The sequence below is a fragment of the Microtus oregoni genome, unplaced genomic scaffold (assembly GCF_018167655.1).
Source record: "Microtus oregoni isolate MIOR12 unplaced genomic scaffold, Mior012 000015F_ref0000493, whole genome shotgun sequence".
NCBI classification, from domain to species: Eukaryota; Metazoa; Chordata; class Mammalia; order Rodentia; family Cricetidae; genus Microtus; species Microtus oregoni.
In genome coordinates this window covers 15,829,106-15,884,597 of record NW_024543074.1, presented here as the reverse complement: position 1 = coordinate 15,884,597, position 55,492 = coordinate 15,829,106, and the positions used below count along the sequence as shown (strand labels likewise).

The 55,492-nt window shown below is 43.4% G+C and overlaps 1 protein-coding gene and 1 pseudogene across 1 annotated transcript in view; one reads left to right on the top strand and one right to left on the bottom strand.

Annotated features, from left to right (window-relative positions):
* Positions 1-16,682: 16,682 nt before the first annotated feature.
* LOC121456779 lies at positions 16,683-29,161 on the bottom strand (annotated as a pseudogene).
* A 20,885-nt stretch (positions 29,162-50,046) lies between these two features.
* LOC121456089 (schlafen family member 13-like) overlaps positions 50,047-55,492 on the top strand; it is a 13,152-nt gene continuing 7,706 nt past the window's right edge. Inside the window, exons 1-2 of the mRNA XM_041663907.1 lie at positions 50,047-50,307; positions 53,169-54,235. Coding sequence (XP_041519841.1) covers positions 53,176-54,235 — 1,060 coding nt within the window. The 5' untranslated portion in view covers positions 50,047-50,307; positions 53,169-53,175. The remainder of the gene's footprint in view (positions 50,308-53,168; positions 54,236-55,492) is intronic.

Here is a 55,492-nt window from a genome sequence, read left to right as displayed (position 1 = left end):
AATGGTGCCAACGTGAGGCAAAAATTTCCACGTAAAGCCTAAGAAAGCTTAAAAAAAATAGAAAGAAAAAAAGAGGGCATCTAGACCCACAAAATCAGGAGCCAAGCGCAATTTGTTGGTAGGCACGTTCTTTTTTCCAGATAAGCTCCTAGAAGGGGTTTCCTAGGACTGAAATGAAAAGCACAAACAGAGAGCCTTAAACACAGCTATGTTGGTGCTTTGCTCTGTCGTTTTGAAGAGTGCGTTTGTGAGGACTTGATTAAATAGTAGAGTTGCAGAGAAAAATGTTCTTGCTGTGATTCTAGATTCTAGAAAATTAATACAATGAGCAGAGACACACTGAAAAGTAAGCTGCTTAATATTTAAGGCCTAATTATTACACAGCACCATAATAATCACACACATCATTAATATGCATCAGGTTGACCTTTTCTGGGTTCCTTTTTTTTTTCTCTAAATCTGAGACAGGATTTCTCTGTGTAGCTTTGGAGACTGTCTTGGAACTCACTCTGTAGGCCAGGCTGACCTCAAACTCACAGAGATCCTCCTGCCTCTGCCCCTTATTGCTCCACCATTGCCTTCCATTTGATTGCAGTAGGAAAGTGCACACTGCCCCCAAGAACAGTCTTCAGCTAATCACTCCCAATACACAAGTCTGTTCACTATCACAGCCATGAGATGGGACAGACTCCAGCTCATCTCCACTTGAGCCTACTGTTCTCATCCGAGTGCAACCACATTTGCCCATGACCTTGGCATACCCGATGCTCCACTTCATGTAAAGTGTGACAAAGAAACTCTGTTTACCTGCCCCTTGTTCTAGAACCCTATAGGTTTCAGGGAATAGGAGTCACTGAATCAAATAATAGAAATGAACTTAGTGCCCAGGACTAAATAACAGAATTTGAACAACTTCTGTTTGTCTAGACAGGGTTTCTCTGTGTAGCCTTGCCTGTCCTGAAACTTGTTCTAAGGACCAGGCTGGCCTTGGACCCACAGAGATCCACTTGCCTCTGCCTCAGGAGTGCTGGGATTAAAGGCATGACCACCACAGGCCAGTGGGGAATCTGACTTGTAAACCATACCTAAAGCTGTATGGAGGTTACAGAATTTACATGCCTGGATTTGTGGTTCTCATGTCCTGTTTGTTATTAAAGATTTTTATCACAGATACATGCCTAAAAGAAGTGAATTTTGAATTATTGAAAATTTAACATAATCTCAGGTTTAAAAATGAGATGAAAGTGTCCCAGGCTAGCCCACACTCCTTTAAATATGACTGCTTTGTATCCCCTTTGAGTCCCAAATTTCCTGGGGACATGAGTACTGTGCTTTGGCACTTTGGTGTGAGATGTGACTTCTGTCCCTGTAGCATGTGTTGACTGAACCACGGGTGCTGGCTTAGGCATGATGGGGGGAGGTGGACAGGAGGGACTGGGAAGAATTGAGGACTACTTTAGATACTGTTTAGTTTGGTTGAGGTTCTGTTTTAGTATTTTAGAGAGGAGGGAGGCAGACAGGGTCTGGGTGTGTATCCAGGCTGGCCTGCAATTCACTGTGCCTTTTCTGCATGTCTCAAGCTCACAATCCCTACATCAGCATTCAAGGGCCAAAACTAAGCTAGATTCCCTGAAGCCTTTCGGTGGAGATGAAGATCTCTGGCAGAGTGTTAGGGAAAGTGGGCTCACATTTGGGTGGCTCAATCATACCTCCCATCTTTTTCTGTGATTTCTTAACAACCTGCAATTGTGACTAACTAAGGATACCTGAATGTCATCCTTTTTCCTGCCAAAGAAATCTGACGAGACACCCTGAACCCCAAGTTCCCTTCTGCTGCAGCAGGTGTGTTCAGGTGCCAAAGAGGATTATGGAGTCAGCAGAGGACGGGGGAGGAAGAGATGGGTGTGATCTGAGGTTAATCTGTGTGGCTGACAGCAGTGTTTAATTGAGAAAAGATTGCTCCTTTTCTATGGTATAGTTGCATATAGGATTAAAGGAGAGACCAGGGCTGCGAACTGGGGTGTGTCTTGAGATTAGGGTTTGAGGAATCTAGCATTGACCTTGTCAATTGGCACCAGTCATGTGTTAATGGAATGGCCACAAGTTCCTCTTGCTGGAGATAAGAAGAATGAGAGCTTTATCAAGCAGGAACTTTCCTCAAACTCCCAAGGAATAAAGACCAAGATCCAAATGCCTGACTTTGGGAAAAGAACTTCTAGGGAGCAGACACAGTTTCTTAGTCTTACTGTATGGGCCAGTTCTCCTCATACATTCCCAAAAGGGAAGATCCCGATGTCTTATTCTTTTCCCACTATACTGGACCATCCTGATTTCTCTGTATTTATTAATTGAACTCTTGCCTTTAATGGCCTCAGTCTCTGGATCTGAATTGTAGGAATTTCATCCTTGGGATCAGGTATGTCTAGTATGGGGCCCAGTAGATATCAGCCACATGGGTCCAGAACAGCTTGGCCACACTGCTGCCAAGATGTACACAGAGACTGCTCTTTTCTCCTGGTCATCCAGACCCAAATATTCACACAGAAACTATATTAATTACAACACTGCATGGTCAATGGCTTAGGAATATTACTATCTAGCTCTTATATCTTGAATCAACCCATTTCTATTAATCTGTGTATTACCACTAGGTAGTGGCTTACCAGACAAGGTTCTGGTGTCTTTCCCCTTTAGCGGCTACATGGTGCTTCCTGACTCTGCCTTCTTTCTCCCTGCATTCAATTTGGTTTTCCCTGCTTAGCTCTATTCTGCCCTGCCATAGGCCAAAGCAGCTTCTTTATTAACCAGTGGTCATACAGAGAGGAATCCCACGTCTCTATAACCCTTAATGGAAACCAGATAAAAAGTAGTCCTGAGGGCTGGAGAGATGGCTCAGAGGTTAAGAGCACTGTTTGCTCTTCCAGAGGTCCTGAGTTCAATTCCCAGCAACCACATGGTGGCTCACAACCATCTGTACTGAGATCTGGCGCCCTCCTCTGGTGTGCGGGCATACATCGAGGCAGAATGTTGTATATATAATAAATAAATAAATCTTTAGAAAAAAAAGTAGTCCTGAGTGTCTAGGACAATCTACTCTCAAGTAGATTCACACTTTCTAGGGTAGGAGCATGGGGGTTAGAATTATAAAACAAAAAGGAACAGAGAAATAAGAGACGAAACACAGATCAGAACAGCATGGGCAGGGAAACTCAATGAGCACTGGTAGGCAGAGGCTGCCTGTTTGTTCTCCGCTGCCCAAACCCAAAATAATCACACAGAAACTATTTTAGTTAAAACACTATTTGGCCTATAGGTTAGTCATTTTTTTTTTTTTTTTTTTTTTTTGGTTTTTCGAGACAGGGTTTCTCTGTGGTTTTGGAGCCTGTCCTGGAACTAGCTCTTGTAGACCAGGCTGGTCTCAAACTCACAAAGATCTGCCTGCCTCTGCCTCCCAAGTGCTGGGATTAAAGGCATGCGCCACCACCGCCCGGCTTAGGTTAGGCATTTTTTATTTAGCTCTTGCATCTTTAATTAGCCCATTCCTATTATTTTTATTTTACCATGAGGCTAGTGGTTTACTGGTAAGATTACAGCAGGCGGGTGTCTTTTTCCTTTTGGCTACATGGTGTCCCTCTCACTCTCCTTCTTTTCTCCTCAATCTACTTGGAATCCCCACCTTGTTCTATTCTGCCCCTGTAATAGGCCATAGCAGCTTTACTTACTAACCAATAAAAGCAACATATTTACAGAAGGACTTCCCACACCATTTCCCCTTTTCTGTCCAAATAAAAAGGAAGGTTTTAACTTTAAAATAGTAAAATTACATATTCAAGCAAGATTTAGTTACAATAATTATATCTATTTTATCTTTCATTATAACTAAGGAAAACTATAACTATCTATTCTTCAACTCCATCAAAGTAAGTCCCCAGAAGGATATTATATAACCTAAGTTAACAGGAAGTACATTGTAAGCAACTTCCAAAACTCTAGAATTGACAGACATCTCACTGCTTGATTCTTTTGTAACATTGGGGCATCCATCTTCAGCCTACAGTCCCAGAAGACATTCCCCTGAAACAGATAATTTGAAGATCTGTTTTGCCTTGTAATGGCAAAGTTCATCAGATGTTTTTTTCTGTGTCCTGTAAAATGTCTGGCTGTACTTTCATGAAGTAGGATTCCTGAAGGACTGTCTCACATTTAGACAAGTTTAGTAGTCATTTTTTTGTGGGTCCTGCGTGTCCAGTTCATACAGCATACCATCAAGCAGTCCAGGCCAGAGCAGCTTCTTACCTAAATGGTGACCAAACTCTATAAGGAGCCTCATCAATCCCCTTCAACCTCTCTGAAGTAACTGGTGCTGCCAGAAATAGACATATCTCATTGTTGAGAAAAATCTAAGTTCTTCTTTTTTTTTTTTTTTTTTTTTTTTTTTTTTTTTTTTTTTGGTTTTTCGAGACAGGGTTTCTCTGTGGCTTTGGAGCCTGTCCTGGAACTAGCTCTCTAGACCAGGCTGGTCTCGAACTCACAGAGATCCGCCTACCTCTGCCTCCCGAGTGCTGGGATTAAAGGCGTGCGCCACCATCGCCCGGCTAAAATCTAAGTTCTTAAAACATTTTTAATGCCATAATCTGTATGTCTTTGAAAGATTTCAAGAATACCTATCCACCTGCAACATATCTCTGTATATGGAGAAAACCTAATCCAAGCTTGACTATTATAGCTATCTATTAACCTTCTTATTATACATTACATTTTTAAATGATCTGTACAAACACAATACCTTATTCAAAAGCAGAAATATACATATAACAAAATTGACCTTAAATTTGTATCAACAGACCAAGATTCATACCAATGTAAAGTATTCATCTCCTTAGAATGTTCCCCTTTAAATGAAAACAAACATTTATAAACAATATTTGGGAATTTGGACATAGTTCTCTCCAAACTGCTTCCTGCTTTTTGTTGGGCATAATATTTTGGGGGCTCCACAGAGACCTCTTGGGGAATCTTTATTCATCAAACAACAATAGTCTGGAAAGAATCCACAGGTTTTCATCCTCTGTGGAAATAAGTGCAGAACTTCTTTTCCAAAGCAACATATCCTGAGACCCAAACATCAATATACCTTTAAAATATTACGTTGGTTTAGCTTAGCAGTTCCCAGAATCAAATATCTCTCTGTGCTTATTAACAATCAAAAAAATTCAAGGAAAACACAATATACATTATCCAGACTCTGTGTGTATTCCATCTTTAAATGGCTTATTTTTCTCATTTTATTACTTTTTCTACAAGCTTAATATTTATTTTATTGTCTTTACTCCTTTAATCTATGACTGTGTGTACTCTTTATATAGAACTGTCTATACTCTTTTTCCTCTCTCTCTCAAGCCTACATACATTTTTTTTAAAGATTTATTATGTACACAGTGTTCAGCCTCCATGCCTGAAGGCCAGAAGAGGGCGCCAGATCTCATTACAGATGGTTGAGAGCCACCATGTGGTTGCTGGGAATTGAACTCAGGACCTCCGGAAGAGCAGTCAGTGCTCTTAACCACTGAGCCATCTCTCCAGCCCCCGCCTACATATATTTTTAAACACTGTGACCCATTTAGAGGTCTTTTTCATCTGGATTTGTCTTTATTGCATGTGTATCTGTAATTATTTTCTGACAAGAAGTGTTTTTTTTTAACACTAGCAGCCATGTCCTGGACCAACTCTGTGACCCTGCCTGTTGGCTCCATCCAGTACAATATGTTTGAGGCATGTTCACTGCCTCTTGAGAGAGATGCACACCACACCAGCTCCAGGGTCATGGCGGGTCTATGTCACCATTAAGCAAATTGCACCACACTGCTCACAGAACCCATTTAAGTGCTCAGCTTCCTAAGAGAGGCAGAGCAATTAGCACAAACCAGGAAGTCCTCCCCTAAAGAAGCTGCACAGTCTTCACTGCTATTGCTGAGGCAGGGAGACCTCTCTTAAAGGAACTGCAGTTCCCCTACTTGCCGTGAGCAAATAAGCCCTCCGAAAGAAAAAAGTGACTGCCAAGAAGCTGTGCTAAACTCTGTTTTTTTGTGTCTAGAATTTTTTAAGGCTCTCTTAGGTTTTATGTGAATGTAGTGGCCCACATTGGTGCCATTCTGTTGGTAGAGACTACTTGTTCATTCCTGACCATCTGGACCTGAAATAATCACACAGAAACTATATTAATTAAAAAACTGTTTGGCCAAAAGCTTAATCATATTTGTAGCTAGCTCTTACTTCTTAAATTGACCCATTCCTATTATTTTGTATTTTACCTCGAGGCTCATGGTTAACAGCTAACATTCCATCAGGCAGGCGTCTTTCTCCTTTGGGGGCTATATGCCATCTCCCTGACCCTGCCTTCTTTTCTCCTCAATCTACTTGGAATTCTAACCTTGCTCTATTCTGCCCATCATAGGCCAAAACAGCTTTATTCATTAACCAATAAAAGCAACACATATACAGAAGGACTTCCCACACCCACTGCCTTTATTTTCTACATGTATATACCCAAATCCAAAAGGGGAAGGGGGAGGCAACAGACTTCATTAGCATGATAAAAGGAATAGACAGAGCATCTCTGACCTTTGGTCCTGGGGGAGCTGATACACCTCTGTACTCAAAATACTAATTAACCACCCTATGTCAGAACCTGTTGGGGACCAAGAAGCCCCCCGACCTAAAGCACTGGCCAATATTCCTCATCCTCTCTGCAAAAACAGCTTGCTGCACAAACAGCTGTGATACAGTTCTCAGAACGACCTGACCACAAGGTGATCCAAAACACGGCCTAACCACGTAGATGTTTCAAGAGATATATTGCTTCCTCCCTGGCCTAGGGCGCGATAGTTTCCGCTCCCCTCTAACCCTACCCCTCCTTACCAAAACCACTCTATAAGAATAAACCCCTGCCTGCAATAAACGGAACCTAGACACATCTCAGACTGACTCTGTCATTCTTTATACGCGCTTGGTTCTCTTTCTCTTTCCCCCCATTCCTACCCAGGTGATCCTGAACTCGAGGCCCACGAAGTACATGGCCTGCTGGACGGGTCAAGTGGAGCCCAACGTGGGGCAGCTCGAGGATTGGTGGTCACTGGACAGCCCCCAGTTGAAGACAAAAGCGTTCCAGAATGTGCTTTGGTAGAGACGTCCTGCATCGCTCGTGCAGCGTCTTGAGGTAAGTTCGGCTGTCTTATTAGGATGGGTAAGTCGGCTTCTAAAGAGGCCCTCTTTATAAGAGAGATAAAGAGTACATTACGGGAGAGAGGAATAAGAGTTAAAAAAAAGGACCTCTTACAATTTTTCTGTTATACCGAGGAGAAATGTCCTTGGCTGATCTTGAATGGTCTGGACATTCACCCCCTAACTTGGAATAAAGTAGGCAAGAATATTAATGAACTTCTGAGAAAAGGTGAGGAGGTCCCTGAATCATTTTTTAGTTTTTATGGTATAATTAGAGACATTCTTAAAGATTCTGAAAAGGAGGGGAGAGTCTCACATCTCCTGGCACTGTTTGAGGATTTCTTTAACAAGGACCAGAAATTGAATGAGACTGCCCAATCAAACTTAGTGACTTCCCCCAAAACCACACTTCAAAAGCCAGACCCCAAGCAGGTTGCGTCTATAGATAAGTCCACCTCTCCAATCCCCTCCCTCTTAGATGAAAAGATCCCTAAGAACCTTAAAAATCTTCATTTGCCCTTGACTGAGAAATCACCTGCAGAGGCTGCATCTTCGCCTTCTCTCTACCCTGTGATTCATAATAATGATAATGATGGTGGGCTAGACACCACTGAGGAGATGGACTTGGAGGAAGAGGCCGCTGCTTATGAGAGGGAAAAGTATGATCCGCCTCTTGTAGCTCCCATAAAAGCCCAGGAAAGAAATTACAGTCTTAGGAGACTTATATGGTCTCAGCCACCTCCTTATGCGCCCGTCCAAGATTATCAGGCTCAGCCATCAGCCCCTTCCTTCTCAATGACTCTGCCTTCCCACACCATGGAGATTCCTGGCCTGGATAACCTGTTGGCCACTAAACGGTCCCTTGCCAGTCAAATATCCCAGTTGAGAGGCGTTATTTCCTTACAAAAAGAACTTAAAGATCTAAATACCCAGATTCAGACCCTACAAATTGATCTATTGACACCTCCTTCGCCTCCTGTGTTGCTAAGACCTCCAAATGCTGGAGCCCGTCCATCCAAAACTCGTTCCACCTCTGCCAATCATCGCCTTACCTTCCCGGTCATGACTAGATCCAAGGGAACAGCAGCTAATGCCCATGATGAGTCCTGTATTATAGATACAACAGCTAATGCCCATAATGAGTCCTGTATTATAGATATTGGGGATGCTATGGAGGAGGAAGGATCCCAGTCTGAGGGAGAGGAAGAGGGAGAGAGTTCCCGCATCATCAAGACTCTCAAAATAAAACATTTAAAAGAGTTGCGTTCCGCAGTTAAGAATTATGGCCCAGCAGCCCCATTCACCTTGTCTATTCTCGAAAACTTGGGGCAAGGAGGAAGCCTCACCCCCATAGAATGGACAAAGGTTGCCCAATCAGTACTATTCCATGACCAATACTTAACATGGAAGGCCGAATTGTTAGAAAAACTTGAAGACCAGGCAAATATTAACAAACAAAACACGGCAACAGCCTCATGGACTCTAGACAAATAGACAGGTCGAGGGAAATATGCGGTTGAAAAGAAACAACAAGCGCTGCCCATGGGGTTGCTCAATCAACTAACACAAGCTGCATTGGCCGCCTGGCGAGCCATTCCACCCCCCACTTCAGTGGGCACTTCCCTTTCTAAAATTATCCAAGGCACCAGCGAGCCTTATGCACAATTTGTAGCCTGGCTCCTAGAAGCTGCAGAAAGGATCCTGGGAGAAAATTGCACTGATGATCCCATCATAAAACAGCTTGCCTTTGAAAATGCTAATTCGGCTTGTAAGGCTGCTTTAAGGGGCAAATTGAAAACCGTTGACCTCCATGGTATGATTAGACTTTGCAATGAGGTTGATTCCTTTGAACATAAGCTTTCTAAATCCATCAGCCTAGCTGTGGGCGCAGTGCTCCATCCCATGACTGCCAGACAGGTTACTTCAAGATCTTGTTATAAATGTGGAAAGCCCGGACATTTTGCTAAAAATTGCACTGAGGGAGTTAACAACCCATACCCCTCACAAACGCAGAATGTATCTAGACCTCCCCTGCCTGGACTTTGCCCGCGCTGTAAGAAAGGAAATCATTGGGTTAAGGAATGCCATTCCAAATATGATGTTAATGGACAGCCCCTCCCTGCGGTTTAGGGAAACGGGCAAGGGGCCCCACTGAGGGGCCCTAACCCTTTCTCACAACAAATTCCTCAGAAGCAAACTGGATCCCACAACCCATTCATCAACCATCGTCCGGTCCAAGCCTTTGTAGAGCAACAGCAGGAAGTGCAGGATTGGACCCCTGTTTCTCCACTACCCGGATTATAACACCGGAGGAGGGAACCGTTATTCTGGACACTGGGGTTTATGGCCCTCTGCCCCCAGGAATGTTTTTTCTAATCATAGGGCGAGCTTCAAGCTCCCTACAAGGACTCTCAATAACACCCACTCTGGTTGATAATGACTATCAGGGCGAAATAAAAATTTTAGTCTCAGCCCCTAAGGGACCCCTTATGATATCACAGGGACAGCGTATAGCACAGGCACTTCCCCTTCCCCTTTGCGGAGATTACCCTTCAGCTGCACAAACTCAAGGTCAATCTTAGCCAGGATCCTCAAATGTATATTGGGTTCAAAAATTAACAGAGACTAGACCCACTTTACAATTATGGCTTGATGAAAAACTCTTCCTTGGTCTGTTGGATACGGGGGCAGATGCCACTGTCCTGTCTAAGACCCATTGGCCACAAAATTGGCCCTTAAGGGCCACAGCCACACACCTTCAGGGTATCGGACAAAGTCAAAACACTCTCCAAAGTTCAAAGGCTCTACAATGGAAGGACAAGGAAGGCAATACAGGGACAGTCACTCCTTTTGTTGTGGAAGGCGTACCCATTAATCTTTGGGGAAGGGATATACTCACCCAGATGGGGGTTATTATGATGAACCCCAATGAGACTGTTACTAAGATGATGCTAAAAACAGGATTTTTACCAGGAAAGAGTCTAGGAAAAAGGGAACAGGGGATGACACAACCCATCACCCCTAAACAAAAGACAGATAGACAAGGACTTGGGAAAGATTCAGAAACCGTTGCCCCTATTCATTCTTTTTCTTGAGGGCCATTGCTTCTCCTGCACTTCATGCTGAAAAAATAACTTGGAAGTCCGACAACCCAGTATGGATAGATCAATGGCCCCTATCTCGAGGAAAGGTTCAGGCAGCCCTACTGTTGGTGCAGGAACAGTTAGATCAAGGACACCTTAAACCATCTACCTCCCCCTGGAATATGCCAATATTTGTAATTAAGAAAAAATCAGGAAAATGGAGACTCCTTCAGGATCTCTGAGAGGTTAATAAAACCATGGTCCCTATGGGAGCAGTGCAACCTGGAATGCCCACACCTGTGGCCATTCCTTGGGGCTATAGTAAAATTATTATTGATATCAAAGATTGATTTTTCTCCATCCCGCTTCATGATGATGATTGCAAGAGATTTGCCTTCTCCATTCCCATCACTAATCAAGTAGGGCCAAATCCTAGATATCAATGGAGAGTCCTACCTCAAGGAATGGCAAATTCACCTACCCTTTGCCAAAAATATGTCGCCCAAACCATTGACCCCTTTCGATTGAGATTTCCTGAGACGTATATCATACATTACATGGATGACATCCTAATAGCCACCAAGACCCCTAAAGAATCTCATACATTAGCGTTAACGATAGTTCAGGCATTGCAAGAGCGAGGATTTTGTATCACTCCAGAAAAAATTCAGATACAGTTTCCCTTTCTATTTTTGGGTTTTGAACTTCACCCCGACCTTCTATATACCCAAAAATTTCAAGTTAGAAAAGATTCCTTAAAAACATTACATGATTTCCAAAAGTTATTGGGCAATATCCAATGACTACGGCCTTATTTACAACTCACAAAAGGTGATATTCGTCCCCTTGAGGATATTCTTGCTGGTGAATCAGATCCCTTGTCCCCTCGGATACTTACCCCAGAAGCCCTGTTAGCCCTTAATAAGGTGGAAGATGCTATTATAAAACAACACATAGGATATTTCTGCCCTGAACAACCCCTACAGTTAATTATTTTCCCTACAGAATTTTCCCCGACTGGCTTACTCTGGCAAAGCTCAGTTCCACTCCTCTGGGTCCATCTTCCCGTCGCCAAACAAAAAGTGCTTCCTATCTATCCCCTTCTGGTTTGCCAATTGATTATGCTGGGTTTAAAGACTGCAACCAAATATTTTGACAAGGAACCTGATAAAGTTATACAACTTTATGATAAAAATAATTTAGAATGGCTAGCCCTTCATCATCCTGAATGGGCTGTTCTTGTCTGTTCATACAGAGAAAATTTTGATACTCAATTGCCTAGTGATAAATTGATTCAATTCTTTTCCCATACTCCCTTTATTTTCCTTCAAAATACAAAGTCAGAGCCCATCCCAAATGCATTGACAGTTTTCATTGATGGGTCAAAAAATGGACGGGCGGCATATGTTCTTGATGGTACAACAACTGCCATCGACACCCCCTTTTTTTCTGCACAATTGGTGGAATTATATGCGGCGCTAACTGTGTTACAAAAATTCAAACATTGTCCTCTGAATATTTATTCTGACAGTCATTATGTGCTTGGAGCATTACAAAAGTTAAAAATGGTCCCCAATATTCAACCACAAACACCCACTTTTGATATGTTTCATAAGATACAAAAACTCATTAGACAGAGAGACCACCCCTCTTACATTGGACACATCCGTGCGCATACAGGTCTCCCAGGCCCCTTGGCCCTAGGGAATGGGTTGGCGGATGCAGCCACCAGAATGCCACAAGCATTTTTCTCAGAAATGAGAGGAATAGCTGCTGCACAAGAGGCCCATCGGCTCCATCATCTTAATGCTCAGACATTGCGTCATAAATTCCTCATTACAAGAGAACAAGCCAGGGAAATTGTCAAATCATGTAAAAATTGTCTGACCTACTTACCAGACCCACATTTGGGGGTAAACCCACGAGGCCTTATGTCTGCACAACTCTGGCAAATGGATGTGACACATCTCCCTACCTTTGGAAAATTCAAATATGTCCATGTTACCGTGGATACCTTCAGTGGATTCATTGTTGCCTCCACACATACCGGAGAGGCCACTAAGGATGTTATTAGCCACATGATGCAAGCTCTGGCTACCTTGGGTCAACCGATGTCTGTTAAAACAGATAATGGCCCTGGATATACTAGTTCAAAATTTAAACAGTTCTGCACAGCATTGGAAATTAAACATGTTACCGGAATCCCCTATAATCCTCAAGGACAAGGTATTGTTGAGAGAACCCACCAAACTTTAAAGAATACCATTAACAAATTAAAAGCACAAGAGATATTGTTCCCTCACAAAGGCAATCAAAAATTGGTACTTGCACAAGCCCTCTCTGTTCTAAATTTCTTGACACTCGATGAACAAGGAAAATTGGCAGCAGACAGACACTGGCATCCCAAAACTCATCAGGGATATGCCAAAGTTCTGTGGAAGGACCCCATGACTGGGCTATGGAATGGACCCGACCCAGTTCTAATCTGGGGTAAAGGTTCTGCTGCCATATATGATACAAAAGAAAAAGGAACAAGATGGCTCCCAGTCAGGCTGGTTAAACCCTTCTCTGACACCAAACAGGCCCAGGGATATACCCCCTGAGGAAATATTTTTCTGTTTATATTGCAGAAACGCAACGCTTGAAAATGCAAGATATATTCTCCAAAAATATAGAGCCGCTTTACGGAGCCCTCGCCATAACCTTGATGTTCTTGATTGTTCTTTTCTGCTGTTTTTGCCTTCGCTGTCACAAGCCAGGTCAGGAATGCATTTGGTAAGATCATACATGGTAAGGATGTTATATTTGAGAGCGATATGGCTTGGTTGCCTACTGTTTTTTAGCTTTAAAGCAGGTAAGACTCCCTCAAATCACATCCCTGTCCCTCAAAAATGGGTAGTTATTAATCTTTCAAACGGACAGGTTGCCGCTTCCAATTCCTCCTCAAATTATCCCTTTGGAAAATGGTTCCCGGATCTGTTTGTAGACTTATGTGATATAGTAGACAGATGGACTAATCCGTCTGAATGGGGATGTAACTCCCCCTGGGGAATGGCAGAGACCAGAAAGGCACAGTTCTATGTTTGCCCAAAGCGCACTTTCTCCAGATATAAAGCTGAAACATGTGGAGGAGCCTCGGAGGCTTATTGCAGAGACTGGAGCTGTGCTAGTACAGGTGACATGGGTTCTTGGAAGCCCCCCGTAAAAGATGATTACATCACTGTCCATCCCCATGATCTCAGTGATCCAGGCACGTCCCGCTGTGAAAGAAATCAACCTTGCGGCGCTTGCTATGATTCCCGCTATTATCCCCAGTGAAAATATGCAAGGCCAGGGGGACGATGTAACATGCTCAAAATTTCCTTTACTGAATTGGGCAAACAACGGGGCACGATCTGGACAGGGGGAAGAACTTGGGGAATCCGCCTTCATGTAAAAGGCACGGATCCAGCTGCCACTTTCATGATTCAGCTCCAAAAAGTGGCACCCCCTTCCTCACCTGTAGGCCCCAATCCCGTCCTTCCAGATCAAGAAAAGAGCTATGCAGGATCCCCAAAACTGCGCCCTGCTGCTCCGACACCTTGGTCGATGGTTTCTACAAAACCGCGGTCCCATCCCTTGCCCAATCAGGATGTAATTTCTTTAGCTCCCCCACCTACTTTAATCCCCAAAACAGCAGATAGATTGTTCAATCTTATTCAAGGAGCCTATTCTGCAATCAATATGTCCAATCCCAACCTTACAGAAGCTTGTTGGCTATGTCTATCAGCAAAACCCCCCTACTATGAAGGGGTAGCTACTACTGTCACCAAGGTGACCGTACACGCTTCTCCCCCTCCCCAATGCCGAGAAAATCCACACCAACTCACCTTGTCTGCAGTCTCGGGATCAGGATATTGCTTGGGTCAGGTTCCCTCACATTTTCCCCAATATTGTTATGAGACAGTTTTCCCCTCTAAAAGTAATAATTATCTTGTGCCCCCTAATGGAACTTATTGGGCCTGTAACACTGGCCTAACATCATGTATATTTGCTAACAGCTTTACCCCTGGGGAATTTTGCATCTTAGTACAACTTTGGCCCCGTATCAGCTATTATTCAGAGGGCATTTTTTTGGCACAGATGTCACAGAAAATAAAAAAAAAAAAACCCATAACCATACAAATGTCACAAAGAATAAAAAGAGAACCTGTAACTATGACCCTTGCCTTACTATTGGGGGTCGGCGGCATTGCTGCCGGAATTGGGACCGGAACAACTGCCTTATTGCAAAATAATCAATTATGGAAATTACAAAAAGCCATGACAACGGAACTCGAGGCCATCGAGAAATCCATTACTGCCTTAGAGAAGTCTTTAACTTCGCTCTCTGAGGTAGTCCTACAGAATAGACGAGGACTAGATCTCCAATTTTTAAAGGAGGGAGGCCTTTGTGCTGCCCTACGGGAAGAATGTTGTTTTTATGCTGACCATACAGGCGTTGTCAGGGAATCTATGGAGATCTTGAGAGACAGGCTGGATAAACGTAAAAGGGACTTTGATAAAGAAAAATCATAGTTCTCTACCTGGCTGCAAGGATCCCCTTGGCTATCCACCTTACTCCCCACTGTTATAGCCCCTTTGGTAGTGTTTCTTATCCTCCTTTCCTTGGGGCCATGGGCTTTTAACCGTTTAACGCGTTTTATTAAGTCTCAAATAGATTCTGCATTAGAACCTGCTGAGGTTCATTACCATCGCTTAGCTGCCAATGAAGAAGCTGCCAATGAAGAAGTTGCAGTGATCGAGCTACAAAAGATTTCCCTTCCCTCCCCTCAACCCTTTTCCCACTCCCCACTTAGATTTCATACCCGAAGCCCAGGCCCAGGATAAGAATTCTGGACAAAATTTTAAAATTTGGCCTTGTTAGATCTGTCCCCATGGTGCTTTAACTCAAAATGTCCCATGAGAAAGAAGACTGGAAAGTCAATAACGGAAGAATTGTTTAAGCCTAGGCCCACCTAAGACAGGGCGATCCTAATGGGGAGGATGTCCCAAAGACGGGGAAAGGTCTAGCATCAGTCTTCTAACAGGCTCAGTCTCTCTCATGATTCTGACCTTGACACCAGCCATAAGAGTTGCAGAACACCCACCGTCGAGGCCTTGCACGCTGAGGCCTAGTTCCCATTACACCAGCTTAGGCTCAGCATCGAGGCCTTGCACGCTGAGGGCTAGTTCCCATTGCACCAGCTTAGGCTCGGCACCGAGGCCTTACATGCTGAGGGCTAGTTCCCATTGCACCAGCTTAGGCTCGGATCAATTTTGTGTCTGCTCCGGCTACAGAGTCTTTGGTCTTTCGATTATCAGAGTAGCACCCAGATCCCAAATCCCAATTGGCTCATTTATATATAAAGAGAGGGGGAGATGTTGGGGACCAAGAAGCCCCCCGACCTAAAGCACTGGCCAATCTTCCTCATCCTCTCTGCAAAAACAGCTTGCTGCCAAAACAGCTTGCTGCACAAACAGCTGTGATACAGTTCTCAGAACGACCTGACCACAAGGTGATCCAAAACACGGCCTAACCACGTAGATGTTTCGAGAGATATATTGCTTCCTCCCTGGCCTAGGGCACGATAGTTTCCGCTCCCCTCTAACCCTACCCCTCCCTACCAAAATCACTCTATAAGAATAAACCCCTGCCTGCAATAAATGGAACCTAGACACATCTCAGACTGACTCTGTCATTCTTTATACGCGCTTGGTTCTCTTTCTCTTTCCCCCCATTCCTACCCAGGTGATCCTGAACTTGAGGCCCACGAATTACGTGGCCTGCTGGACGGGTCAAGGACCTCTTGTTTTGTAGCCACTTGTTGCCTACAATTTGAAAAAACAAAATAAGCTCAAACTCTCTGACCTCTAGACAAGTTGGAGTGGACTCGCATCTGAGGACACACACAGTTCCTCCCTTTCAATTTATTTTAATAAAGCCTGTGCTTCTTCTAAAAGACAGATGACTGTGCCTGGCTTCAGAGCCTTCTCCCCATTTTCCAGACTTACCTGTCACCGGTACATACATTCTATCATGTACAGTCTGTCTTAGACTGCATGGGGGAAAGATCGTACCCATCACTGACTACCAGCCTCTGTAAACAAAGGGTTAAGGAAGAGTGCATCTCTGGGCCCTGTGTACCTTTGAGCCAGTTTTCTGTCAAGAGAGTTCACCAGCCATTAGATAATGATATGCAAGCAGATAATTCTTTGTGATACTCCTATGGCTACAATAACATCTCCTAATAAAGGAGTGTAGAAAGACCAAAGGTGGGGATCACCTTCTTAAACTGGTCTAGGATGTTGTTGTGCCAATGTCACAACACCCCCAAACAAACCACCACAGAGCCGGAATTTGAAATAAACAAAAAGAGGTTTATTACAACCCCAAGCTTGGTCCACTGTCCAACACTCCAGTGCAGTGGATGGAGGAGAGTGGTCCTGAGCATTTACAGGTCAGCATTTATATAGGAAAAAACCACAAGTGGGTCACAGCCTTGTCAGAGGGTCTTGGGGTAGCTGACATTTAACCTGATTCATTATGGCAAGGAGAAGCACAGAATTAAAGAGTAAAATAGATAAAAATACATCAGGCGTGGTTAGTAGCTGTCATTAGCCATGTAGTCAGTGACCAATCGTACCCTCATCAGTCATACCCAGGGTGTTCGACTCATTTCAGGAACTTGGGGAACTTGAGATCGTGGAGAGGGCATAAGAGGAGTGGTCTTAGTTTAGTTCAAATTTGACCCTCACAAAATCTTTAACAGTTTGTAGCTACAATCAAATTCCAAATTTGTTGTTTTAAACATGTCAAATCTAAGGACTTATATTAAAATTTTCTCAGACAAGCTCTAATCTTTTTCTAATCAGTAACATCTTCATAATAAACTACAAACATTAACAGGTCAATACCATAACTCTAGCATAAACACAGTTTGTCAAATCACGATTCTCTTAAGTCCGTTCTAATCAAAAGACAAAGTTTCTGTGATGGGTGAGTTATGAGTCCTTTTCTCTCCCACAGCTCCTATTGTGCCCTGTTTACACTCTTAGGGGATATTCCTGAGAGTCTCCACAGGGACATACCCTAAAGACCCTACCACTCCCAATTAGCATCTCTGTAAGGAAGAGGCCCTTATGATGTCAAAGTCTGAGTGATGCTCCTGGACATCCCGCTGCTGCCCTGTGCTGTGGAGATCCGGCAGCTTTGGGTCTGTGGGTCAGGTCCCCACACTGTGCTCCAGCAGATCATGGATGTTGGAGCAGGCCAGGCATAACTCCCAGTGGGGTCCTGGGCAGCTGCAGGATGGGCCCACTATATGGGAAAAGGGGACATTCTCCCATAGTAACAATTTCTGTGTTGACTCTCCTACACCTGCGCTACTGGTGCTGCAAAGTACTGGGTGGGCCCAGGTTTTCTCTTTGGAGACTGGTTGTTTTTAGTCTTTATCTTTAAACTTGTAAATGCATTAAATTTTCATAATGTATTATCAATTTAAAGTCGAAGCCTGTTTTAAAAATCAGATATGGCTTACTATATTGCATCGTTTTTATCTAGTTTCAATCTTTGTGTTTTCAATATTTTCACAGCCTGTGTCAAATGTACATTATAATCCCAGTCGTTTCTTCAACTTTGTTGTCAGCCTCAGATCCACAGTATTAATGCCCACTGAATTTTTTTTTCTTTTTTCTTTTTTTGGTTTTTCAAGACAGGGTTTCTCTGAGGCTACGGAGCCTCTCCTGGAACTAGCTCTTGTAGACCAGGTTGGCCTCGAACTCACAAAGATCCGCCTGTCTCTGCCTCCCGAGTGCTGGGATTAAAGGCGTGCGCCACCACCGCCCAGCTCCACTGAATATTTTTGCCAGCATTTTTCTGAAACTGTAGGACAAGAGTTTTGTTGTATCTTTATCTTTCTTCGTGTACTGAAAAGCCTCAACTAGGTTTTGCCTAGAGAATGAACCTAGGACCTCATGCATCCCATTCAGCTACTGAGCTACATCCTGATAGGGGTAGAATGATCAGGAAACATCAGAATATACAGATGTTTCCTTGCTCTGGAAGCCAAGCAGAGCAATAGGTTGCAGAAAATGCCCCGTTCAACTGAACGGGGGTTAATGCCAAACACAATGCTTCTTTCCAGGCCTGAGAATCGACGGATGCTGTCAAACATGTCAAGAGGATAGACAAACGCATCCTCCATCTGAGACACTCTCCTCTTCCTCATTTCTCTCAGGAACTGATCTTTATATGCATTTGTTTCCTCTTCCGTGCTGAAAAGCACAGCGATATCTTGGGGAGAGTAGCCATTCCTCAAGAAAGAATTGCACTTATTTGCTACATAGTTCACCATCTCTCTCAAGCTCAAGTGTCTGAGCTCAAAGCTGCCTGGTACACCATGAGCTCAGGTAAATTCATTGAGCATCTCCAGGGACTCAGGAGGGATCGTGCATGGAGGGTTATTTTTGATTTCCTGTAACTTCTTCTGTAAGAACTCAGCTATTTTATCTGCATTGCGTACCACTCTTGTGAGCTCTTCCTTTGGATATTGGCGTGAGAAACATGGGAGGCCACTCTCTTGCCTGTGGCTGGTCTGAAAATAGTCTAGAAAGATCCAGAGAATTCCGGGACAATCTTTCTCTCTCTGAGTGATGAGCTTTGCCTTCTTATACCAGTCCCCATCTTCAGTGCGGAAATTCTGGGCTTCGTCAACAATGATGTGTTGGATCATGTCTGTCTCAAACTCATTTTTCATGAAAGTTTTCCGGGTCACTGCCTGGCAAATATTTTTTGCCCTGTAACAGTGAAAAGGACATTAGGTGTTTCTTTAATTGCATCAACGCCCAGCGATACAGCACTGCTGTCACAGGTTTTTGTACTGTCTAATTCCCAAGAATCAGGGTCACTTAAGAGAAATATTCAAGAAATATTGAAAACACACAGATGTAAGATCCAACACTTACCTGATCAAATCCCTCAGGCGCTGATTCTCACAGATGTAGAGAATTCTATCTGCTTCACAATGAAATGTGTTCCTGATCTTTTCCATGATCTTGATGGCCATGACTGTCTTGCCCGACCCTGGTAAGCCATGCACAAACAGTTTCTTGTTTTTGCGGAGATTTTTTGAGAATATTTCATACTGTTGGGCTGTGAGAAGATTCAAAATTTCACAGCCAAGCTGGTCACTCAAGAAAGATCTGAAGTTGAGCAAGACAATCACAAGCGCCTGCAGCAAGGCTTCCATTTCCTGGGTGTTTGCTAGGTTATAGGAGCGTGGGTAATCTATAGGAGAGACTGACCTCTCACTGGTATCTTCATTGCTCTCAGATTCCAGGCAGAGAACCTTGGTCATGACGCACACCCTCCCAGTATAGCCACCAGTGTTCACTAGCTTCTGCTTGAGAGTAAAGGCAGTGAGGGTACAGTAGTCCTGTGCCCCCTCATCCTGCTGCCCAAGGATGGTGTAGAGGATGGGAGGGCTATTCTCTGCAATCAGCAGGGCATCACAGATGACTCCCTGCCTCTCCTCCAAGTTCAGGTCCACAGCCCAGCTTCTAGAGAGGATCAGCAGACCACAGGAGACAGAGTGCATTTGCTGGCTTAATAAGTCCTCCAGTCCCTTATTCTGTGAGCACAGCTCCTTCCAGAGGGATTCAGGAGTATATTTCAAACATCCTGGTGACACTGGACATGGAAAGAATAAACAAGATTTCAAATAAGTATTTGTTTGGTTTTGTACAACTCACATATTATGTGTTTAAAACAGAGAATTAAGTAGATGACCAACACAAAATAAACTCAATGGTATTTCTTGAATTTTTTCCCTGTATATGCTTTGTTTGGGTATATTTCTTAATTACAGGTCTTTTGCTTATTTATTATTGTTTCCGATTTTGAGTTCTTATGATGTATGTGTGTGTGTTTCTTGTTATTTTTCTTTGGTTCTTATTTTCTGTTTATTTTGCCCTATTCTGCTTTGTTTGTTTCAGTTGCCTATTTGTTTACAATGGGAGAGACGGGAAAGAATGTGGATTTGAGGGTACAGAGGTGTTGAGGAGCTGGGGGTTAAAAAAATGTGATCTGAATATATTGTATGTAAACAATCTGTTTCAACAAAAATAAAGTTATAAAACATTTTCAAATAAAAAGGGAACAAAGCTCCTATGTGCAATATAACTTAAGGAAAATTCCGTCTGTCTACATCCCCTGTAACTCATATTCCACCAAGCCAATGAAATGATGTGGCCTTCCCATTATCATACACAAAATTCAATGCCAATCAAAGTGGAAGTTACTGAGCCCAAGGTTGTGCAGAAAAGAAATCTGTGCAATTATGGTTACATTAGATTCTTCTACTATGGCTGTACTGGTTCAGTGAGTTCTGAACCCTTGAGAAGCTGACTCAAATGCATATGCTCAAGCCCTGGAAATGCTGTTTAAATTCCTGGTGGGGACCTTGATCTCTTCATATTTAGCTATCAGAGTTTGCTAGTACCATGCTCCATGACTTCATGGTACCTGCCCCTCATTCCCAAGAGGTTTGTAGTGCTGTTACATCATAAACTTGGTGCTGCACAAGGCATTCTCTTTGATTTCTTTTTTAGCAAAGGTGTTAAGCTATTTGTCTCTTTCTCCTAATGGAAAAACTAGCTGTTCATACCTGGAAATAAATGCTTTTGAAGGTCGACTTTATGCTCCAGTCCTTTCTTCGAATACACTGGTCTGCAGCGTGGAGGGCTGTCGGAGAGACTCAGCTGACACTCAAAATCTTCACACAGGGTACCGAGGGAAGACGACTGATTGGAAGCTGCCTCTGTGTGACACAATGAATAAAACCCGTCAGAATAACAAAGCACAGGCTCTATTCCAAAGGGGAAGAATTGGAAGAAGAATAGAACCACAGAGAAGGGAAGCTGAAGCTTGATCCAGAAGGTAATATAAACAACCCTGGTGAAGAGACTGCTAGTCCCAACCACATGTCAAAATCAGAATCCTTGAAAGCTTCAAGTCCAATTGAAGGTTCTGAGGAGGCAGTGACTCCTCTGACATCATGGATAAACAGTGGAGAGGAGGTCGACTTTGTCACTTCACTGGGTGCTAGTGGGTGAGAATCCACTGGTTAGCACTGAACTACCCTGGGGTCCTGATAACAAGAAACAATATCAGATAAGGGATCCTGGTGTTGGCCTGCCTCAGTTCAGGGGTAGGAGACAGCTGTGGAAGGTAAGCATGGGGCAAGGAAGGCCTGGGCACCAACATGACAAAAAGTTCAGGTAGTAGGAGGCTGGACTCAGAAAAGGAAGCCTGGGACTGGAGGGATGGCTCAGAGGTCAAGAGCACAAGCTGGGAGGCAGAGGCAGGCAGATCTTTGTGAGTTTGATGTCAGCCTGGTCTACAGAGCAGGTTCCTGGACAGCCAGGGCTGTTGCACAGAGAAACCCTGTCTTAAAGAAAAAGAAAAAAAAAAAAGAACTAATAATCTCTTATTTCTCATATCCAAAATTAAATACAACTATAAACCACCAGTAAGAAAATCTATAAAACTTTATAAACACACGGAGATTAAACAATAAATACCAGCATGTCATTGATGAAACCAGTGTAATGGTCTGCTCTGTCCCTTTAAGAAACAAGCTATGCCCACTCACTCCCCCCACCCCCATTTGACAATGCAAGCTGATCTTCAGCTTCCAGCCTGAGCTATTCTCTCTCTCTCTCTCTCTCTCTCTCTCTCTCTCTCTCTTCTCTCTGCTTCTCCCCTTCCCCATCCTGTTTTTTTCTCCCTCTGCTCTTCTCCCCTTCTCTCTTTTCACCTCCATAACCCACTAAACAAATATCCAGTCTCACCCTGCATGGTGTGCCTATCCATGTCTCTGTCTTTCAGCCATTATGTGGCTCTCTGCCAGGGATCAACTGCCTTTTGAGACCTGTGGTGTGGTCTCATGGGACTTGCTGACTCTCATAGCCCACTGCAGCCACTTGGGGAACTGTGCTGTCCCTGCCTAGGACTTGGGACCCACTGCCCACTGCCACTGTTTTTGGACCTGCAGCCTCTGCAGCCACTTGGGGATCCACAGCATTTTTACTTAATCAATTACAACCAGAAAATTAAAACATTCACAAACCAAGTGAAAATAAAAGCAGCAGTTATGGAAACATTTGGAATGTATCAGAGGCACACCTAATTATGGAGTTTATATCTATGAGCGATTACATGGAAAACCAGAGCCACCTCAAGTAAGAACCACATAAAATTTCAACTCAGAGAAGCAATCCAACTAACAAGAACAATCCAAGACAAAATTAGTAGATAGAAAGAAATAATAATTACCAGGGTAGAAATTAATAAAAAGAATAAGTAAAACAGACATTTTCAAAATAGATAAGATTGATAAACCCTTAGCTAACCAACTAGAGAAAGAGAACATTACCACAGATATCAATAAAATCCAGAGGATTATTAGGAAATACTTTGAAAATCTATATTCTAAAGAGGTGAAGAAGCTAGGGTTTGGGATCAAAGGAGAAATCCCTGGACACACATCACCTACCCGAATTAAGTCAAGATCACTCAAGTGGCAGCCACCAAAATGAAGCTAAATCCCTTTCATTTGAATGCAGTTTCTTATATTTCCAGGAAGATTGTGTTGTCTCTTTGCAAAGAGATGAGGCAGAAGTACAGTCCCATCTGTGCCTACCCAAAGGGAAGATGAAGAGAATCCTAGCAAAGAAAAGTCCAGAACTGGATGGATTCATTGTTGACTTCTAATAGACCATCACCGATGAATTAATAACAATGTTCCTAAAACTATTCTGTGAAATACAAGGGAAGAGACACTATTAATTTACCCTGTAAAGCTTTATTGTCTTGGTAGCACAACCATAAAAAGACGAAACAAAAAAATCAGGCACACAATAAACATGAGAAACTCAAACCTGAAAACCAAACTTAACCTAACACTAAAAAGATCAAGTTGGTTTCATTTTACAGAGGCAAGGGTATCTTAACAAAGGCAAATTAATAAATACAATGTGTCACAAAAGTAGAATCAGGGAAAAAAAATCACAGATCATCTCATTAGATGCAAAAAATGCCGGTGTCAAAATTTAAATCCGTCCATGCTAAATATTCTGAGGAAACCAGGGACAGAAAGAACAGACGTCAACACAATACAGGCTGCACATGACAAACCTAAGCCTAACATTATACCAGGTGAGAAAAGCTAAAAGTTCTGCCTCCAAAATCGAGGGCTCACTCTCATTCAAGGCAAGCGTACAAATAGAAAAGAAGTCAGTCGTGCCCATTTGCAGATGATCTGACCTTAAACATAAAGACCTTAAAGACTCTACCAGTGAGCTCTTATATTTGATAACTTTCAGCAAGGTAGCAGGATATAAAAACCTACAGAAAAACCCAGCAGCTTTTCTGTATACCAGTAACAAACTTGCCAAGAAACAGATCTGGAAAATCTCCTTAATGACTGCATTAGAAAAATCCCAAAGAACATACCTAACAAAGGAGGCAAGAGGCCTCTATGATGAAAACTTTCAAACATTGAGGCAGAAACCAGAAGAAAAAGCCTCCTATGAAAATGGCGGTCACTAAACTCGGTCTACTGAGTCAATACAAACCCTATCAAATTCTAATAACGCTTTTCACAGAACTAAGAAAAAAATTCTGATATTCATATAGAAGCACAAAAGACTGGTTAGCCAAAAAAGACTTAGCAAAAAAGAGCAATTAGGTCTAAACAAAATACGCCACATCTGGTGCAGGTTCCTGACTCCCAGAGTTGGTAACATGCTAAACTTTGGCACAGGTGACCATTATTATATGAGGTTCCAGCAAATTACAGTGAACAGAGTTTAAATAACGTGTGTAAATACGAACTCCATTTTCATGGTGGTGAGATGGCTCAGTGGGTAAAGGTGCTGTGGCGGTTTAAAGAAAATGGACCCAAAGGGAGTGGCACTTCTGGGAAGTGTGGTCTTGTTGGAGTAGGTGTAATTTTGATGGGGGAAGTGTGTCACTGTGGAGGCAGGCTTTGAGGTCTCATATATGCTCAAGATACCACCCAGTCTCTCAGATCACTTCCTGCTGCCTGTAAGATGTGGGTCTCTCAGTTATTTCTCCAGTACAATATCTGCCTGCATGTTGCCATGTCCAACCATGATGATAATGGACTGAACCTCTGAAACTGAGTCACCACAATTAAATGTTTTCTTTTATAAGAGCTGTCATGGTCCAAGGCTTATCTATTGCACTCCAGATGTGTTGACCCCTGGAATTTCCCCAATTGTGGGACACTCGAAGGCATAATTTGAAGGGGACCACACTCGCACTCTCCTCTAAATAAAAAAAAAAAAAGAGTTACTGTGGTCATGGTGTCTCTTCACAACAATAGAAACCCTAACTAAACAGGTGCCTGCCTCCAGGCCTGATGACCTGAGTTTGCACTGGCATGCACTTGGTGGAAGGAGAAGTGACTCATGTTGGTCTCTGACCTCCATGTGTGAACTGTGGCATCTGCATGTGTGTGCCAAAAAAGAAGTCCGTATTCAGCCGGGTGGTGGCGGCACACATCTTTAATCCCAGCACTCGGGAGGCAACAGCGTGGCTACAAAGTGAGGTCTAGGATAGCCAGGACTTTTAGACAAAGAAACCCTTTCTCAAAAAAACAAACAAAAAAAATCGATATTCAATTTTTAAAGAAGATTAATTCACTTACTATATATACAGTGTTCTGCCTACATGTATGCATGCATGCCAGAAGAGGGCACCAGGTCTCATTATAGATGATTGTAAGCCATCATGTGGTTGTTGGGAAGCAAACTAAGACCCTCTAAAAGAGCAGCCAGTGCTCTTAACCTCTGAGCCATCTCTCCACACCTACAAATTTCTTACATCTGAAAAAGTATAAAGAACCAACCTCAGCGGTGTAACAAACTCAGATTTTCAGAGTGTGAAGGATACAGAGGAACTCAAAAGAGGCAGAAAGCACAGAGCAGGAAGAACTCGTTCTTCTTACCTGGATCAGCATCCATCATCATGCCTACCCATTCCTTAGTAGTCAGTGTGTAGATGACATTTTTCTCCCTGTCTGCCATCCATGAAATGGGAGCTTTTGAGAACACTGCACAGCAGAAAGCCTCCACTTTGATCGCACAGAGATAACCACACAAATTCCCCTCGTGAAACACATCTATGACTCTGGTCTTGTGAGACACTTTTTCTTCAGATGACGAAAAATGGAAAACTGGCAACTTAGATATTGCTTCATTTGCCACTCTTTCCAAAGAATCACGGGTAACATAGTCTTTTGGGCATCCCAGGACCTTCCTGCTCTTGTCCTTCACGCCAATGAAAAGGTAGCCTCCGCTGGTGTTTGCAAATGCAGGGACATAATCTGGAATTATATTTTTAATGCTGTTTTGAACATTTTCTGTATCGAAGAGTTTAAACTCTACTTGTATAGATTCAGGAAAAGGCAAGATTTGACCATATTCGAGTTTCTCACTTTGGAAAATTTCAAAAGCAGGATGTGATTCAAGGCTGTTCTGACGCATAACTCTGGGAATTTTAACAGGTGGAGCTCCTCCATCAGTCAGGCCACATCCGACACTCTTCTTACCCTTTAGAAATGTGACTGCATCTGTTGAACTCATGACAATCACTGAAGTTCCACATCTACGTTTCAAGGAAGAGTTTTGGGTGCAAATGCGAGGTTTAGCAGAACCGTTTTCAGAGCCACTGCTCCAAGATTTAACAAAAATGTAAAAATGGTTCCCTCGTTGTTGGGTCTCAAAGAAAGCCTGCCAATCAGAAGACTGGACAAGATCTCTCAAAGACTGTTCCAAATCCAGTCCCATCTCCATGGGCTGCTCACTCTTGTTGGCCATTTATATCTCAATCACTCCTCCTCCGGAGTTTAACAGAGCATAGGCAGCCTTTGTCACTCTTTTCTTCTCCAGCTTTCTCTTCTTCGAGTCCATTTTATTTCTTTTTTCTTCGCTGAGAGTCACATCTTTTACGCGGATGACCAAGTCTGGGTAAGACTTTATCACCTCTAAGGAGGGATTTCTTTTCCTGTTGGTCCTGCAGTCAAACAATCCAAACACTTGTTTTACCTTTATTAAGATTAATTCTCTCATGGACACAATTCATTCATCTACTTACTGAAAATATTTAGTCTAAGTCAAACATATCCTGTAAAAGCAGTAAAATATCAAGTAAGATAAAAACAGTCCTTCTCTTCAGAAATTGTTTTGAGAGGAAATAAAAGTAGAACTTACCATCACATGAGATATTGGCTATAGGAGGAAAAACACACTAAAGAGGTGTCTGAACTACTTTGGCTATTACTCTGTAATTTAATAATGCTCCCAGGAGGAGCTAATGTCACCCACTCACTGGAATTGTCAGGGTGAAGCCATCAGCATTGAGGTACAGGAGCAGGAGAGATCATGCAGGAGGAGAAGTAAAAGCCATGAGTCACATGGCAGCACCAGAGTAATAGAAATAGGTTAAATTAAGTTATAAGCACTACATAGAAATAAGACAAAGTCAAGGCCGAGCGTTCATAATTAATAAGAATTCTCCATATTGTTATTTTGGAGCTACCTTGTGGGACAGAGATTCTTTAAGAGAAAGATTCTTTACAACATACTATTTTTATATTTATCAGGATACTTAAAATACCTAAGAGAGGTGCAGATGTGTATGAAGGAAGAGAAGTTGAAGGTTGCTTTTTCTTTAAGATGGGAAAGGCTTGACCATATTTACCATGGATGAGAGAAAGGCAGTAGGGAGCTGAGAACTTAAAGAAGGAGGAGGAGACTGAGTGACTGAAAAAATAGGATCCTGAGAGTCAAGGTCTGGACAAGATCGTGGGTCAGATTCTGGAAGAAAGGTTAGGTTTATAGCTGTGGGGGAGGCAGGAGGGAGATTCTTCCAATGCCTTCCCTTTTCCCCTTCAGCTAGGGAACAAAGTCACCCGTCTGGAAAGAGCCCTTTGCTGAAAAGGCAGGAGGAGAAATGTAGACAGAGTGGGAGAAGTGTGAAGAGACATCACAGCGATACGGGGACAAAGGGTGTGCGCACAGGGAGATACTGCAGAGAAAACGAGGAGCCATGTGTGTTGTTACCCCCCTGTCGAGGTGATAAAAATGCCCAGACAAAGGCCACTTCAGGAAGGCAGGGATCCAAGTAGGCATCACCAGAGCCAGGAAGTCAAGGCAGCTGGAACTTACGCGGCTCCACCCACAGTCAGAAGACCAAGGAATGCATGTGCTCAGCCAGGGGGCTCCTCTAGGAACCACAGCCTGGAAACGGTGTCACCCTCCTTTATAATGGTTCTTCTCAATTAACTCAGTCAACATAGTCACTCACATTTATGCTTACCGATTAAATAATCCAGCTCCAGATAGCAGAGTTTTTAGGAATTAAAATCTTAAAAATGTCCTATGACACAAAATAAAGCTTATATTGGTACTGGCTATTTTGGGGAACCAGAACAGAGAGGAAATAGGGTTGTAGAACAGGTGGCATTAGGAAAACTGAAATTAGAGCGTCCTTGGCTCTTTTCCAATAGCTTCTAGATGATAAACTCTGGGTTAGATAGCAATGGTTCTGTTTCTGCCTCTTAGCGCCTAATTAAGGACAGTATCTTACAGGGGCCGCTTAGTCACGTCTGCAGAATCTTTCAACACAGTTTCCAAAACTGCAACTGGGGGCCTGAGGCACTTGCACTAACTTACACCTGTTAACAGTGACAGGCTCTGCCAGCACAGAAACCTGCTGCAGAACCCCACATAGGCATGGAGTGTGAGTGGATGCCTGCCTGTGGTTCTGACCCACCGCCACCCTCTCCCCACTCTGTCCCACTCTCCTCTGTCCTCTCCCCCTCCCCTGTGATAGCCTGGCATGGCTTGCACCCGCCAGGATCATCCCCTGTCACTCTCATGCTTTTTACTGAACTTGCTGCTGAGCCTGATAAAATATCTGGACCTTCAGGCAGGAGATACACACAGATATCCTTGGCTTCTGCGCCGCTCAGGCCACCCAGGTCCGGGATTTGGCGAGCTAGACCTCGGTGGTGGTGGTGCAGAGCTGCAGGGCTCTAAGCACCCGGAACCTGCCTTACAATTTCCAGGTCCCGCGCTTTGGCTCCACTGGCACTGAGTTCCCGCCTTTATTTTCCAATGGTTGGCTCCGCTTCCCGCCAAAGCCGCGGAAAAGAGACCAACAGAAGTCTACTAAATACCGGGAAACTTGAAACTCAGAATGTATTTAATGAACTAAGCTTTATCATCCTAAACTTTAGACATATTGAGTTTTCGGATTGTTCTTGGTATTTTTGGTTCCTATCTTGGTCTCTGCCGCCATTCTTCCTCCTCCCTGGTCTTCCTCCCTCCCAGCGATCTGTCACCTGCCCAGAGGTCTGCATCTACCAATCAGTCTATTTATCGAATCTAATGAAATGCTGTAAGAGTGACAGAAGACGGAAAGGAACTCATTCAAGAGGAGAAAAGCTCTTCCCAGGTCCTCCCCTCTGCCTCCCGCTTCCCTCCGACCCTGTCCCAGCCCTTGCCGCTTCCGATCTGCGGAAAGGACTCAGTCCTCTGGCTCTGTTTCCCCTGGCTGCCACGGAAAGGAGAACTTGGAAACAGGCACGAACCTTTTCCTTCTAGAACGCGGCCTCTGGCACAAATCCTGCTTGTGGGGTGACATTCCCATGGTAGATTGGGCAGCTGCCTGTAAGGCCAGTGAAGCAGAGCTGGCTCCCGCGTGGGTTTGGCGGTGGACGCAGCCAACTGTTTAAAGCAACCCTTCTACCTCCCAATACCTTGCTTGCTTTGTGGGAAAACGAAACTGTAGGATTCTTTCTAGTGGGGGGGGGGGGGGAGGAAAGCAGGTCTTTGGCACGCTGCCAGGTTAAGCTCACTGTTGGATTGGACTGTCCAGCTGCTCTTCTCTCTTCAGCTAAGCCCTCCTCCTGGGCCCTGGGTGGAATCCTCACTGCCTGCCTGCCTGCCTGGCCCAGGGGATTGCAGCCCTGAGCTGCTGCCTCTGCCTGAGGACTGAGTTCTCTGCTGTGGAAAACCCGGGGCAGGAGCACAGGTTCACTCTGGTCTAGAAGGAGAGTGAGAGTGGAGTTTTTATCAGGATCTCAGCCCCGGCCTCAGGGGAAAACAAACCATCATTAACCCTTCATACTTGCAGATCTTTATATGTCGTGTGTTATTAATGCGCGTACACTTATCACACATGGTCAACACAGCCGCATCATGATATGCGTTGCAGTTCATAACCTGTTTTTCCACAGTTACAAACTTTCCATTTCAGTACATCTTCATACCAACTTATTCAAGGTTTTCTTTAAAATGCTTATTTTCCAGACTGTTTGTATAATCAAGGACCATGAATCTACAGTGTAGAGTATATATTATATTTGCCTTTCTGGGTCTGGGTTACCTCACTCAAGATGATGTCTTCTATATTCACCCATTTGCCTGCAAATTTCAAGATGGCATTTTTTTCTGCTGTATAGTACTCCACTGGGTAAATGTATCACATATTTCTTATCCATTTTTGGTCCAGGGGCATTTAGGTTGTTTCCAGGTTTTGGCTATGATAAACAATGCTGCTATGAACGTAGCTGAGCATATGTCCTTGTGATATGATTGAGCATCCTTTGAGTATATACCCAAAAGTGGTATTGCTGAATCTTGAGGTAGATTTTTTTCTAATTTTCTGGGAAATTGCCATATTAATACCCAAAGTAGCTGTACCAGTTTGCATTCCCACCAGCAATGCAGGAGTGTTCCCTTTACCCCACATCCTCTCCAGCACAAGCTGTCATTAGTGTTGTTGATCTTGGCCATTCTTACAGGTGTAATATGGAATCTCAGAGTTGTTTTGACTTGCATTTCTCTGATGGCTAAGGATGTTGAGCATTTCCCTAAAAGTGTCTTTCAGCCATTTTAGATTCCTCTGTTGAGAGTTCTCTGTCTAGGTCTATACCCCATTTTTTAATGCATTATTAGTTCTTTTGATGACCAATTTCTTGAGTTCTTTGTATATTTGGAAATCAGCTAGTGTTTGATTTAGGGTTAGTGAAGATCTTTTCCCATTCTGTAGGTTGCTGTTTTGTGTTGTTGACCATATCCTTTGCTTACAGAAGCTTCTCAGTTTCAGGAGTTCTATTTATTAATTATTTCTGTACTACCGCGGTTATATTTAGGAAGTGGTCTCCTGTGCCAATGCGTTCGAGCATACTACTCACTTTTTTTTTTTTTAAATATGTTCAGTGTGGTTGGTTTTATGTTGAGGTCTTTGACTTTAGTTTTGTGCATGGCAATAGATGTGTACCAATTTTCCTTCTACATGTTGACATCCAGTATGATATCAATTGTTAAATATGCCTTCTTTTTTCCATTTTATATTTTTTACTTCTTTGTCAATAATCAGGTGTTCATAGGTATGTGGACTGATTGCTTTGGTGCTCCTGTCTGTTTTTCTGCCTGTAGCTTTTCAGTACTGTAGCTCTGTAGTAGAGTTTGAAGTCAGGGATTATGATGCCTCCAGAAGTTCCTTTATTGTACAGGATTGTTTTGGCTATCCTGGGTGTTTTGCTTTTCCATATGAAGTTGAGTATTGTTCTTTCAAGGTATGTGAAGAATTTTGCTGGGACGATAGGCATTGCATTGAATCTGTAGATTGTTTTTGGTAAGATTGTCATTTTTACTATGTTAATTCTAACTGCCGAAAAGCATGGGAGATCTTTCCATTTTCTGGTGTCTTCTTCAAATTCATTCTTCAAATATTTGAAGTTCTTGTCATACAAGTCTTCCACTTGTTTGGTTAGTGTTACTCCAAAATATTTTATGCTACTTGTGGCTATTTTGAAGGGTGATGTTTCTCTGATTTCTTTCTCAGTCCATTTATCATTTGTATAAAGAAGGGCTACTGATTTTTTTGAGTTAATTTTGTATCCTGCTGTATTACTGAAGGTGTTTATGAGTTGTAGAAGTTTCTTCGTAGAATTTTTGGGGTCATTTATTTAAACTATCATATCATCAGCAAATAGTGAGAGTTTGACTTCTTTTCTGATTTGTATCCCCTTAATCTCCTATTGTTGTCTTATTGCTCAAGTACTATATGGAATAGATATGGAGAGATAGATATGGAATAGATATAGAACCTCAAGTACTATATGGAATAGATATGGAGAGAGTGGACAACCTTGTCTTGCTCCTGGTTTCAGTGGGATCACTTTGATTTTCTCTCTATTTAGTTTGATGTTCGCTGGTGACTTGCTGTATATTGCCTTTATTATGTTTGGTTTTTGTCCCTTTTATCCGTGCTCTCTCCAAGACCTTTAACATGAAAAGATGTTGTATTTTGTTGAAGGCTTTTTCAGCATCTGATGAGATGATCATGTGGGTTTTATTTTCTCAGTTTATATGGTAGATTCCATTGACAGACTTTTGTGTGTTGAATCATCCTTGCAACTCTGGGATGAAGCTGAGTTGATTGTGGGTGATTTTTCTGATGTGTTTGCCAGTACTTTATTGAGTATTTTTGTGTTAATGTTCATGAGTGAGATTGGTCTGTAATTCTCTTTATTAGTAATGTCTTTGTGTGGTTTGGGTATCAGGGTAATTGTAGCCTCATAAAAAGAGTTTGGCAAAGTTCCTTCTGTTTCCATTGTGTGGAACAATTTGAGGAGTATTGGCAAGAATTCTTCTTTGAAAAGCTTGTAGAATTCTGCACTGAAACCATCTAGTCCTGGGCTTTTTGGGGTGGTGGGGGTTGAGATACTTTTGATGACTGTTGCTATTTCCTTAGCAGTTAGAGGCAGTTATATTTATAGTTATATAGGTCTATTTAATTTCTTAACTGATCTTGGTATAATTTTGGTAAGTGATATTTATCCAGAAATTGTCCATTTCCTTTAATGTTTTCAATTTTGTGGAGTACTGTTTTTTGAAGTAGAACCCGATGATTCTCTAGATTTCCTCCATGTTTGTTGTTATATCCCTTTTTTCATTTCTGAATTTGTTAATTTGGATATTCTCTCTCTTTGTTTTGGTTAGTTTGATAAGGGTTTGTCTGTTTTGTTGATTTTTTCGAAGAACCAACTCTTTGTCTCATTGATTCTTCATATTGTTTTCTTTGTTTCTATTTTGTTGATTTCACCTCTCAATTTGTTTATATCCTGCCATATAGTCCTCGTTGGTGAGTTTGCTTCTTTTTGTTCTACAGTTCAAGAGTTCTGCTAACTCACTGGTGTGGGATTTTTTGCAGATTTTTTTTTTTTTATGTAGGCATTTAATGCTATGAACTTTCCTTGTAATACTGCTTTCATTGTGTCCCATAAATTTGGGTATATTGTGTGATAATTTTCATCGAGTTTTAGGAAGTCTTTAGTTTCTTCATTTATTTCTTCCTCAATCCATTGATAATTTAGGTGAGCATTATTTAATTTCCATGTGTTTGGGGTTTTCTGGAATTAGTGTTGCTGTTGAATTCTAATTTTAAGCCATGGTGATCTGATAAGATACATGGGGTTATTCCAAATTTTTGTATCTGTTGAGGTTTATTTTGTTACTTAGTATGTGGTCAATTTTTGAGAAGGTTCTGTGAGGTGCTGAGAAGAAGGTATATTCTTTTATGTTTGGATGGAATGTTCTATAGATGTCTGTTAAGTCCATTTAAGTCATAACATATGTTAATTCTCTTATGTCTCTGTTAAGTTTCTGTCTGGCAGATCTATCCAGTGGTGAGAATGGGGTGTTGAAGTCTCCCACTATTAGTGTGTGGGGTTTAATATGTGACTTAAGCTTTAGTAGGTTTTTTTTTTTTTTACATATGAAGGTGCCCTTGTATTTGTGACATAGATGTTCAGTAGTGAGATTTCCTCTTGATGGACTTTTTCCTGTGACTAATATAAAATTTCCTTCTTCATCTCTTTTGTTTTAGTTCAGTTTGAAGTCTGTTTTGTTAGATATTAGGATAGATACACCACCTTATTTCTTAGGTCCATTTGATGGGAAAATCTTTTCCCAACTCTTTACTCTGTGGCGATGTCTGTCTTTGAGGTTGAGGTTTGTTTTTTGTATGTAGCAGAATGATGGATTCTGTTTTTGTATTCAATCTGTTAGTCTTTGTCTTTTTATGGATGAGTTGAATCTATTTATAATAAGGGATATTAATGACCAGTGATTGTTAGTTCCTGTTATTTTAGTTTTTGTTGTTGGTGATGTTACTGTGTATGTGTGTTTCCCTCCTTTTGAATTTGCTACTGTGAGGTCATCTATTGTCTGTGTTTTTGTGAATGTAGCTAACTTCCTTGAGTTGAAGTTTTCCTTCTAGCACCTTGTGTAGGGCTGGGTTTGTGGCTGGATATTAATTAAATCTGGTTCTGTCATAGAATACAACAAGGAAGAACTAACCACTAGTTGAGTATAAAGTCCAGGAAGTGGGAGGCACATGCCTTTAATCTTAGCACTAGTAGCTGGAGACAGGAAGTGATATGGCTGGGTGGAGAGAAGACTATAAGGCAGGAGGAGACAGGAGCCTGGCCCTTTTGTTCTGAGGATTCATAGAGGTAAGAAGTTTCTCTAGTGGCTGCTGCTCTGTCTCTCTGATCTTTCAGCTTTCACCATCAATATCTGACTCCAGGTTTTCATTGTTAAGACTAATTAGGATTACAATTATACTTCAGATCCTACTTCAGATCTACACTTTCCTAGAAGCTGCTTCAGTGAAGCCTACTGTGAGCTGGCTGTGCTCTGGACACCTGCTGGATATAGCAGGAAAATTGAGATAGAGTTCCATAGCGAGGGCTTGGTGGCTATCATCAGGTTCCACAGCAACTGGATTTGAGAATGCCAAGCTACAGGGCTTGTGGTGACTCTAACCTTTCCTCTTTGAGGACCTTTGCAGTGTGGGCGGATTCCTCCACTCTTGGTACCGATTTCAGTTTTGGAGAACCCATGTTTCATTGGTCAGCATCAAACCAGGATGTGTGAGAACTCTCTCTAAGCTCTTTGATCCTTTTCTGTCATTGCCACTCAACCTGTCAAAATTGAAGAACTGGGCTCCTAGAACTTGGTAACTCAGCCTTCACAACTTCACCAGAATCCTCAGCGTAAAGGTGCTGTCTCTGCCCTCAGACAGAGCAGGTGACTCTAGGGACAGGCAGGAACACCTGCCACAGCCTTGCAAGGAGGGGGTATGCCAACCTGCCTAGTACCTCTTATGGGAAGAGATCTTTTAGTAAAAGTAGGAGCTTCCATTTCGTTCACTCCTTCCATTCACCTTACCCCAGACTCACCAACAACTCCCCTCCTCCTCCTTTTAGCCTCCCAACCTCCCAGCTCCAATGTGTCTTTTCCTCTACCAGCCTTTCAAGGTGGACCCTCAAATCTGGGATACCCAAAACCCCTCTGTTGCTAAACACCATTTCCCCATCATTATCCAATTACAAGATCCTCCTCAGTACATTACCCAAGCCCCGTACCCCTTCTCTCTTCAGAGCCTTTGGGGACTTAAGCCTATTATCTCTGACCTTCTAAGAAAAAAGGTACTTCACCCCACCTCTTCTCCCTTTAACACCCCTCTACTTGCTGTTAAAAGTCCTAATGAAACCTATTGCCTGGTTCAAGACCTCTGACTCATTAACTCCACAGTGGTCCCTCTTCATCCTGTAGTAACTAATTCTAACACACTTCTTTTCATCATTCCCCCAGGAACCTCTGACTTCTCAGTTCTAGATCTTAAGGATGATTTTTTCTCTATTCTTCTCGCCTCTCAATCTTAAAATATCTTTGCCTTCACCTGGATAGACCCTGACACTCACCTTTCCACATAGCTCACCTGGACCATCCTTACCCAGGGATTCTGGGCAGCCCACACCTGTTTGGTCAGGCTTTAACTTCTGATCTACTCTCACTGTCTCTCCCCAAGTCTAAACTCATACAGTATGTAGGTGATATTTTACTTTGCAATCCATCCTTGGAGATCAGCAAAACTGATACCTCCGCTCTTTTAAATTTTCTGTCCAAAAAGGGCTATAGAAGGTCCAACTGTCTACTTCACAGGTCATTTATTTGGGATTAACTATTACCCCAACCCAAAATTCTATTACTCTAGACAGAAAAAAAGCTAATTCAGTCCCTTGCAGTTCCTTCTACAAAAGAAGAGTGTAGGGCCCTGGTCTCCCTTATTCCTGTGGTGCATTGGCGGGGACAGTCTATGATCAACTAACTAAGCTTCCTGTGTGTTTCTGTGCTGTGCCTGCCCCACCTGGTGGTTAGCTGCAGGGCATTTACTCCATTGTTAATATGGTAATTTCCCACCTGCCTGGGCGGAGATCCTTGTGCTACAGTCAGGTAGATAAGGACTCCCCCAATGCTGAATAAAGTGGCATTCGGCTGATCTCCTTTCGAATGACCCTGGTCTCTCTGTGTCTTCTTTTCAATCTCCAGGCCCTTGCCCGACTCGCGTTCGGTACAGTGGCGCGCGAACTGTACCGAGGGTGTAACACCAAATCGGGTGTTACAATTGGAGGCCCCAGCGAGATGATCTTCGGCAACTAGACCCATCTGCGAGATCGGGAAGTAGGGATCCCTGAGAGGTCGCCCTCGGGAAGGCTGACCAGCAGGTAAGAAATTGTGCGGCGAGGGTGAATTGGTTATGGGTGCAAGTTATTCTGTTCCTGTGTTAAAGGGCCGGTTAACAGGTCAGTTGTTAGGTCTTTTGGAAAATAAAGGCACCGGTATTAAAGTTGAGACAGCACAAGAGATCATTAAGACAGTTTTAGAGTTTAGTGCCTGGTTCCTACATGCAGGGGGTTTTAATATTACTGATTGGGAGCAGGTAAAGGCTGATCTTCAAAATGCACTGAAAGAGCGAGGGCCACAAGAATTCCCCATGGCGATATTTTCACTATGGCGCTTGGTCAGAGATGCTCTTCTCAGTGATGATGTTAAAATTAGAGAGTTTAAACAAAACCCTTGAGGAGATTCAGGAAGTAGAATCTATGAGTTCTATTAAGAGTTTTGAGGAACAGGAAGTTTTAGGAACAGGAAATAATAGAAAGGATATAGAAGAAGAAGAAGAAATTTTAGAAAAGGAGATCGCACTGATAAGAAAGAAGTTAAAAAAAGAGGAAAGGAAGGAAGCAAACGGAGATGTCTCCATGAGACCTCCTCCACATAATCCTTGCACTACTGCTTCTGCCCCTATGGACTTAGAGGCAGAGATCCGAGAGATCCGGGACAGATTAAATAATCTAGTTGGAGAAAAGCAGATTTATCCTGTTGTGGACAAGATTGATTAACAGGGACAGAGGGCCAGGCAACATAACCCTCTGGCCTTTAAGGATATCAAGCAGTTAAAAGAAGCAGTTGTAGACTGTGGAGCTCATGCTCCTTTCACTGTAGCTTTATTGGAATCTTTTGCAGAACTCAACCTTATACCCAATGACTGGATGCAGCTTTGCAGGGCTTGTCTTTCAGGGGGAGATTATTTGTTATGGAGAGGTGAAATGCAGGAAAATTACAAAAAGACTGCAGGCAAAAATGCTGAAGCAGGTTTCCCCCAGAATAACCTTGACATGTTAACTGGTGAAGGACAATATGCTAGCTTAGAAGCACAGATTGCTTATGATCCTGCAATTTATGCTCAGATAGCTGCAGCAGCCGTTAAAGCTTGGAAAACTTTACCTAACAAAGGATCACGAGAACAACTTTCTAAGATCCTTCAAGGATCTTCAGAACCTCATTCTGAGTTCATTGACCGCGCATTTTTGGGGATGTGGATTCAGCTATGCCAATCGTCAAACATTTGGCCTTTAAAAATGCAAACAAGTTCTGTCAGCAAATTTTACGCCCCCATAGAGATGGGGATTTGAATGATTTTATCCGATTATGCAGAGACATTGATGGCACCTACGTGATGGGCCAGGTCATTGTTTCTGCCCTCAAGGAAGGCCAAGGTGGAGCTAGGCCTAGGAATTGTTTTCAATGCAGAAGGTCAGGACACCTCAAAAGGAACTGCCCTGCTGGTAAAGGAGCTATTAATCAGCCTAGAGGAAATCCAGGTGTTTGCCCAAAATGCCAAAAGGGAGTTCACTGGGCCAAGGACTGTCACTCTAAGACGGACAGTCAAGAAAATCTTATCCCCAGGTCAAAAAACGGGGTGAGGGGCCTGCCCCGGGCCCCCAAAACACAAATGTACGGGGCCATGAGTGGAGCAGCAGCTCCCATCAGATTCATTCCTCAGAGAAATGCCTCACTGTCAACGACCTTGTACGAGGCACCTCAGGAAGTACAGGACTAGATCTCTGTACCTCCGCCGGAGTAATATTGACCCCACAAATGGGTATGCAAGCCTTGGGGACTGGAGTATTTGGACCTATCCCAGAGGGTTCAGTAGGTATAGTTTTGGGTAGAAGTAGTTCTGCGCTCAAGGGAATCAAAATTTTACCAGGAATTATAGACTATGATTTTACTGGAGAAATTAAAATTATGATTAAAACTGGTATGGGAGTCCTTGTCATCCCCCAAGGAGCAAGAATAGCTCAGTTAATGCTTTTGCCCATGTTTCGCTCCACTAATCCTTTCTTTAAACAAGAACAAGAAAACAAGGGATTTGGCTCCACAGGATCCCCTGGAGCTTTTTGGGTTTCTAGTTTAGAGAATTGCCCCACCCTTACTTTAACAGTCAATGGGAAAAGGTTCCAAGGCCTTCCTGATACAGGGGCTGATTCTTCAATGATTGCTAAAAGGCACTGGCCTGCAGCCTGGCCTCTACAGCCAGCCTCTACAACCTTGCAGGGAATAGAAACGGCCAGTTCTCCAGAATGCAGTACTCAATATTTAGATTGGGAGGACGAAGAAGGCCATAAGGGCATTTTTAAACCATTTGTCCTGGAACACCTTCCTCTTAATTTGTGGGGAAGAGACGTTTTGCAAGCTATGGGAACAATTCTGACCACTGAACCTATGGAGCGTATGCATTAGAAGCAGGGCTTTGTCCCTGGTCAGGGTTTGGGCAAAAATCTGCAGGGGGATGTGCAGATTTTAGCAGACAAAAAAATTATACAACAGTCACCTGGACAGCATGCAGGGTTAGGAAATTTTTCCTAGGGGCCATTGCAGAGCAGCCAAAAAAACATTCCTATAAAATGGAAAACTAAAAAACCTGTTTGGATAGAGCAATGGCCCCTGAATAAAGAAAAATTACAGGCTGCTGGTACTCTAGTCCAGGAACAGCTAGAAGCAGGACACATAGTGCCATCCACTTCTCCCTGGAATACCCCTATCTTTGTTATTAAGAAAAAGTCTGGTAAATGGAGGTTATTGCAAGATCTTAGAGCAGTAAATGATTGCATGGAAATTATGGGGGCAACTCAACCTGGGTTGCCTCAGCCTGTAGGTATTCCTGCAGGATATCATCTTTTAGTTATTGACCTGAAGGATTGTTTTTTTCACCATTCCCTTGCATCCAAAAGACTCTGATAAATTTGCTTTCAATGTACCGTCTATAAATTTCACAGAACCATACAAGCGCTACCAATGGGTAACATTGCCCCAGGGTATGGCCAATAGTTCTGTAATTTGCCAAATGTTTGTGGCACGGGTTATTGCCCCTATAAGGTATAAATATTCTCAACTGTATATAAGTCATTATTTGGATGACATCCTATTAGCTGGACAGGACCCAGAAATAGTCCTTGAGGCTTTTGCTGACTTACAAGAATGCCTAGCACATGCTGGGTTAGTTATTGAAAGACCCCCCAAAGTGGGCTGCCTTTCAGTCTGGGGAGACCCTCTCCAAGGAACAGCGAAGCCACACGTGCGGATGCAAACAGCAAGAGGTTTTATTCAGATACACAGGTACCTGGGGCGTAGTCGCTCGGAGGACTAGTGCGCAGCAGGCTGGAGGAAGGTCCTTTTATAGGAAAGAGGGCAGCAGAAGCAGATTACAGAAGCAAATGTGTGGTTAGTGGTCAGTTAGAATGGGGCAAGGGGCATAGGCGGTTTTTCCTTCCCAGCACATGTATGGGAACAGATATCCTGCTTTCCTTTCGGTTCTTCCTTTCCCAGCACAGATGTATGGGAACAGATATCCTGTTTCCCTTTTGGTTCTTCCTTTCCCAGCACAGATGTATGGGAACAGATATCCTGCTTTCCTTTCGGTTCTTCCTTTCCCAGCACAGATGTATGGGAACAGATATCCTGCTTCCCTTTTGGTTCTTCCTTTCCTAGCACAGATGTATGGGAACAGACTTCCTGTTAATTGATGTCCTGCCCTATTCTATAGATATCCTGCTTTGCAGCCAGGAACCCTGACCTCACTCTGCACTTACATTGTTCAAAAACCTTGTGAAATGACGTTACAGCAGTTAAGCTGGGATCTTTCATAGGGGAAATTGTTTCTTCTGTGGATTGCTGATATTCTAAGTTGGGCCCATCCATGTGCTGACTATAGGCATCCTGTTTCCCTAGGCAAACGGGATGTTCTCATGAGAGCCGGCCAGCTGCGGGTTCTGGTGGGGGTGGCTGGGCCTGTTATTGCTGCTGCTAACTTAATGCTACTAGGTAGGGGTCTTTCAGTTATTGCTTCTGAAAAAGTACAACAACAGTTTCCATATCAATACTTGGGACATCAGCTGTTGCAGACAGGAGTAAAACCGCACAAAGTTACTCTTCGCCTAGATAAACTAAAAACTTTGAATGATTTTCAAAAGTTGCTTGGAGACTTAAATTGGGTCCGGCCCAGTCTGGGAATTCCTACTGGAGACTTAAAACCACTTTTTGACATTCTGCAGGGGAATCCAGACCCAACCTCCTTTCATGAGTTAACACCTCAAGCAAGGCAATGTATTACTTTAATTAAAGAAAAGCTTGCCTCTGCTCATATTAGTTATATTGACTATAGTCAGCCACTGCTGTTGATAATTTTCCCCTCCAAGCATAGTCCTACTGGAGTTTTTTGGCAACAAGGACCCATCCTGTGGGGGCATAAATATGTGTCACCTGTAAAAATTGTTATCTCATATCCATCAGCTGTGCTACGTGTTATTCAAAAAGGATATAAGCTTAGTTTACAAACTTTTGGAATGTTACCTGATAAGGTTATTACACCTTATACCCAGACAAATAACTTGGTTACAAAATTTTGCTGAAGATTGGACTTTATTTTTATGCACTAATCCCTGCAAGTTAGACAATCATTATCCTTCTGATAAGTTAGTCACCTTCTTTAAAAATCATCTGGTATGTTTCCCTAAAATTATTTCTTTGCAGCCTCTGGCAGGGGCACGAAATGTGTTTACTGATGGATCTTCCACCCGGAGAGCTGTAGTAGCCTCCCCTCCTGATTTTGATATTCAATCTGTTAATACTAACTCTGCTCAGATGGCTGAATTGGTTGCTGTCCAGATGGCCCTAGAGAAATATGCTGATATTCCATTTAACCTTTTTACTGACAGCAAGCAAAATTCTTGCACCGTTGGAAACTGCAGCTTATATTGCCTCTGTATCTCGAGTCCAGATGCAGTTATTGGCTATTCAAACTTTGCTTTGGGCCCGATCTGTACCCATTTACGTAGGGCATTTGCGGGCTCATACTGACCTCCCTGGTCCTTTGAATGAGGGAAACGCTTTGGCTGATCAGCTTACTCATCAAATTTATGTAGTTAATCAGGAATCTTATAAAGCTGCAGAAAAAGCTCATAATCGTTTTCATCTCAATGCTGGATCTTTAAGATTTCATTTTAAGATATCTCTAGAGCAAGCCACTAATATTGTTAAAAAATGCTCTCTGTGTACAGAACTTTTAACTGTTCCCCATTTGGGAGTTAATCCTCGTGGGCTTGCCCCTAATCATTTATGACAAATGGATGTCACCAATATTCCTTCTTTTGGGCGCATGCAATATGTTCACGTAACCGTGGATACATATTCTCATCTCATTTTTGCCTCAGCTCACACAGGAGAAAGATTACGAGATGTTAAAAGTCATTGTCTCCAGGCTTTTGCCTACATGGGAATTCCTAAAACTATAAAAACTGATAATGGACCAGCCTATACTAGCACTGGCTTTACTAAATTTTGTTCTGAGTTTTCAATTTCTCACAAAACGGGTATACCTTATAATCCTCAAGGACAAGATATAATGGAGCGAGCTCATCATACGCTCAAAGCCTATTTGCATAAAACTAAAAAGGGGGAATATGGTTCCACCCCCAGAGATCATTTATCTTTTATTTTATACATTTTAAATTTTTTGACTGTTGATGCTCAATCTCATACTACCGCTGACAGACACTGGCGGCCAGATTCTTCCAGGATGCCTCATGTCAAACGGAAGAATCTATCAGATGGCACCTGGTATGGTCCAGATCCTATACTGATATGGGGAAGAGGGGCTGTTTATGTTTTCCCGCAGGATGCTGACAATCCAATATGGGTACCTGAGCGGCTGATGCATGCTGTGGATTTTCCTGTCCAGAAGCCTGAAGACAGGACAGACCCGAAAGATCAAAGAGATTCTGGCTTGTCAACTAAAGAATTGCGGGATTCCTGAGGAGCTGGCTGCGATGGTCCGAATGCCAAGGATTGTTCCTCGCCTGTCTACCCATCTACCCATCCCATGATATCGGCAGCCACAGCTGTTGCTGCCACAGCAGCTAAGCTGCTGGATTTTTCATTAGTCAGTCAGTTGCTTCCTGCTAGCACAAAGGATACCTTCTCAGGACAGGTTGCAAATGCCGTAGCCATTCAAATTGAGCTAAATTTACAAATGAATATTACAATTAATTTTGCTCTTGGTTATGGTTAAAGACCACTGCTAGATGTTACAGTAATAAGCTTATTGCTGTTATTCACGGACCCTGAGGTGTACAATTTACAAATTGGCTCTTAAAATTATTCTAGTTAGCTATACCAGGGTTATTTTCACCAGCGCTGAGACCTTACTTATAGGGCTCCAATTTGGGCAGAATTATTAAGGATTGAGCAAACACAGTCTCCTTAAGGGATGCTTACATATGCTGGAGCATCATTTCCATGGTTATGATGCCAGAGCCAAAGGCAAGCTCAGGTCAATATTGCCACGTGGCAAATCCTCTTAGCTATTGCCCCAGAGAATCTTTCAGCACGAATTTGGCTGAACTCGATGATGGATGACTAATGAGCCAAAGACGGGAAAGGCTTTTGGGGGGCTGCCTCAACCTAAGACAGGAAATATGTTTTGACCTGGATACTTTCCCATGACGGGTAAGGGGTATTGCCTGACGTCCAATGCCACCCAAGACAGGCCTAGTCATAATTTATACAAAAGGGGGACCTGTAGGGCCCTGGTCTCCCTTATTCCTGTGGTGCATTGGCGGGGACAGTTTATGATCAACTAACTAAGCTTTCTGTGTGTTTCTGTGCTATGCCTGCCCCACCTGATGGTTAGCTGCAGGGCATTTACTCCATTGTTAATATGGTAATTTCCCACCTGCCTGGGCGGAGATCCTTGTGCTACAGTCAGGTAGATAAGGACTCCCCCAATGCTGAATAAAATGGCATTCGGCTGATCTCCTTTCGAATGACCCTGGTCTCTCTGTGTCTTCTTTTCAATCTCCAGGCCCTTGCCTGACTAGCGTTCGGTACAGTGGCGCGCGAACTGTACCGAGGGTGTAACACCAAATCGGGTGTTACAGAAGAGATTTTATCACTCCTAGGAATAGCTGGCTTCCTGTGTTCCTGGATCCCCTCTTTTTTTTTTTTTTTTTTTTTTTTTTTTTGGTTTTTCGAGACAGGGTTTCTCTGTGGTTTTGGAACCTGTCCTGGAACTAGCTCTTGTAGACCAGGCTGGTCTCGAACTCACAGAGATCCGCCTGCCTCTGCCTCCCGAGTGCTGGGATTAAAGGCGTGCGCCACCACCGCCCGGCTGGATCCCCTCTTTTTCTCTCCTCGCCAGCCCCTTAGATGAGGCAGCTCTTGGCTCTCTGCACAAGCCCCTTCTCCATTCCATTACTAAACCATTCCAGAGACTCCAGCAAGCCATTATCCAGGCCCCAGCTCTTCATCTTCCAGATTTAACTTGTCCCTTCTTCCTCTGTGTAACAGAGAAGGAGGTCTATGCCCTTGCAGCCCTAGGACATCAGCTGGGACCTTCTTTTGCACCTGTAGCATGCCTGTCAGAGAGGCTGGACTTCATCACTCAGGGCTGGGCATCCTGTATACGTACTTTTGTGGCCACTGAGCTTCATAATCGTGAGTCAAAGAAACTGACCTTTGGATCACCCCCACTGTCTTCTGCCACCATAATGTGTCCCATCTCTTAACTTACAAAGGCTTACAAGCCTTACCCCCTTCTTTCCTTCCAGGTGGCACTAGTAGAAGATGCCATACTCACTTTCTAATCCTGCCCACCCCTTAATATCTCAAGTCTCCTGCCTGAACCTAACATTAATTATTTCCCATCTCATTCCTGCATAGAAACCTTAGAGAATCCACTGCCCCACCCCTCACATATACAGGAGGACATGTTGTCCCAGGTCACTTATACCTGGTACACAGATGGCAGCTCCTTTTTATCTGAAGGGATCTGTAGAGCAGGCTATGCCATAATGTCAGATACTGGGGTGGTGGAGGCACAGGCACTCCCTGTCCATATCACTAATCAGCGGGCTGTATTAATAGCTCCTACCCATGGCTTCCAGTTAGCAAAGGGACAATATTTAAATATTTACACAGACTTCAAATATGCCTTTCATATCCTCCTGGAAGGAATGTGGACTTCTTATAATGAAAGGAGGATCTATAACTAATTCAGGTTATATTACTGACTTGTTAAAAGCCTCCCATCTCCCCAAAGCTATAGGAATTTTTCACTATCAATCTCATCAGACCAACAGTTCCATTATTTCCAAGGGAAGTTACCAGGCTGACCAAGCAGTGAAAACAGCAGAATTCTAGAGCCCAAACCTAACTCATTCACTTTAGGGGGTTCATACAGTACAGCCTGCATTCTCGCAGATACCTCCTGACACCGGGCAATTCTGTTCTATCTACATCAGCTCTTTCATCCTAATAGAAAAGCTCTGTTTCATTTTGTCAAGGCTCACCTCCAACCCACCACTGAGGACTAGAGTTCTTCAAAGCTATCACTGCTTCTTTTAAAATCTGTCAAAAGTCAGATCCTAAGACCAAATATTGTGGTTTCCTTTTTCCCACCCACCAGGCCAGGGGCTCCCTTCCAGGAACTGACTGGCAGCTTGATTTTACTCATATGCCCACAGTCAGATGAGTTAAATATCTCCTGGTTTTGGTGGACACAATGTCTGGGTGGATTGAAGTGTTTCCCACCACTAACAAGAGGGCCTAGATACTTTCCGATGTTCTTCTCCAAGAAATTATCCTCCAGTTTGGAATCCCAACCTTTTTTCAGTTGGATAATGGCCCAGAGTTTACCTCCCAGATTTCTCAAACTTTATCTAAGGCTCTTAACATTCCCTTACGTTTTCATATTCCATACCATCCTCAGTCTTTAGAGAAGGTAGAACGAACTAACCATTTTTTAAAAAATGTTCTTGTTAAGATGTTACAGGAACTTTACTTCGACTGGGTAAAACTTTTGCCTCTGGCCCTTCTTAGACTTAGGGCTCTCCCCAAAAGCCCTCTTTCCATCTTGCCCTTTGAACTCATGCATGGACGGCCGGTTTTAGCCCCCCAGCCTCTCACCTAAAACCTCTCCCCTTCCTGATCACCTGCTTACTCCACTGTTATCTCATCTTCGCTCACTATTATGGGATTTTACCAACTACTCATTACCTCAACCATGTGCTAATTCATGCCCACTGCTGATTAAAATAGGAGATCAGATACTTTTCTCTCCCCCAGACCAAAGCCCCTCACCCCTTTCCTCTAAATGGCAGGGCCCCTTTAAAGTAATTCTTGTAACTCCCACAGCTGCCAAGCTCAAGGGACTCTCACTGGATCCACCTGTCCCACCTTAAACCTTTCACTCCTCAGGCTCAAGATTCCCCCTCATATATGGCAACTCAATCAGAGCCCTGCTCCCTTAAGTCCCAGAGGGCACCAAGATTAGCCACTCTGTCTCCAGTTCCAGAAAGATAAAATCTCATCACCGTACTCAACTCTCCTGTGCCGAAAACTTCATATACTCTCTCTCTTCCTCTTTCTCCTATCTGCTTTACCAACTTCTCTGTATCTTCAATGTATACTTAAATTTCCAGTTAGCCACTCAGCTGTTATTACAGGGACCATCATTAAACATAGAGCCAGAGGTATAAGGATTGCCAAAAGCCCAGGTGGAAAGGAACAATAAAGAGTTTGGGGACATTCATGGCTCCAGACTCCAAAAACTCACAAAATAGACTTTAACATAACAGGTTCATCACTGACTGCAGCAGTGTCTCCTGGATGTTAAGGTAATACCATGATGCTAAAGAGAACAAGTGCCTTAAGATCTGATTCAGGTAAAATATTGAGGGGTCTAATAATTCACCTTTTTAATAATTCCCCCTTCTTATCCTCCCTCCTCCCCACCAACTTCTATTCCAACACTACCATCATAATCACAAGCTTTTAATATGTCTAAAATTTATTTCTTTTCAAACATTTTTTTCATAAGCTCCAGGAGCCAATTGGATCTATCTAAATGGACCAGACTCGTCCAGAATAAGTATCATTTAATTCTTCCCTTATCATTTCTAATCTCGGGAACCCCTGGGAATTTCCCTCTTCCAGCCCCCTCAAAAAAAAAAAAAAAAAAAAAAAAAAAAAAAAAAAACCTCTATCTTCCATCTTAGGACTCTCCTTCCTTAATCACCAGGATCTTAAATTTTTTCAGACATAATTTTCTGCCTTTCCAGCATCTTGCGAGGTCCGAGCTGCCAGCCAACCAGTTCCACAGAGCCTGGAAAAAACACAAAAGTAATCAGCCACCCCAGGATGTGATCAAGCATCTCAACTCTCCAATCCCCACAAAATCAGCCAAAAGCAGTCTTGAGAGACCTGACAACCCCTACAAAATCAGCAGGAAGCAGTCATAAGAGACCTTACAAGGTCCCATTCCCACCCATTAAAGACCCCAAAAGCCCCAAATTTTTATAATAAACAAAAGGGTGGAATGTTATGATTCAGCCACAATATGGCTGACACTTCCGGGTTCCAGGGCCACATATGTGTGGACAAGTCTTCAAGCATGACCCACATGTGGCATGGTTACATCACCCACATATGATGCAGCTCTGTGAGCCCTTATGCTCATGCGTGAGCTTCAGCATCTGAGTATGATGTAACCACGTCATTCCCCTGTGCACATACACTAGGCAACCCTTGAAAGCTGGACGCGCCATCTTCGGTTCTCTGTCTCTCTCTGTCTCTCTTTCTCTCTCTCTCTCTCTTTCTCTCTCTCTCTCTCTCTCTCTCTCTCTCTCTGCACACCGACCTTAACAGGCTTGTACACTACCACCAGTAAACTCCTAAGCAGGTTTGTTGCGTGTTCCATGTTTTCTTCTCACTCACGCCAGATAATTTCAATTACACAAGTCAACTTCCTGATGTTTTTATAATTTCAATTTTTTGTGGCTGAAAAAGTTCCATTATGTATATGGACCAAAGTTTCAATATTCATTTGTCAAAGTTCAGTTTTAAACATTAAACGTGAAGAAATAAATTTTCTATGTGTGCTTGTTTTGTTTTGTTTTGGAGAAAGAGAGATTGAGAGATTGAGAGAGAGAGTACATAAAGTTGGGTGGGTAGGTCTGTGCAGGGGAAAACATCCAAATCTATTGTATGAAAATTTTTTCAATAAAGTAAGTTTTAAAAAAAGTTTGCTGTCAGGCGGTGGTGGCACATGCCTTTAATCTCAGCACTCAGGAGGTAGAGGCAGGCAGATCTCTGTGAGTTTGAGGCCAGGCTGGTCTACAAGAGCTAGTTCCAGGACAGACTCAAAAGCCTGCCTCTAAAAATAAAAAATAAAAAAAAAAATTAAAAAAAAATCCTGTCTTTAAGGCACCAGCACAGAGAAAGCAGGTGCTTTATTACAAGGGGAAAACATCCCCTTCCTTCCTCTTTTTACCTACCCCTTCTTCCTCTTCCTCCTGCTCTCTGCCTGAATTTGGGGACTTTGACCCAACGTGTAAGAAGTGAGGGGGCAGGGCAGAGGAGAGCAGAGACAGCTACAGCAGAGGGGAGGGCCAGAGCAGAGGAGAGCAGAGACAGCTACAGCAGAGGTCCAGAGAGAAGAGACTGAGAGAGCAATAGGAGAGCAGAGGATGGAAAGGGAGGGAGGGGCCCTTAGGACCCGGATGTAGATCTCTCTCCATCACCAACTTCAGGCCTACAGAGCTTTGAGTTCTGCCTCATCTGCCTCACTCCTGGACTCACTGAAGTGATGCCCCATGCATCCTGCTGTCTTCTAGTGTTTTCCATCACTGCCGTGCTCCTGAGCTGCTCAGTCCTCAGTAGGAGATGGTGCCCGAGGTCTTGAACCTTACTTGACCCAGCAAACCCAAACTTGTGTCCGGGTGCACAGGTCCACAGGTGCACCTGCTGACTCATTTCCCAACGCTGCACATTTTCAGCTTTTTAAGATATGAGTTAGCTAGAAATACGCTTAAGCTATTGGCCAAACAGTATTGCAAATAATATGGCTTCTGTGTGATTACTTCAGGGCTGAGCAGGAACAAGCAAGGAGCCGCCTACAACATCTGAGAGCTGTCTGTACCGGGACAATGTCACCTGATATGGTGTCAAGGAATTAAGCCAGGGTAGTTGGAGGGGCCACAGAAAGCCTGAGGCTGTAACAATTTTATTGAGACACCCTCATCAGTAGCAGAATTTGGTGACAAGTGCCAGGATCAAAATCAGTTTGTAGTTGCCAGGATACATGGTGCTGGCAAACATTACAGGTAGACAAGATTAAGGTCTAAGACCAATCGTCCTGTCGAGCTTCCATGCTTCCTTGACTTCTAAGGGAACACAGAGAAAAGTACCAAGCAGCATGAATGCTTCATAGCCAGAGGGAGTGCCTTGGTCTCTCAGGAACTGGAAGGGACATTGTGCAATCAGAAGCAATACACTCCAACATGAAAAACCTAAGACATATGCCTCTCAAGGCAGCTAGGCCAGGCCAACTCCATGGTTCCTTATATTTCCTCCTTTTTATTTTGTAATTTTAGGTTATGCACATCAGTCTTCAAAGCAGATGAGGAGTAGCAAATTATTCTTTAGGTTTAATGCTTCCCAGTACAACCAACAAAAACATTCTCAGAGACATTCCTATGGACCATAGTTTAGAAATCCAATTAAAGACGGAAAAATAATGACTAAAAACCTTTGCCAGGTTTTGTGCAGCAAAATGGCTGAAAGACACTTAAGGAAATGCTCGACATCCTTAGTCATCAGAGAAATGCAAATCAAAATAACTCTGAGATTCCATCTTACACCTGTAAGAATAACCAAGATCAAAATCACTGATGGCAGCTTATGCTGGAGAGGACGTGAGGTAAAGGGAACCTTCCTGCATTGCTGGTGGGAGTGCAAACTGGTACAGCCACTTTTGGTATCAATATGGCAATTTCTGAGAAATTTAGGGAAAAAAACTACCTCAAGATTCAGCAATACCACTTTTGGGTATATACCCAAAGGACATATGCTCAACTATGTTCATAGCATTATTTGTCATAGTCAGAACCTGGAAACAACCTAAATGCCCCTCGACCAAAGAATGGATAAGAAATATGTGATACATTTACCCAGGAGCGAACTTCACAGGACAGGGTCGGAGGGAAGCAGGAGGCAGAGGGAAGGACATAGGAAGAGCTTTTCTCCTCTTGAATGAGTTCTATCCCGTCTTGTGTCACTCTTACAGCATTTGATTAGATTCCATAAGTAGATTGATTGGTAGATGCGACTGCTGGGCAGGTGACTGAGCGCTGGGAGAGAGGAAGAGCAGGGAGGAGTACTACACAGCAGAAAAAGAAAAGTCATCTTGAAATTTGCAGGCAAATGGGTGAATCTAGAAGACATCATATTGAGTGAGGTAACCCAGACCCAGAAAGGCAAATATAATATATACTCTACACTGTAGATTCATGGTCCTTGATTATACAAACAGTCTGGAAAATAAGCATTTTAAAGAAAACCTTGAATAAGTTGGTATGAAGATGTACTGAAATGGAAAGTTTGTAACTGTGGAAAAACAGGTTATGAACTGCAACGCATATCATGATGCGGCTGTGTTGACCATGTGTGATAAGTGTACGCGCATTAATAACACACGACATACAAAGATCTGCAAGTATGAAGGGTTAAGGATGGTTTGTTTTCCCCTGAGGCCGGGGCTGAGATCCTGATAAAAACTCCACTCTCACTCTCCTTCTAGACCAGCGTGAATCTGCGCTCCTGCCCCGGGTTTTCCACAGCAGAGAACTCAGTCCTCAGGCAGAGGCAGCAGCTCAGGGCTGCAATCCCCTGGGCCAGGCAGGCAGGCAGGCAGTGAGGATTCCACCCAGGGCCCAGGAGGAGGGCTTAGCTGAAGAGAGAAGAGCAGCTGGACAGTCCAATCCAACAGTGAGCTTAACCTGGCAGCGTGCCAAAGACCCCCCCCCCCCCCCCCCCCCCCCCCGCTCCCGGACTAGAAAGAGTTCTACAGTTTCGTTTTCCCACAAAGCAAGCAAGGTATTGGGAGGTAGAAGGGTTGCTTTAAACAGTTGGCTGCGTCCACCGCCAAACCCACGGGGGAGCGAGCGCTGCTCCACTGGCCTTACAGGCAGCTGCCCAATCTATGACTGGAACACCACTCGACAAGCAGGACTTGTGCCAGAGACCGAGTTCTGGAGGGAAAAGGTTCGTGCCGGTTTTCTAGTTCTCCTTTCCGAGGCGGCCAGGGGAACAGGAGGAGCAAGAGAACTGAGACCTTTCCGGCAGATCAGAAGCGGTAAGGGCTGGGACAGGGTCGGAGGGAAGCGGGAGGCAGAGGGGAGGACCGGGGAAGAGCTTTTCTCCTCTTGAATGAGTTCTATCCCGTTTTGTATAACTCATAACATTTGATTAGATTCGATAGATTGATTGGTAGATTCGACCGCTGGGCAGGTGACAGAGCGCTGGGAGAGAGAAAAAGCAAGGAGGAGGAAGAATGGCGGCTGAGACCAAAGGGGGAACCAAAACACCAGGAACAATTCGAAAGCTCTATGTGTTTAAAGTTTAGGATGTTAGTTCATTAAACACATTCTGAGTTTCAAGTTTCCCGGTATTTAGTAGACTTCCTTTTTTTTTTTTTTTTTTTTTTTTTTTGGTTTTTTCGAGACAGGGTTTCTCTGTGGTTTTGGAGCCTGTCCTGGAACTAGCTCTTGTAGACCAGGCTGGTCTCGAACTCACAGAGATCCGCCTGCCTCTGCCTCCCGAGTGCTGACTTCCTATTGGTCTCTTCGTTTCCGCGCCTTTGGCAAGGAGCGGAGCCAACCATTGGAAAGGAAAGGCGGGACCTTAGTGACAGCGTGGCCAAAGCGCTAGACCTGCAATTGTAAGGCTTAGAGCCCTGCAGCTCTGTACCGCCACCACCGAAGTCTAGCCCGCCAAATCCGGGACCTGGGTGGCCTGAGCAGCCCAGAAGCCAAGGTGACATCTGTGTGTCTCTCCTGCCTGAAGGCCCAGGTATTTTATCAGGCTCAGCAGCAAGTTCGGTAAAAAGCATGAGAGTTATAGATGATTGGGGTGGGTGTGAGCCTGGCCAGGCTATCACAGGGGACGGGGAGAGGGCAGAGGAATGAGGGGCGGGTGGGGGTGGGGCAGGACCACATGCCCACATACACACAGGTGCCACACTCAGCAGCAGGATTCTGTGCTGGCAGAGCCTGTCACTGTAAGCGGGTGTAAGTTAGTGCAAGTGCCTCAGACCCTCCCCCCCCCCCCCCCCCCCGTTGCAGCTTTTGAAATTATTGTGTTGAAAGATTCTGCAGACGCGACTGAGCCACCCCTGTAAGATACTTCCTTAACTGAGGCGCTAAGAGGAAGAAATAGAACCATTGCTATCTAACCCAGAGTTTATCATCTAGAAGCTATTGGATAAGAGCCAAGGACCCTGTGATTTCAATTTCCCGAATGACACTTGCTGTACAGCCCTATTTCCTTTCTGTTCTGGTTCCCCAAAATAGCCAGTACCAGTATAAGTTTTATTTTGTGTCATATGACATTTTTAAGATTTTAATTCCTAAAAACTCTGTTCTCTAGAGCTGAATTATTCAATCTTTAGGCATATCTGTGAGTGACTATGTTGAATGAGTTAATTAAGAAGACCCTTTCTAAAGGAGGGTGGCACCATTTCCAGACTATGGTTCCTAGAGGAGCCCCCTGGCTGAGCACATGCATTCCTTGGTCTTTCTGACCATGGGTGGCTATACTGTGCCCAAGTCCTGTAAACTCCAGCTCCCTTGGCTCCCTGGCTCTGGTGATGCCTACTTGGATCCCTGCCTTCCTGAAGTGGCCTTTAGGCATTTTTATCACCGTGGCAGGGGAGTAACAAGACACATGGCTCCTCGTTTTCTCTGCAGTATCTCCCTGTGCGCACACCCTTTGTCCCCATATCGCTGTGATGTCTCTTCACACTTCTCCCATTCTGTCTACATTTCTCCTTCTGCTTTTTCCGCAAAGGGCTCTTTCCAGACGGGTGACTTTGTTCCCTAGCTGAAGAGGAAAAGGGAAGGCATTGGAAGACTCTCCCTTCTGCCTCCCCCACAGCTATAAACCTAACCTCACTGCCAATGTTTTTCTTTTCTCCTCTTTACCTTCTTCCAGAATCTGACCCACGATCTTGTCCAGACCTTGACTCTCAGGATCCTATTGTTTCAGTCACTCAGTCTCCTCTTCCTTCTTTAAGGTCTCAGCTCCCCACTGCCTTTCTCTCATCCATGGTAAATATTGTCAAGCCTTTCCCATCTTAAAGAAAAACCAAACTTCAACCTCTCTTCCTCCATCCACATCTGCACCTCTCTTCTTTAGTAAGTTTATCTAATGACTGATTGTCTACATTTGATAACATTATTACTATGCCTGGCATTCATTCCTCTGCCCATGTGACTTAATGACAATTAGTATAGCTTTGCTTACTGGACTTCTGTGAGCCTGAGCATAGTGTTAAGTGATTGGTGAATTATTTAATCCTTATACTAAGAGTTGTAATAAGGTAGATGATCCCTGCTCTGTTAGCAAGCACACATGCTAACAGGCATTTTAAGTAACCAGATAAATATAACAATAATATGTTGTAAAGAGACTTTCTCTGTCCCAGAAGGTAGCTCCCGAATAACAACATGGAGAATTCTTATTAATTGTGAATGTTCGGCCTTTGCTTGTTTCTAACTAGCTCTTACAACTTAATTTAACCCGTTTCTATTCATCTGTGTGTTGCCATGTGGCTCGTGACTTTTACCTCTCCTCCTGCATGTTCTGCTTCCTTTTTTTAAAAATATCTATTTATTTATTATGTATACAATATTCTGTCTGTGTGTATGCCTGCAGGCCAGAAGAGGGCACCAGACCCCGTTACAGATGGTTGTGAGCCACCATGTGGTTGCTGGGAATTGAACTCAGGACCTTTGGAAGAGGAGGCAATGCTCTTAACCTCTGAGCCATCTCTCCAGCCACTGAAAGGACTGTTTTTATCTTACTTAATATTTTACTGCTTTGACAGAATATATTTGGCTTAGATTAATATTTTCAGTAAGTAGATGAATGAATTGTGTCCATGAGAGAATTAATCTTAATAAAAGTAAAACAAGTGTTTGGATTGTTTGACTGTAGGACCAACATGGAAAGAAATCCCTCCTTAGAGGTGATAAAGTCTCACCCAGACTTGGTCATCCGCATAAAAGACGTGACTCTCGGGGAAGAAAATCGAAATAAAATGGACTCGAAGAAGAGAAAGCTGGAGAAGACAAGAGTTACAGAGGCTGTCTGTGCTCTGTTAAACTCCGGAGGAGGAGTGATTGAGATACAAATGGCCAACAAGAGTGAGCAGCCTGTGGAGATGGGACTGGATTTGGAACAGTCTTTGAGAGAGCTTATCCAGTCTTCTGATTGGCAGTCTTTCTTTGAGACCCGGCAACGAAGGAACCATTTTTACATTTTTGTTAAATCTTGGAGCTGTGACCCTGAAAACGGTTCTGCTAAACCTCGCATTTGCAGCCAAAACTCTTCCTTGTACCGTAGATCTGGAACATCAGTGATTCCCATGAGTTCGACAGATGCATTTGTATATCTAAAACGTAAGAAGAGTGTCGGATGTGGCCTGACTGATGGAGGAGCTCCACCTGTTAAAATTCCCAGAGTTATGCGTCAGAACAGCCTTGAAATAAATCCTGCTTTTGAAATTTTCCAAAGCGAGAAACTCGAATATGGTCAAATCTTGCCTTTTCCTGAATCTATACAAGTAGAGTTTAAACAATTTGCTACAAAAAGTGCCCAAGACTACATTAAAAATATAATTCCAGAGTATGTCCCTGCATTTGCAAACACCAGGGGAGGCTACCTTTTCATTGGCGTGGAGGACAAGAGCAGGAAGGTCCTGGGATGCCCAAAAGACTATGTTACCCGTGACTCTTTGGAAAGAGTGGCAAATGAAGCAATATCTAAGTTGCCAGTTTTTCATTTTTCGTCATCTGAAGAAAAAGTGTCTCACAAGACCAGAGTCATAGATGTGTTTCACGAGGGGAATTTGCGTGGTTATCTCTGTGCGATCAAAGTGGAGGCTTTCTGCTGTGCAGTGTTCTCAAAAGCTCCCATTTCATGGATGGCAGACAGGGAGAAAAATGTCATCTACACACTGACTACTAAGGAATGGGTAGGCATGATGATGGATGCTGATCCAGGTAAGAGGGGAGAGTTCTTTCTGCTCTGTGCTTTCTGCCTCTTTTGAGTTCCTTCACACTCCTAAAATCTGAGTTCATTATACCTACTGGAGTTGAATCTTTATGCTTTTCCAGATGTAAAAAATTTGTAGGTCTGGAGAGATGGCTCAGAGGTTAAGAGCACTGGCTGCTCTTTTTAGAGGGCCTTCGTTAAATTCCCAGCATGATCTATAATGAGACTTGGTGCCCTCTTCTGGCATGTATGTATACATGTAGGCAGAACACTGTATATATAGTAAGTGGATAGTGGCGTACGCCTTTAATCCCAGCACTCGGGAGGCAGAAGCAGGCGGATCTCTGTGAGTTCGAGACCAGCCTGGTCTACAGAGCTAGTTCCAGGACAGGCTCCAAAGCCACAGAGAAACCCTGTCTCAAAAAACCAAAAAAAAAAAAAAAAAAATTGAATATCGATTTTTTTTTTTTGTTTGATTGTTTTTTTGAGAAAGGGTTTCTTTGTCTAAAAGTCCTGGCTATCCTAGACCTCACTTTGTAGACCAGGCTGTTGCCTCCCGAGTGCTGGGATTAAAGATGTGTGCCACCACCACCCGGCTGAATACGGACTTCTTTTTTGGCACACATATGCAGATGCCACAGTTCACACATGGAGGTCAGAGACCAACATGAGTCACTTCTCCTTCCACCAAGTGCGTGCCAGAGCAAACTCAGGTCATTAGGCCTGGAGGCAGGCACCTGTTTAGTTAGGGTTTCTATTGTTGTGAAGAGACACCATGACCATGGTAACTCTTTTTTTTAATTATTAATTTCTTATTTAGAAAAAAGTGCGAGGATGCTGTCGAGAGTCTCACATTTGGGGAAATCCCAGGGGTCAACACATCTGGAATGCAATAGATAAGCCTTGGACCATGACAACTCTTATAAAAGAAAACATTTAATTGTGGTGACTCGCTTATAGTTTCAGAGGTTCAGTCCATTATCATCATGGTGGGACATAGCAACATGCAGGCAGATATTGTACTGGAGAAATAACTGAGAGTCCCACATGTTATAGGCAACAGGAAATGATCTGAGAGACTGGGTGGTATCTTGAGCATATATGAGACCTCAAAGCCTGCCTCCACAGTGACACACTTCCCCTATCAAGATTACACCTACTCCAACAAGGCCACACTTCCCAGAAGTGCCACTCCCTTTGGGATCATTTTCTTTAAACCACCACAGCACCTTTACCCACTGAGCCATCTCACCAGCACCGTGAAT